This window comes from Bubalus bubalis, chromosome 2 (assembly GCF_019923935.1).
Source record: "Bubalus bubalis isolate 160015118507 breed Murrah chromosome 2, NDDB_SH_1, whole genome shotgun sequence".
In the NCBI taxonomy this organism is placed as follows: domain Eukaryota; kingdom Metazoa; phylum Chordata; class Mammalia; order Artiodactyla; family Bovidae; genus Bubalus; species Bubalus bubalis.
The window spans coordinates 11385458-11457546 of NC_059158.1; the positions used below are offsets into that span (position 1 = coordinate 11385458).

Genomic DNA, 72089 nt, shown 5'->3' on the forward strand with positions numbered 1-72089 from the left:
AAAAAAATTCATGCTAATATCTGCCTTATTGCTGCTCCTAGATGAACATCAGGTTGATTAGGTATTTTTTGTTGTTGCCTAGTTGCTTAGTCGTGTCTGACTCTTTGCGACCCCACGGACTGTAGCCCGCCAGGCTCCTCTGTCCATGGATTTTCCAGGCAAGAATTCTGGAGTGGGTTGCCATTTCCTTCTCCATGATTGGATTATAACAATTTTTTGTTGGAAAGATACTAGCCTGAGCTAATATGATAGAAGGAGAAATGGGACTGATCCTAACATGAAACCAGAGAAAACACACCGAACCTTTGTAATAAAAGGCTCATTTTCTGGGATTTCCCTGGTGATCCAGTGGCTAACACACTGCACTCCCAATGCAGGGGCACGGGTTCAATCCCTGGTCAGGGAGATGGATTTCACATGCCAGAACCGAAGATCCCGCATGCTTCAGTAAAGATGGAGGATCCTGCAAGCCACAGCTAAGATCCAGCACAGTCAAATACATAAGTAAATAGATTTTTTTTTTTTAAAGAAAACTCATTTTCTCATTTACAGGTGAAGCTAGAAATAGGTTCACATTCTGCTACACTGCTAAGGTTGTGCTCAAAGAGGGGGCTTGTACTCACCAGGTACAAGGGAAACACAAGCAAACTTTGAATGCCACCAGCCATTAGGTCCCCAGCAAGGAGTGGACTAGAGATTCTGTTTCTCACTGCTTGTAGGGGGACACTGAGCATGCAAGGGGGTGAGAGAGGGAAATATCACTGCAGGTACATCTCAGGAGACATACAGCACTCCTGCAACAGACCCTAGCTGTGGCTCTGACTGGGAAACTGCTGTGTCACATTGGTCTTCCCCAGAGAGAGGGGGCCACCAGTTTCTGTTTATGGAGTCATTGAGCATCCCCAAGCACAAGCAACCAGTTTTTAAGAATATATTGCAATATGCCACTAACATCCTTTAGGCTTTAACATAGCATTTGTAAGTAAATTAAAACTACCATTCTAAATTCAAGTGGCCTGGACCAGCTGTTTTTGTTAGGGTCATAGGCTTCAGCTATCTCAGGAAAGTCAGCCAACTAAAGGAGGGAAGGAAGTCTGTTACAAATTGGTATTTGTTTAAGAAAAATACAGATATCCCCCACCAGAGTTCCAGGATTCTTCTGCCAAAATGCAGCCTTTACATCCACGTCGTCTGAGTTTCAGTGGACATTTGGAGAGTACCAGTTTCCATGGCAAATCCAAGGGAGATATAGTTTCCCCAACTGTTTACTCTTTGAGTACAACCTAAAAATGGCAGCACAGAAGAAAGCCTGACCCACTTACGTAAGAGGCATAAGTTCACTTTCTGATGCAAGCAACAGTACTTTAGAACTTCCTATGCTATTGTATACATAGTAGATAATTAATGTTTGAATTCCTTTCCATAGAGACTAAAAGAAGCCGTAGAATATCCTGGAGAAAATTCTAGAAGTGGAAGCCAAGAATTCTTCTGCTGGTCCCCAAATTTGTCATGTGATCTTAGGCAAACGGCTTTAAATCTCTGGACCCAGTCTGCACGGTGAAAATTATGTCTGGGCCTCTAAGATCAGACTCAGTGCTAAAACTAGGAATGTCTAAAAAAAAAAAAAAACAAAAAAAACTAGGAATGTCTAATTGTGCTATAGCCTAGAAAAACCATTCAGCATTCATTTTCAAGTCTTATATCTAGAAATACACTTTCCAAGTTTCCTTTACTTGCTGAATCAATATTTGCATAGGAGAACTTCCACAATAATATTTCAGAGATAGTCACCCTATGAAAAATTGCAGAACTCTTAAGTGTTTCTTCACATTACATTTTTGTGTGTTTGTATTACATTTTTCATAAGACTGTTTCTTCTTTTCACTCTTGAAGATTAAAATATTAATAACTGTATCAGCCACAAGGCCACAACTGTGAACCAGAGTGGAGTTTACCTTCATGAGAAGGGGTTAATGTTACCCCTCAGGAGAGAGTGTTTTACTCTCTACTGTCATAATATTTGGATTTTTCGACAAGGTAGGATTAAGTAAACATATGGGATGTTAAAATACACACACATGTATGTATGTAGGCACATAAATATACATTGGGTTAGCCAAAACTGTTGTTCAAGTTTTTCAGTAACATCTTACAGAAAAACCCAAATGAATGTTTTGGCCAAACCAAAATGTCTATGTATGTATAAAACCATGCTAATTTTCATCAGAATTTAAAAGCTAATTACCAGGTTTCACTTAAATAATGCTCTAGAAATATCTATCAGGCAAAACATAAAATATTTATAAAAAGAAGCTTTATTGAACAAAGTGCATGAACTATAAGATATCACATTCAAATAAAGACTGTAAGTACATTTAAATCTCTACTTGTCTCATTTCAGATTACAGTAAACCAGCCTTACTCTCACTGGTCTTTACAACTTGCAAAATGATTTGGCTTAAATTTCCTTGGGGATTCTGTCCTGAGAAATCGCTCCACGATCTCACCATTACTGTGAAAGTCTCACATTTTAGAAGGCTGCTGCAAGCAAGTCTCCTTACCCCAAACTTATACAACACCAGACAGTTTTTAAGGGAGTTTGTGTGCACACACATGTGTTTCCCCCTCTCCTTTTAGCTCAAGGAAACAAAAGCAATACATGCCAACTATTTATTTACAATTCCAACATACCTAAATAAGATTCAATAAAAATATTTTAACCTGTTTTATTACAATAGCTATAAAAACCAGTCTTCAAATTGTATTCAGCATCTGTCACAAATTATCTCAAATAGAAGTTTACTTACATGCCCATAAAACAGAACCATTTTGTATATTTATGGTAGTATATTTATGCACTATGCAAATATTTATGTAGCTCTTTGTTTATGCTAGGTACTTTGCTAAGGATTGAACACTCAAAAAGCAAAATCAAATAAAATAAAGATATTACACTAAAGCTATTACACTTCCTGACACTGGATCCCTGGCTCAGGAAGATCCTCTGGGGAAGGGAATGGCAACTCACTCCAGTATTCTTGACTGGAGAATCCCATGGACAGAGGAGCCTGGCAGGCTGCAGTCCATGGGGTCACAAAGAGTCGGACATGACAGTGGCTAAGCACACACACACTAAAGGCATCATCTCATAGATGCTGACCTCATCTAGAGCTTGCTTCTCATCCCCTTCAGAAACAGATCTTTAAGCGTATAGCATCCAAGCAACGCTTGAAGTTCTAACCATATCTTCTTTCCATGCCAGGCTTCTTTAAAAATATGCAAACTGTGTTGAGAAATATAAATAAGCTCACAATCTATTCAATGGGATTCCAATTTGCAAAACTAGAAATTTTACTTTCTTTAATGGATCTTATCTTGCTCTTGAGCTCAAAAGTGCTCCATGTTTGGTCAATTAAAAAGTAACAGATCATTGTAACATACCTGAGACTGCTCTTTAGAAAGGACAACTTGCAAGGCTAGCCCTTGGCGTGGGTCTGGGAATTTGGATTTCAGGAGGGTTCCCACCAGTCCTGGGTTTCCCGGTGGCTCAGCAGTGAAGAATCTGCCTGCCAATGCAGGAGACGCAGGTTCGATCCTTGGGTGGGGAAGATCCCCTGGAGAAGGAAATGGCAACCCACTCCAGTATTCTTGCTTGGAAAATCTCATGGACAGAGGAGCCTGGCAGGCTATAGTCCATGGGGTTGAAAAGAGTTGGACATAACTGAGCACAGCACAACAGCAGCATATATAATATAGACAAGTTTACACACAGAAATGAAAAGCTATAGAATCCGCTTGCCAGTGCAGGAGACCCGGGTTCCATCCCTGCGTCAGGAAGATCCCCTGAAGGAGGAAATGGCAACCCACTCTAGTATTCTCGCCTGTGAAATGGACAGGCAAAAATGACATGGACAGAGGACCCTGGTGGGCTACAGTCCATAGGGCCACAAAGAGTCAAACACAACAGCGACTAAACAACTACTCACCAGTACTAGAACTGATTCATGGTGCCCAGGCTGTCTACACAAACAACATGGCTTATGCCGCACACCTGCTTTGCTTTGGGGAGTCTGAGATTTTAAATTCTTTTGCCATGCCTCACAGCATGTGGGATCTTAGTTCCCCAACCAGGGATCAAACCCACTCCCCTACATGGGAAGGATGGAGTCTTAACCACTGGACCACAATGGAAGTTCTGAGTCTTTGGCACCTGCCAGGCAGAGAGTGCTTATGTGTTGCTGTTGTTTAGTCACTAAGTCATGTCCAACTCTTTTGCGATCCCATGGACTGTAGCCTACCAGGCTCCTCTCTCAATGGAATTTCCCAGGCAAGAATACTGGCATGGACTGCCATCTCTTTCTCCAGGGGATCTTCCCAACTCAGGGATCAAACCCGCGTCTCCTCGATTGGCAGGTGGATTCTTTATCACTGCGCCACCAGGAAAGCCTGTGCTTAAGTGACCAACTTACAATAAGACCCCCTGGCCCCGAGTCTCTAATGAAGTTTCCTGGTAGACAGCAGTGTGCACGTGCTGTCATGACTCACTGCTGGTTGAGTTGTGTTCTGTGTGACTCCATTAGGAGCAAACCCTGGGAAGCTCATATCTGCTTTCCCTAAACTTCACGCCTTGTGTCTTTTCTCGTACTGAATGCACCAAGTAGCCTTTCTCCGTAAGCAGTCTCAGCTGTGACTGCTGCCAGTCCTTCTAGAAAATCACAGACCTGGGAGTGGTCTTGAGGGCCCCCAACACACATGTAATTAATGAGTATCTCCTCTCCACCAAGTACTTTCTAACAGCTGAGGATATTTCAGTGAGCAAAACAAAGGCCCCTGCTCCAGGGAGCTTACATTCTATTTGGAGCAGTTAGAGGGAAGACAGGGAGAGGAGGGAGGAGTCAGGCAACTGAAAAAACAAACAAGCAAATTATATTAAGAAAATATGCTTGATGGCAAGAGGTGCTATGCCAAACAAGAAAGCAAGAAAGGGCTTCCCAGGGGGTCCAGTGACACAGAATCTGCCTGCCAATACAGGGTACACGAGTTCACTCCTTGGTTCAGGAGGACCCCACCCACCACAAGGCAACTAAGCCCAAGTGCCACAACTACTGAAGCCCACACACCCTAGAGTCTGTGTTCTTCAACAAGAAAACCCACCATAATGGAAGTCTGCAAACTGGAATTAGAGAGTAGCCCCAGCTCGCTGCAACTAGAGAAAACCCCTGAGCAGCAAGGAAGACCCAATGTAGCCAAAAACAAATTTAATAAAGCAAACAAGAAAGAAGGTATGGAGTTTAGTCATGGAGGGCTTTGAGTTAAGAGTGGAAGGAGGTATGGAGTGAGTCATGGAAATATCCAGGGACAGAGCTTCCTAAGCAGAGGGAACCGCTGGTGCAAAGGCCCTGAGGCACGAGCATGTTCAGTTCAGGAATAGCAAGAAGGGCAGTGTGGCTGCAGGGCAGCGAGCAACCCCCAGGAGTGGTAGGAGATGGGCTGGGGAACATGGAGGCCAGACCAGGTGGGCCATTACCAGCTTTCTGGCTTTTATTCTGAGTCAGACAGGAAACCATCAGAGGGTTATGAGCAGAGGAATGATTTGATTTTAAAGCATCATTGTGGCTCTTTATGGAGGATACACTGTAGATTACTGCCAGAATTTGTGGATGGCTTAGATGCAGTGTGTGTGATAAAGAGGAACCCATGATTCTCGGGCTTCAGTTGGTGAAGTTACTGTGTATCGAGGTGGGAAAACTGAGGAAGGAGTGGGTTTGGCAGATGTAGTTGTAGGTCTGAATCAGTAATGTAATTCTCTCCTCCAAAAGGAAATTTTCATTTCTCTTTTGTGCAGACCAGCAAGGGAGATGGCAGAGCTTCCTTCAAAAGCCACTGCTGCTTCGATGGTCATCACACAGAGATCTGGCAGCAAGGATGCCATATTCTACATGACTCTTAGAAGAAAACACATGTGGCTTGTGATATCATTGCATAGCACAGTGTTTTTATCATTTTATTTCCATTATGTTATGTACTTTAATCCTTTGAACTTTAAGAAACAGAAAATTAAGTATATCTCTGATTGTGCATAAAGGAAAATATATCTTGCCTCATATTTTGATAGTGCTTTTATGTAACTGATCTCATTTAAATCATATAACAACCCACTGTGGCCAACTATAGGTCTTACCCCAACTTTACTGCTCTGAACACTGAGCCTCGGGACGTGGCTTTGATGTGATTTACAAGGTCAGCATTAAAATTCGCATGAGTTTCATTTTCTAGCCTATCAGTCTGAAGGCTGGTGATCTTCACTGACCATGTTTCCATTTTGCCTGTGTGGATGTTGCATAAAGGACTCTGAATGAGAACTTAGAGCAGAATGATCTTACAAGGAGGAAGAGGAAATATTAGAAGTTGGTAACGAATGACCTACTGCTTAACTTAGCTCATAAGTTTTTAGAGACGGCATCGCTTTATTTCTCTCTGGAAGTATCTCAGACATTATCATATTAAAATATGTACTTGGTATATATATACACATAAAGACACTTCCTTCCATGTGAAAGTCTCTTTGGTGTGGTACAGCTTGTTTCTCAAGTTAAATTGGCCGCTTCCTTTGTATCGGAAGCTACATGTTGGTGTTACAGGACGCACCATCAAAAAGTCTGCCTTAATAGTTGTCCTGGAGCAATGACATAATATTATTATAATTAACAAGGTTCAAAGGACTTTCAGGTAATGAGAATGTACAGTGTTTTTAAAAATAAGAAACATGGGCTTAATAGAATTTTAAGACTGCAAAAACTCCCTACTTCTTTTCCAGTAACCTACTTGTCCAAGCATTCATATCCGCTAAACAATATTTGGGGAAATAGCCTGAATAGTTAATGAGTACCTTGAATTGACAGAGTGGGTAGAATAATATAAATATTTATCCTTTGAAGTGTAACTAATGGAGCTTCAGTGTATTCATAGTGGAGCTCCATATCAAAGTTCCATTTCTTTGGTTAGTTTAAAATACCTCATTAATACTTTGAGTAATACTGAGGAACTACAAGACTATTTCTAATACTATTTTTAGATAACAAAAACAGTGGCGACTCATTTATATAAAGTTCTAAACTAAAGAAAATTAGGTGGTTCTTTTACATCTCTTTTTATAAAATTCTTGCTAACTGAAACAATTGCAGCCAACACTTTGGTATATTTCCTTCCAGGTTATTTCAATTCATAGATTTGGTGTGTGTTTTACATTCCAGTTATATTACCCCCCAGGTTCTTTATTTATGTATTTATGTTTTGGGCAGTGCTAGGTCTTCATGGCTGCACGGGGGCTTTTCTCTAGTTGCAGAGAGCAGCGGCTTCTCATTGTGATGGCTTCTCCTGTGGGGAATGGGCTCTGGAGAATTCAGGCTTCAGGGGTTGTGACTTATGGGCTTAGTTGCCTTGAGGCACATGAATCCTCCCGGACCAGGGATCGAACCCATGTCCCCTGCATTGGCAGGCAGATTCTTAACCACTGGACCACCAGGGAAGTCCCTCCCTAGTGCTTCTTTCACTTTACTCAGCAGTGACGTAAGGAGGGAGGGTAAAGGCTCTGCTACCCGGACAGATTCTATCTGCCCTTTGTTCCTCTATTAATTTTTGCTGGGTATGGTGGATGCTGAGCCCCCAGTTTTTGGTCATCCTCAGAGGCCTGCAGGAGAATCTTCCCTGGGGTGAAATATGCAGACAGAAGTTGAGAGTACCTTGAAAGTTAAGCACCTAAGGGCTAGACTGGACTGAAGTATGTGATAAGCCATTCACACAGGACTTGCCTGCTATATGCCTCTTGATGCTTGCATACTTTTCCTTCTCCCAGGTAGACCTGACGCTCATTTTCCATTGCCACAGCGACGGGAAGGAAAGCTGAAACCAGGAGTGCTGGTGGGAGAGCTGCAGGGCAGGACGCAATGCCATCAAGTGACTGGAGTCTAGTTATTAGGAAATGTGGAAAGGTTACTGAAACTGGTAAGCAGGCCATGGGAACTGAATACTCCCAGGGATGAGGGAGGCACTGGTGAACACTGAACCCTTTTTCATAGTTTGATTTCTTTTGATGACAGCATCCAGTGAAGGCTTTATAGTTTTGAAAAACCTCAAAATGAAGGTTAGTCTGGCAAGGGATGGCCAACCCCTCACAAAGCTATTAACCCATCTAATTGGAATTTGATCATGACAATTAAAGGCATATGTCAGTCTTTTCTTTTTATGACCTTCAAATAAGATCTACGTCTGAAAGCCCTGTTTATGACAATTGATTTCAGTTCAGTTCAGTCGCTCAGTGGTGTCCGACTCTTTGCGACCCCATGAATCGCAGCACGCCAGGCCTTCCTGTCCATCACCAAATCCCGGAGTTCACTCAGACTCATGTCCATCGAGTCGGTGATGCCATCCAGCCATCTCATCCTCTGTCGCCCCCTTCTCCTCCTGCCCCCAATCCCTCCCAGCATCAGGGTCTTTTCCAATGAGTCAACTCTTCGCATGAGGTGGCCAAAGTACTGGAGTTTCAGCTTTAGCATCATTCCTTCCAAAGAAATCCCAGGGCTGATCTCCTTTAGAATGGACTGGTTGGATCTCCTTGCAGTCCAAGGGACTCTCAAGAGTCTTCTCCAACACCACAGTTCAAAAGCATCAATTCTTCGGCTCTCAGCTTTCTTCACAGTCCAACTCTCACATCCATACATGACCACTGGAAAAACCATAACCTTGACTAGACGGACCTTTGTTGGCAAAGTAATGTCTCTGCTTTTGAATATGCTATCTAGGTTGGTCATAACTTTCCTTCCAAGGAGTAAGCGTCTTTTAATTTCATGGCTGCAGTCACCATCTGCAGTGATTTTGGAGCCCAAAAAAATAAAGCCTGACACTGTTTCCACTGTTTCTCCACCTATTTCCCACGAAGTGATGGGTCCAGATGCCATGATCTTCGTTTTCTGAATGTTAAGCTTTAAGCCAACTTTTTCACTCTCCTCTTTCACTTTCATCAAGAGGCTTTTAGTTCCTCTTCACTTTCTGCCAAGGCAATGCCAAAGAATGCTCAAACTACCGCACAATTGCACTCATCTCACACACTAGTAAAGTAATGCTCAAAATTCTCCAAGCCAGGCTTCAACAATATGTGAACCGTGAACTTCCAGATGGTTTTAGAAAAGGCAGAGGAACCAGAGATCAAATTGCCAACATCCGCTGGATCATCAAAAAAGCAAGAGAGTTCCAGAAAAACATCTATTTCTGCTTTATTGACTATGCCAAAGCCTTTGACTGTGTGGATCACAATAAACTGTGGAAAATTCTGAAAGAGATGGGAATACCAGACCACCTGACCTGACTCTTGAGAAATCTATATGCAGGTCAGGAAGCAACAGTTAGAACTGGACATGGAACAACAGACTGGTTCCAAATAGGAAAAGGAGTACGTCAAGGCTGTATATTGTCACCCTGCCTATTGAACTTATATGCAGAGTACATCATGAGAAACACTGGGCTAGAAGAAGCACAAGCTGGAATCAAGATTGCCGGGAGAAATATCAGTAACCTCAGATATGCAGACAATTGATTTAGAAAACAGAAAAGTGTGTGAGGGGCATTAAAAAGAAGGTCTGGCCTTCAGTAAACCTCTTACCCTTCTTTGGAATAAGTGTGTTACATTGTGTTATCTTTGCTTTTACTTTTAAAATGATTATTCTCAACTTGAGGCATAATCTACGAGATCTATGCTCTTCAAAATATCAATGTCATAAAAGACAAATAAAAGCTGATGAAGTGTTTCAGATCAAAAATGGGTAGAGTGATGAATGCAAAAAACAACCCCGGGTTTTTCTTTCTCTATAAAAGACACTAATGGAAAAAGTGGTGAGATATGAATAAGGCCTGGATATTAGATAACAGTATCACATCAATATTAATTTGCTAATTATGATAATTGTGTGTGATTCTGTAAGATAATATCCTAATTTGGGACTATGTGGATATTCATTTCAATTAATACTTATCCTTGAAGTATTTAGGGTTAAAGGTAGCATCGTGTATGCAACTTACCCTCCGATAGTTCAGGAAAAGATTACACACACAAAGAGAAAGAAGAATAAAGCAGTGTGATCCATATTTGAGGATCTGGTGTGAAACTGTTTGGAAATCATTGTATTATTCTTTCCTGTAAGTTGAAAATTATGTCAAGTAAAAAACTGAAGTAATGAAAGATAGCTTTTAAATCTTAAAACATGTTTAACATGGTCTTATTAACATTATATAAATATTGCAAGGCACTGCCATAAACACTTAGGATAGTGTTTTTCCCAAAGCTTTTTATTTTGTATTGGGGTAAATCTAATTAACAATGTTGTCATAGTTTCAGGTAAACAGTGAAGGGACTTAGCATACACAGTCATGTCTGCATTCTCCCTCAAACACCCCTCCCATACAGGCTGCCATATAGCATTGAGCCAAGTTCCATGTGCTATACAGTAGGTCCTTGGGGGTTACCCATTTTAAATATAACAGTGTGTACATGTCCATCCCAAACTCCCTAACTATCCCTTCCCTCCATCTTCCCCACCACCACCCCCGCCTCAGCAACCAGAAGTTCATTCTCTGTCAGTCTGTTTCTGTTTTGTAAATCATTCATTTAATTACTGATAATATGTGTTTTCCTTTTCATGACATACACTAAAATCCTAATGGTGACACCTGATTTTGCATTTATAGTAAGAAATGAGCTAACTAGTCTTACTATTATATATATATATCACCAGGAGCAGCAAATCCTGCCCGTCATCCAACAGCAAGAATTGTCCCCTAAGAGAGCTGATTTACACAGCAGGACATCAAACAGATGATAAAGGCACAGAATATTGGTGAGCAATTTAAAGGAATACTGTCATTTTTACCACTGTACATTTGAATATCACTTTTATTTTTTTTCTAAGTATTTTTGCCCATATTATCTCATTGTATACCCTGCCTTATATTTAAAACTTGCCGTTTTTCAAGTGGCCATTTTCACAGGTAGATGAGATTTTTTAAAAATCTATGTATATTTGAAGCTGGTTAAAAACATCTATAATCTGAGAAAGACGTCTTATTGACTGGAGCTAGAAAAGGAAGAAGGGGATTTTATTATTCTCAAAACTCCTGGAAATTTGGTGTTGCTTATTCTCAGTCTATATCACAATGCTGAAATCTAGCACTTGCTCTGGGCAGTCTGTCTATGATAAATAATTTTTAGTCATGAAAAGAATGGGCTTCCCTGGTGGCTCAGACAGTAAAGAATCTGCTTGCAAAGTGGGAGACCTGGGTTCGCTCCCTGGGGTGGGAAGATCCCCTGGAGGAGGGCATGGCGACCCTCTCCGGTATTCTTGCCTGGAAAATCCCCATGGACAGAGGAGCCTGGTGGGCTATAGTCCATTGGGTCGCAAAGAGTTGGGCACGACTGAGCGACTTAAACTTTCACTTTCACCCTCACCAAGTTCTGTGTCACACCCATCCATACAAATATCATGTTAGCTCCTTTTTTTTTTGCACAGAAGGGCATGTCCAGACACGGTGTGAAGGGCTGGGAAGAGGGGTGTCATTACAGATCAGTTGGTTGGAACACCTACCAGTTAGGGCAGGTTTGTGAGTATGAGCCTCAGGCACAATGGATCTGTTCTCTGTTCCACGGCTCCCAACTACATCCCCGGCATCTACCTACACAAATTCAATCAAGATCAGAACGACTATATACCTTGTTGTGGGTGGATCAGCCTTTGCATATCACCAGACTTGAGAAGTAGTTGCCTAATCATCTATCATCTCCATAAATAAAAGACATGTATCCAAAGAATGAAAAAATTATTTTTGTTGTTACACAACACTTGCCAAATTAGAAATTATCTCCCACTTCTAAGCATCTCTCAACTAAATGATACATGCATTTCAGGGTATACTAGGAGTAAGAAGGGAAACATAAGAAAGGGTAATATTTCAGAAAATTTTTTAAAAGGAGAAAGCTGAGAAAGAGTAATAATTGGAATTTTTCATGGAGGTTATTCTTTCTGTTTATGAAAATGAAAGTGTCAGTTGCTCAACTGTATCTAACTCTTTGCGACCCCATGGACTGTAGCCCGCCAGGCTCCTCTGTCCATGGGATTTCCCAGGCAAGAATACTGGAGTGGGTAGCCATGCCCTTCTCCAGGGGATCTTTCCCACCCAGGTCTCCCACATTTCAGGCAGATTCTTTACCATTTGAGCCACTTATAATTGTTTATAATTTTCCTAATATTCATAATACTAGGTTTAGATTTGGAACTCCCCACCGCAAATGTCTCTTGATCTTTCTCCAGAATTTCATATGCAGTATTTGATTATACAACAATCAAAATTTAGAGTACATTGCATGCAAAGTACAAAAGTAAAACATCAACACTAACTGGAAATACCTGATAAAATACAGGTACTTCATTCTTCTCTTGTACTTTTCAGTCTTTTCTAAGGAGAACACCATAAACATAAACTACTCTCACAACTAGGGGAAAAAACCATTTAAACCGCCTGCTAGTTAAGACAATGCCATTTTATATGTTCCAGAGTCTAATATGGGTGTTGCTTCTCCTCTCCTTCTTCCACTCTTCAGACAGCCAGATTTGGAGATGAGATGCTTTACTTTGATGGCAGGCCAACACCAAATTAAACTACTCCTGAATTTCACAAGTCTAACATTTCAAATGAGAGATTTCAGCTCACTCCACACAGTTTAACACACTTGTGCTTGATGAAGCATTGCTGATAGAATAATTAGCTTGAATAATGTGTGAGAGGGTAAAGACAGCTTTTTAGGCAGTTGCTCACCGTCCTTCCCTCTGTGCCCTTACAAACGAACGTGTAAGAGGTAAAGAGGGAGAAGGGCCTTTCCTTTGACCCAGCACAGGATCTCTGCAGCAGTGTGTGCAGTGTTTAGAAAGGAATGCACACGGAGAGGTAGCCAGCTAGCCAGATCAAACCTCGTGCTCAGCCAGAAGCAACATTTTGAAGCCAGACTACCATCGTATCGCATCTTACAAATCTTATCTAGTACTCCGTCTTTAGCCTTTGTACCTGTGACAGAAAAAAAAGGTGTGGACGCTGGGTGTACTTGAACAGCCATTTAAGCTATGGTTTCTATTAGTATTTTTAAAATCTACCTTCCTGCAACCAATCCTTTTACTTTGCTGGTTAATTTTAACACCATCTTTAAGAGGTTATAGCTAATGGAGAGTGTAAGAGAGCAGACACAAGTAAAATGTAGCACTTCTCTGGCTAATCCGGAACTGCCAGTCACAGCTCAGTCCAACACAGTTACCACCCCCAGGCCCGGGTGTGCAGGCTTATTTTGGAGTTAGACCCAGCTGGGGCTTGAAACCGGCTCCAGACGTTTCATAGCATTGCCAGATGGTGGGATCCTCTAGGAAGCAGTTCTACTGTGGGCTTTTTACTCCCTAACCAGGTCTTTGAACATAATCTGCTTTCTCACCCAGGCACCAGCAAACTCAGCCTTCTCATTCCTAACTAATCTGCTCTCTATATCTCTACTCAAGGAAGAAATGAGGAAAGAGAAAAACCAGGGAGAGAGAGAGGAAGAGAGGGAAAGATTAAGGTCTCCTATTTCCTGGACATGATAATAGAAGCCAGTATTCTTTTTCTTCTTGGTCATCATGATTTATACCCCCACCCCAAGTGCTGCTTTTCCTATTTTTAGCTTTGTTTTAAAAAACCCTTCTCCTCTTCAGTCTTATCTGATGATTCAATTTCAAAACCCACTGACATCTTTACCAACCATCCCACAGTCAAAGCATGGTCTGGGTTTGTATTAAGAAATATCCCTGGCAAGCCAAAAATATGCTATTTTTAAAGTAGTTTCTCCACAGCATGAGTATTTGGTTTCGGTGTTTGGTTGTTTTGGGTTTAGGTTTCATTTTTTAATTTTTGTTCTTGGCCAATTAATATGTCTCCCTTTCCATTCATTTTCAAGCCTCTTCCCCACTGATTCTGTGAGCTCCCCCAAATTTTGTGCACTAAATTCTCTTTTCCTTTAATTAGACAACTTTTGGTTCACTAGCATTGGTTTAGCCAGCGTGGTCACTCAATAAGCAAAAATGTTTACTGATACACTTGGCCTCTGTCTTGCCCCTCACCTCTTCTCCCAGTTCTAAAATTTCTATAGATTAAGCACAGATTAGATGACAATTACACAAATGTTATCTCCTAGATAAATTTCCCAGATCAGTAAACTGAAATTAAGTGAATCAGGAACAAGAGTTGATACAAGACAGGACTATTTCAGCAGCATATCTTGAGATGTATTATATATATGCTGCTAAGTTGCTTCAGTTGTGTTCAACTCTGTGCGACCCCATAGACGGCAGCCCACCAGGCTCCCATATATATATATACACACACACACACACACACACACACACACACACGGCTGTGTTTGGTCTTAGTCATGGCACAGGGAATCTTCCTTGCATCATGTGGGATCTTTCCTTGTGGAGCAGGGACTCTTTAGTTTTAGTGCTAGGGCTCAGTACTTACAGGGCTAGGCAGTTGAGGTGCACTGGCTTCTTAGCTCCCCAGCATGTGGGATCTTAGTTCCCCCACCAGGGATGGAACCCATGTCCCCTGCATTGCAAAGCAGATTCTTAACCATTGGACCACCAGGGAAGTCTTGTGAGGTGTATTCTTAAAAGACACAAGGAAAGATATGTGTGTGCATGCCCTTCTGCAGCACTGGAGGTTTAGTTTTAGCCATCGTGGGCTTTAATGAAAGACTGTGGTAGGATCCTGACCAGTAGTCTTTTCCTCTGATATTCTTTGTAAATAAATGTTAGCGGGACAGAAACAATCCGAACTCCGGGAAAGGGATAATGACGGAAGTCATCAGCAGGTGGTGACAGAGCTGGCTATATAGATCTCCTTACATATACCATAAACCAGGTCATCCAAATGCTTGCTTGAAAACTACCTCTGCTGCTCTTCCCAGCAACGCTGGGGAAAGGCAAGACAGACACTATAGTCTCCATTTGCCTGATGAAACACTGAACCACAGAGAGAAGTCAGTTTTCAAGGGTCCAAGGCTGAAAGCCACATCTCTGGCTTCTCCTAAAGAAACCAAAGATGTAGGCTGAGTAATGTGTTGGCTAAGAGAAACAAGTGGCAAATGAGGGAAGAGTTGGAGACTTTTAATTATTAATAGCTTCTATGGAGGTTCTGAGATGAGTCCCTTACCCTGAAGTTGAGGATAACACCTGGTTGTCTGAGAAGAAAGGGCTGGCACTGGAGCAGGTGCTCAATTAATGTTTAATGAACAAATGAGATAGGGCGTGAGACAAGGATGGGCAACCTGAGAGAGGGCCTTAGTGCCCTAACAGTGTTTTGATTCAGCACAACGGGTAAACAGAAGCCTTCGGAGAGGGTTCATAGAGAAAGCACTAGAGGAGAAACTCCCTGACTTATTGAAGAACAACTGCACAAACTTTTATACTCAGATTTTGGTTTGTTTGGGTTTTTTTTTTCAACGACGAGATCTAAAATAATGAACAAGAATTCTGCCTTCCAAAGAGTCACTGTGGCAAACCCCAGAGACAATAGTTTTTTCAAGCTTTGGAGCTGCTCTGCCTTCACCCCCGAAACGTGCTATTGGAGCGACCCAAGGCTTCTAAAGAATAGCAGCAGCTTGCAGACGATTAATCACTGTAAATTCAAGCCCGTCAGAAAGGCTCAGGAGCTCCAGGCGGTCGCGGACTCGGAGCAGCGTCGCCCAGCGGGCAGACGCAGCGGCTGCGCTCCGGGGCCTCCCTCCTCTCCACAGCATTCCGGCGCCGGGGAGCTGCCACCTCCGGGGCGGCCGGCGTCGGGGCCGAGGGGACAACTCCGCCGGCGCTGGGAGGGCGGGCGGCGGCCGAGCGGGCGCCGCTATTGGCTGGCCGGGCGGCGGCGGAGGGGCGGGGCCGCCGTGATTGGCGGGGGGGCCCAGCCGAGGGGGGCGGGGCCGTTATATCTGGGGAGTCCCCGTCGCGGCGCAGGCAGTCGGGCTGCTGGAGTGCGGCGCCGCCGCGGGACCCGGGAAGCCGGTTGACGCGCGGGCTGGCGAGGCAGGGAGGGGGTTGGTGCGCGGGGCGCGGCAGCTGCGGGGCGTAGGGCAGCGGTCTGCAGGGCTGCCGTCTCCCGGGAGCCAGCCTCGCCGATCCCGGAGCTGGGTCTGAACCCCGCGCACACCAAAGACGAGGCGGCTGTGGCAGCAGCGGCGGCCCCAGCCATGCTGTGCTATGTGACGAGGCCGGACGCAGTGCTGATGGAGGTGGAGGTGGAGGCGAAAGCCAACGGCGAGGACTGCCTCAACCAGGTGAGGACCGGGGGCCCCTGCCGGCCCCCTGAGGCCGGGGTCAGGGGGTGCCTCGCGGTGGTGCGGGCGGCGACGGCGGCGGTGGGGAGTGCGCCTCCGGCGCCCGGCCTGCGCCCCCTCCTTCCCGAGGCCGTAGGGGCGCGCGGCCCCCTTCCTGGCGCGCGCGGGGGTGGCCCGTTGGTGGGGGTGGGGCGGGGGCGCGGAAGACGGGCCGCGGGCCTGCCACCCGGTCCCCCAGCCCGGCACTTTGCCGGAAGAAAGCGGCCCGGCACACCTGCTGCAGGTGGTGTGTGCAGGAGGCTGCCTGTCGTCCCCGCGGGGCCCGGCGGCGCCACCTGCGTCCCGGGATGAGGTGGCCGGAGGAGGTCGCAGGTCCCTCAGGTTGCTGGGCAGACAAGCCGGGCCCCTTGCCTCTCAAGGCTTCTCAAGCGGACGGTTCACCGCCCTGCCTCTCCCGATTCGCTGGGGACGGTGGGTTTGGGTCATAAACTCCTTGGTTGTCTGTCAGCACGCGCGTTTCCTCGGGAGTGAAAAACCGTTCCAAACAGCGCTTAGTGGTGTGGCAGACGGCAGGATTTGCTCTCAAGTGAAACGCTGTGCCTTCAACCCCCCTCGACCTGAGATGTTTGGAAAGCCTTGTGTAAAGCTTAGCAGACACTTGTGGCGTGTTTCCTCAGTGTGTTTATTTTTTTGGAACCCAGATGGTTAAAATTGTCCAGATAATAAGCTGCCAAATCAGCTGTGCAGATTGTGCTGGTGGAGGGAATTCCAGTGATTGGAATAAGAAGGAAAATACCCCGTGGATTCCCCTCCTCAGGCTTTCTGGAAGGCTGCATTTTGAGAACCCCTTTTGTGCCTGCCTCTATACCACGACTAGTGGTTTAGCATCACTGGAGCCTTAGAACTTTGTTCTTACAGCCTACAACGGGAATTGTAACACCGTTGTTGAACTTTGTGTTTTTTTAAAAAAACATATGCAAGAATCTTAGATGGAGTCTTGGTTTGCTTTGACCACATGGACTGCTTGCTTATCTCTGCTGCATTCATTTTTATTTTAGGTGTGCAGGAGATTGGGAATTATAGAAGTTGATTATTTTGGACTGCAGTTTACGGGTAGCAAAGGTGAAAGTTTATGGCTAAATCTGAGAAACCGGATCTCCCAGCAGATGGATGGGCTAGCCCCTTACCGGCTTAAACTGAAAGTCAAGTTCTTCGTGGAGCCTCATCTCATCTTACAGGAGCAGACTAGGTAAAATGATGCTAAAATAAACCAATGTCAAATAGACCTTTGATTCCCTTTAGGGAGAGCCACTGCACCTTCCTGGAGATGCTCACAGGCGCGTTTGTTTTGATACAGAGGTGGTTCATAACTTAGAAGTTTTCCATAGCACAGTTATTTTGTTGAGGTGAAAAGAGAGCAGCATAGTTGGCCAGGGGTACATTTTCCAGCTCTTAGGGTATTTTTCTTGTCTTTATAAACAGTGGGAGAGCAGGGATGAATTCTTACAAACATTTGAGATCAGCGCCACAACTCAAAAAAATTTTAAAAAGAAAGAAGCAAGACCCAAGTGACTTCCTGATAACAGCATCTACTGCCCGATAGTAACCTCTGCCTCAGCAGTGTTACTATAGGTCATTGCGGACTGTTCTAACAGAAAGCAGGAAACAGTTCCTCCTGGGTTACTTAAACTTGGTCAACTTCTTCAGCCTCGTGTCAGATTACAGTGTGTAGCAAAGAACTCTTTCCGAATTTTTTGAGTTTTTCAGTTTCTTACAAATGCAGTTAAGAAAACTCGTCTAACGCCAGTAGTAACATGCTACCCCACAAATACATTACACATGATTGTTGGGTTTAGACTGCTAAATTTCTCTCTCTACTTCTAGAAAGCTGCCAGTAGTGCGAGACAATCAGAGTGTGCGGTTTCCTTTTTCAAACAGAAAATGGATTCTCCCCTGGACTAGACGTAATACTTTTCTCAAGGATGAGCTAAGCTAGGAAACTGGTGTTTAATATTTATTGCTGAAATGCAAGAGACCTAAATCTTATATAGTGGTGTATTTACTTAAAAAAAAAAAAAAAGAAAAAAAGGAAAATGACTACTTTTAAACACAGCAAACTTTGGATCTTTGGATCTTAGTTTTAGTGTTTTCCTACTTTGGCTTGGAAATTTGCCACGACCATAAAAATGTGAGTGTGACAGTTTTGAGTAATGATGAGTGAGCCATATTCTTTAGCATTTTTTAGCATGTCATTTTATTTTTTTGGTCGTTTACCAGAGGATGGCTAGACACATATTTTGAAATACTGTTTATTTGAGTTTGAAATCTCTGCTTTGCCTTGTTATGGAGCTTTAAAGGGTGAGGGAAATGTTCAATTTTGTATCTGAGAGAAGCTAGTGTATTGAATTCTTAGTGCTTCTAAAAATGTCTTGCAAAATATTCAAGTAATTCCATGTTTAAGAATGTCTTAGCTGTCTGTATGACATCAGGATAGGTTGCGTTATTGCTTTTTTAACTTAAAGCTGATTTGCGAATGCTTCTACTTTGCAGTTCAGTTTGATAACTTGCAATTGAGTAAGAAAAAAATATGTGTGTATATATAAAACACAACCTCTTGGAATTTTCATTGTTTAGTTTTATCCTGATTTTGCAGTTATTTCAGGGCCTCCATTTACGAATCTATTTTGATGACACATTTATTTTTTTAATCTGCAGAAGCTTGGAGGACTAAATACATCATTAAATGGTAGCAGTCATAACAGTATAACATGTGCATTTGTATTATAAATGCTTACAGATTTTACAGTTTGCTACCAGACATTCTTTACCTGTGCTTTCTTATAATAGAGTTAATAACTATTATCAAAGCCATTTTATTCATGCAAGAAATACATTTTATGAGTTAGAATTGGAATCAAATTTCCTACTTTATTGACTCAATGACTTTGACTCTTGAGATTCAAGCCTAATAGCACTTAAAGAATGCACATACCTGGTTAGACTTGGTAATTTTAATTGATTTTCATTCCATTTGAAATACCAAAAAATTCAGGTGATCTAAACTTTTGATTTTTAAAATATTGGTGTTTTACTTTTCTGTGGGGTTGTCTGAAGTAACAGAATTTTAAGAAAATGCCACCTAAAGTGTATATAGCATTCAGCTTTAATAAATAGATAAAGTGATTTATAATTAGCTTTATACCTTTTCATTAGGAACATAAGTTGTGCTGGGCCCAGTTTCGCTACAATTAGCATTGTGTTTATGTGCCAGATACTACAGAACAGGAACACTTATTTCCCTTAATGTTAACATGATAAAGTTGGTGATTAATGTTTTTGATGTTCAATCATTTGTTATAAAATATTGATATAAAATGCCATGGAAGTAAAATAGATCTATTTACATAGTGAGTAAGCTCAGCTTTGCCAGTCCAGTTATGAGAGGTGATATTTTAGCATCTCCCAGTCAAGTCATGAGGGTACACTTAGTATACTGAAAGTGTCTGGACAGTTTATTAAATGGTGCTGAAATATCCTGGCCAAGCTGTCCTCCGTGGACAATTAAAGCAGCCTGCTTACAGTAGAGCTGGCCTAACTGGGGGCAGTTCATACATTAGTTTGCATCAAATTAGGGAGGCTGCTAGAGAATGACAGGCAGGAAGGCCTATCTAATAGCAGAGTCCTAGGGGCCACACGGAAGCCCTGTGTTCTAGGTTCAGCTCAGCCACCAACCACCAGTGTAAACAGCCTTCTAAGACTTGAGCCCTGCTGAAAACCCTGAAAAGAGTTTCTTTAAGATCGCTTCTAGCCGATTTTTTTTTTCTTGGCTTCTGTTTCTCTTCATATCACTTTTCTAATGCTTTTTTTTCTAGATAACATTTCTCTGAAGATAGAAAAAACATTTCCAGTGTCTGCTTAGATAGGGAGATAGAGTTAGTCTGGTTTCTGATGTGGCCTAATTTTAGATTTGATTCTTTACCCAGACTATTTTGTTTGCTCTTGAATGAGGAATTCTGGAAAGTAACCGGAGAGGTTTGTTTAGACTCAGCTGGAACATTTCAGAGAGGAAGACAGCAGGTATTTTCAGCAGATGTTTGCCATGCTGTGGATTAAAACGAAACGTGAGACTAATATATTCTGAAAGTGGATCTGAAATCCCAGTGATCTTTGAAATTCTTACCTTTCAGAGGCTCTTGGTTATTCACAGCAATTCAGACCAGATTTTGTCAACATTTTCAAAACCAGAGGTTAGAGAATTATATGCTTCATCTTCAGGGATAGTAGGTATTTATACTGTCCACTGCCAATAAAACCTTTCTGTTTCTCCTGATTTTGCCACATTTTAGCAGAGCTCTGTGTTCTTTGCTAGGGGGCACCCTTCTTAGTTAAGATTCCCCAACACCTGAATCCTTTATCCCAGAGAACAATCCTCATACAAGCACTCCGTGAGTGCTGAAGTACATGTTCATGGAAATGCTGTAATCCTGCATGTCGCATCCCATTAGGGTCTTAAAGTTGTGAGCGGTGATGAGTGTGATTGCAGGCCCCAGCTCACTCATCACTCCTTGGAAAAGCCTTCTCTAGGCCCACTTGGGAGAAGGCAACGGCACCCCACTCCAGTACTCTTGTCTGGAAAATCCCATGGACAGAGGAGCTGGTAGGCTGCAGTCCATGGGGTCTCGAAGAGTCAGACACGACTGAGCGACTTCCCTTTCATTTTTCACTTTCATGCATTGGAGAAGGATATGGCAACCCACTCCAGTGTTCTTGCCTGGAGAATCCCAGGGACGGGGAAGCCTGGTGGGCTGCTGTCTGTGGGGTCGCAGAGAGTCGGACACGACTAAAGTGACTTAGCAGCAGCAGGCCCACTTAGGAGACTGAACTCTCCGAATGTATCATGCCGCTTTCCCTTACAACATCTAATGAATGTGTAGCACTCATTTACTTTTGTGACCGTTTGCTTATCATCAGCTACTCTAATAATCTAAATTCCATTAAGAAGGAACTGATCAACCATGTATCCCCAGAGTCTAACGAGTACCTGGTGTGTAAATATTTGCTGAATCAATGAATTAAGAACTTGGAAGTCAGTAAAAATGGGGTTAACTGATACTGATAATACAGATTTTCTTGTAGATGTTGACATGTTTTGCCAGTTTGCTTCTATAACCTGAAACGTTTGAGATGATCTAAAATAAATCTCACCATTAAACGTTTTCTAGTGGTTCTTCTTGGTTAATAGTTTGCTTGGTGCTTGGCATTCTTCTGTTTGCTGGCTGCCTTCCTTCGCCCCCTCTATTCCATTCAGAGCTGTTTGTTCATTGTGGCTATTTGTTCTTATCTAGGATGAACTACCGCCCACCTGGGCCTTTTATGATGTTCAGATAGTTTTCAAGCTGCAGGCCGACTTTATCTAATTTCAGCCAATTTGTAGGTCCTTGGTACTTACTAAATTCAGTTTTTCCCTGTCTCCCAACAAAAATCATTTAGACATATGAAAGTTCAGGAACGATGGCATCACTGAAACCCACAAAGCAAATACCACATGTAAACTATAGGCAGAGATGAGGTGATAATCTCAAATCAGTCCACAAGTGAATCAGGTTGACCCTAGCCCATGCCTGTAATCATGTTGAGAATCTTATAAAACATTGTCACGAGGGTAAATGTTGATTACAGAACTTACCTTTGTGTGATTCAGGATGGGTAAATTCCATAGGATGCATTGCAGGAATATTATGTTTTTTAATATCAACTACATGTCTAAGAGTGGAACAACACATTCTTTTTTTTTTTTTTTTTTGATATGCCCAAATATAACATAGGCCCCAGGAAAGTAAAAAAGGTTAAAAACAGACATGTATATTATTTCAAAGAAAGTATTAATTACATTTCTGAATTCTAATTTATTAAGTTTCTGCTCAGAATATGGGATGTTTGTGTGGTTTTATGTTTATTTTAGCCACAGGATGCCCACCCAGGCACCTTCAGTCTCTTTTTGAACTTCTGATACTTATATATACATATAAAATATCAGAGAAGATTGAGAAATTGATTTGTAGCCCAAATGAACTTTTCATTTTGAATGTCATTATAAATAAACTCTGACTATTTAGAGGGCATTGAGGGTCAGACCCAGGGTGACCAGTGTGGGATTAGGTTCCAGGTATACTTATTCTGAGTTGTGTCCCTGATTCCAGGCCTCTAATCTAGATTGCTGAGAAAGAGATTGTAGTTGACACTCTTAAACTCTGCGATTGCCTGGATTGTTATTTGCCCAGGGACAGCTATCTCCAGTAAGTGAGTAATCATACCTTTTAGAAGTGAGATTTTATGCTTCCAGGTATTTTTCTGGAATAAGTTGTAATCAATTTGAAGTTACGAATTTCTCTTACCTGTACCCTCCTTACCATTTAACTGCTTTGGAGCCTAAGGAGGAAACAAATTTATCAGTGATTCCCATTTTACATTTTGGGCTTTGAGAAAGATTTTCTTAAGCCTGAATAGAGACCTGACTTGGTAATTACTGGCTGTGACAGGTTTCTCAGTTGCAAACTTTCCATGAAATGTGTTAGATTTGATGGCTCATTTTAGTTATGGCTCCTCGTTTGAATTCTGAACCTTGACCCTAAGGGATTTTTACTAGTATTATGTTCTCAACCTCTTACTATAAAGATTTTCAAATGTACAGATAAGTTGAAGATTTTTACATTGAACACCAAAAACACCTAGATTCTGCTATTAACAGTTTAACATTCTTGTTTGATTACATATTTATCCACTTATTGGCCCCTCTACCCATCTATCAGTCTGTCTTTTTTTATGCCTTTCAAAATAAGTTGTAAGTACATATCCCCCTAAATACTTCACTATGCATATCATTAACTAGAACTCAGTCTTTGCCTACAGTTCTTTTTTTCTTTTGATATAAAATTTACATATGATGAAATGCATAAATTGTAATATTTCACTTAGTTTTGGCAAATAGATGTACCTGTTTAAAACCCTTATTAAGATTTAGAATATTACCATCACTCCAGAAAGTTCCCTCATGACCTTCTGCAGTCATTCTCTACTCTCCTTCCCTACCTCCACCCACCCCACTCCACAACCAGGTTGTATGTTTTTCCAACATAAATTAGTTACACCTGTTCTACCTCTTGTTGGTGGAATCACACAGTAGGTATTCTTTTGTGTCTGGCTCCTTTTGTTCATCATAAATTTTTTGAGACCCATCATCTTGTTGTATACATTAGTGACTTGTTGCTGTTTATTGCTGAATAATATTCCATTGTATTATGTACTGCTGTTTGTTTATCCATACTCCATTGATGAATACCTGTTTCCCAGCTGTCATGAAGAAAGCTGCTATAAACATTCAAGCACAAGTCTTTTTTTGTAGACATGTGTTTTCATTTCTCTTGAGTAAATAAGATTGAAATAGCTGGGTCATAGAGGAGGTAATTGTTTAACTTATAAGTAACTGCCAGTTTTTTCCAGAAACGCTTGTACCGTTCTGTGCTCCTGTCAGCAGTGTGCAGGGGGCCAGTTCCTCCACATTCCTGCCAGCCTTCTGCTGGGTTTGCAGTGCTAACACATTGTGGTTTTAATTTCTACATCTCTATTGATTAATAACGCTTTCTCATCGGCTTATTGGCCTTTCAAACATCTTTTGTGAAATACCTGTTCGGGTCATTTGCCCATTTTTACTTTAGTTGTTGCCTTTATTTTTGAGCTGCACACATTCTTTGTATATACCAGTTTTTTGTCAGATATTTGTTTTATAAGTGTACTTTTTTCCTGTGATTTGCCTGGTCTTTTTCTTTAATGCATTTTGACTGGAAGGAGTTTTTAATTTTGGTTAAGTTTCACTTATGCACTTTTTTCTTTTATGATTTTTGCTGACTGCATCCTGAAGAAAAACCTTTGCCTGTCTCCAAGTCATGAAGATACTCTCCTGTGTTTTGTTCTAAAACTATTACCGTTTTGGCTTTTATATTTAGGCCTGGATCCATCTTGAACTGATTTTTGTTGCTCTGGAGTTTAAGATACAAAACAAACGTATAGCAATTCTGTTGTGGTTTGATAATTTTTAAATATAACCTGGCAGTTAGAGCTTGTGGTTTAATGACTCATTGAACTGAGGCACGCGTTCAGGTGACCTCAGTGGGTGTCTCACGCTGCGAGGGACTAACCAGCTGTTAAAATGGAGAGCCAGGTTCAGTCAGTCTCTTGGGGAGAAATTCACTTCAGTTATTGGGACCGGAGAGTTTTAAAAAATAACTATTTAGTAATTTGCATGCAATGCAGGAGACCTGAGATCGGTCTCTGGGTCTGGTATATCCACTGGAGAAGGGAATGGCAACCCACTCCAGTATTCTTGCCTGGAGAATTCTATGGACAGAGGAGCCTGGTGGGCTACAGTCCATATCTACAGAGAGTCGGATATGACTGAGCAACTAACACTTTCACTTTCAGCCATTTTAGAGATGTTTTAGTTGGGTACTTCATTTGGAGTTTAATAGTGAGTGTGGATATAGTTGTCTTATATTTGTGTCATGAAAAGCTTTTCAAAATTACATAACTGGCAAGATAACTGGAGGGCAGTAATAGAGAGTAACTGTCCGTGATGAGCAGATCCACAACTCCCTATTGATTTGCAGAAAATTCTGCTTTGATTATTAGATGATTTCTTTATGAGACAAGGCAGGGTTTAGAGGAGAGTATTCTGATTACAGTTCTTAAAAGATAAAAGACCTAATTTTATGGCTTAAAATTGTGGAAAGGAATTCATTTTAAAAATAGAGGAAATTCTAAGTACATATTTCTAAACAAAACGTATTAAGGATGTGTGGCTCTTTTTTTAAATTAAAATATATATCCTCATATTTATTCCTATTTTCTTTTTTTTTAAATCTCCCCTAATGCTGCAGTAAGTGTGAATTCATGAATACAAAGACATGAGTTAGCTAGTAACTTTTCACTTTGGGCTTCCAAGCCCCATCCTAACTGAGTAAAACTGGAAGAAGCATGAATTTCAAGGTGCAGCCAAAGGAATGTTTAGAAAATGAGCTTGTCTGTTAAAGGTATATTCATAGACATTTGCTTAAGACACGATTTTTTTCAAAGGCTTTCTTTCTGTTTATGCTTCTAGCATGTAGCCTAAATTGAATTAGATATGCCAATCACTTTTGATCTTTAGTAAAAAAAAAAAAAAAAGTAATTCACTGCAGGTCTGACTTCTTTGAACACATCTACTTATTTTGATACTATTGGTAACTTTTAACCCAGCCTACAAAAAGGGAGAGGGTGAAATCCATGAGCCAGTCAGTTACAGGCCAGATAGTTTAAGGGAAAATAATAGAAGAAAATACTTGACTCAGAACCACCCCTAACTATTGAGCCATCCCTGGATTCCTTGCTGGCAATGGTTCTGCACGCCCTGTCATCCTCCATCTGGGAAGAGCACATTAAATAAAGTCTGCTAACAGTCTGCCGCCGCTGTGACCTTTGCTACCGCTGCTCCACGTGCTCTTCTGGAGAGCATAAACTTGTCACCTAAGTGCCAGTTTGCAGCCAGTTATTTTGATAGGATACTTGCCTTCACACCAAAAGGCTGTAAGTTCCATCAAAAGAGGAACTATCACATATATTCACCCTGGAACCCCAGAACTCCAGCATAGGGCTTGGCACAGAGACAATGCATGACGGACTTGTTGACTTGAAAAGGTTGCTTGATAGCCATGAAATGGCAAAATGCAGGAAGCGCCCTACCAGAAAGTTCCTGTAAAGAGGGGGATTTTTGTACTTAAGAGGGTAGCAGTCGCAGTACAGCCTAGAATGTGGAGTATATAGAAAAGGCTATTGCCCTCCACCCCCTTTTTAAAAATTCCAACTCACATGCCGAGAAAGGATCAGCGTTACTCTCAGGCCGCTGGCCACCTGTTAATATTTTGTTATTGCTTCTCTACCTTTGATTTTGGCAGCTGTCTGTCTAGAAGTTGGCATGGATAGTTTAGAAAAAGAAATTGGATTGATTTTGAACCTCTTTTGCCAGCTATACTAGTCTCTAACTTAATGCCTAGGAAATCAGTTAAAAGACACTTTCACATAAGCAGTGGTTAAATCGAGAAGACTTAGTTTGGGTGATACCCTTGAAAATCTTTCAGCACATGCTTTCTTGTTTAATGTAAGCATATCCTGAGGTTTTTGTTTGCTGCTAGCATGTCCTCTGATGATGCAGAGACAGAGGTACGTAAACCAAGATGAAGCTTACCGAATGGTCGCCTAAAAGCCTTCTGGGGACTGGAGCAGTGTCGCAACACCAAGATTTTATGGGGCCGCTAGATCTCAGTCTTTGGATATTTCAAAACAAGTTATTTTTGTAGTCATTTCTTTCCCCGAGTAGGGACCCCCTTCTCAGTTTAGCAGTATGTCAGAAATACTTTAAAGACAAGCAGATGTTTGGTTTAATAAAAACCATGCTTATCTTCTCTCAGTGCTATTACGCATTCTTACTGTGATTTCTTCATCACAGTAAGGGGCTTTGAATGAAAAAAAAAAACACTGCAGTGTTTGGCAGAGTCTGATAATTTTAAACATTTCTTTATCGTTGTAGAAGGCACAAAATGTTGAATTAAGCATTTTTTAAAGGAGGATTAATGACTCTTGTCAGCCCAAAGTTTTGAGACACTCAACAGTGCCCCTCCTTGTTTTTTCTGGCCTCGGGTTCTCCTACCTCCTTTTCTTGCATTGTTCTCATTATCCCTTCTACCTGGATGTCAGACACAAGACTAACATAAATAAAAGTGACTTGAGGACTCGAATAAGGGTATCCAGCTGAAGGGGGAAGCTGAGTTTAGGAGCCCTGTTCAGAGCTTTACAATGATGATCACAATTCATTTGTTAATTGAGGAGTAGTGTGGCGTTTCAGCATGTTTGAGAGGATGTTTTGAGTCCTCAGGGAAAGTTATACTTCTGCATTTGCCAGAGACAAATTTCATAACCCTGGCCAATCTGTCTATGACAGTTTAAACACTCTGTTCAGAGTCTTAGGCAATACAAATTGTCAGGTAACAGCATCTGAAGTTTTCAAGGATTCTAAATTTCACTGACTTTTTGGTAAATGTGGAATGCAGTGTTGTGTACAGTTAGGACAGGGTCAGATGGAATGAAACTAGGACGGGGATATGAACTAATTGCAGACAGTGTGTAGTTTTATGTACATTTATAGAACTCTCTGATGGTAGACGCACTTAGAGAGTCAGTTCACATGCAGCTAAATGGTTTGTGTGTGAATTAGACAAAAGGGTATTCAGATGAGGGGATAGGAAGAGTGGCCTTCAGGACAGAGGGAACAGCAAGACCAGAGACGTGGGAGTGTGAATGTGCTTGGTTTTTCCAGAAAAAAAGACTTGTCTCTTTCCTGGGGCATAGTGGCTGGAGGGAATGACAGGAGTGCACATGTGTTTGCTCAGTCACTTCAATTCTGATTGACTCTCTGCGACCCTACGGACTGTAGCCTGCCAGGCTCCTCTGTCCATGGACTCCCCAGGCAAGAATATGGGAGTGGATTGCCATGCTCTCCTCCATGGGATCTTCCCGACCCAGGAATCGAACCCACGTCTTTGATGTCTCCTGCGTTGGCAAGTGTGTTCTTTATCACTACTGCTACCTGATATGGCTGGAAATCTGGGGCAAGACGTTGAAAAGTCTGGGTTCATGCTGACAGTGTGCTTCCTTGGCAAACAATGGGGATGTCTTGAAGGATTCTGATCAGAGGAATGGCAAGTCTGTATCAGAAGCAAGCATCTTGGAAGATGGATTCACAAAGAGTCTAGGAGATCAGCTTAGGGGACATTGTAAGTTCTCTGACAGTTGAGAGCTACAGTAGGACAGAGGAAGTGAAAGCGGGGAAAACGGAACTGGATTTAAAAGAATTTTCAGGGACAGAAATTAGGCAGAAAGAAAATGAAGAATCAAAATTGAGTGTATCGTAAAAATAGCAAATCAGTCTCTGGTTTCCACTGGGAGAAAAAGTGGGTTTGGGGAGGAAGACACTTTGGCTCCAAACAAGGTGAAATTGGGATACTGAAGAACATCTAGCGGAGAAATCTGTAAGCTCTTGCACATTTGAGTACGATCTTTAGCAGAAAAGTTAGGGTGAAAACGAGAGATCTGAGTGTCATTTGAATCAGATATCAATTACACATCAATATAAAGTTTTTCTGATTAAGATCATTTCTTTTGAAATGTATAATGCAGAAACGTGTATATAATTGTGTATGTAATCCTTAGACTTATTTTTTCTTACTCCTCACGATTTTAATAAAAGGTCTGTAAGTATAAGCATTTCCCAGGTAGCTTTCTACCCTGCTCTGTTTTCCTTCCTTAAAACGGATTATGGAATTGCCATGCAGTGGGTCTGATAACCATGTTAGTCCCCCGGCATAACCTCATTCTCACATTGCTTTGCAGGCATATCTTTTTCTTGCATATCAAGGAAGCCCTCCTTGCAGGCCACCTCCAGTGTTCCCCAGAGCAGGCAGTGGAACTCAGTGCCCTCCTGGCCCAGACCAAGTTTGGGGACTACAACCAGAACACGGCCAAGTACAGCTACGAGGAGCTGTGTGCCAAGGAGCTCTCTAGTGCCACCTTGAACAGGTGAGGCCTCACTTCAGGCTCCTGTTTGTTGTCATGGATCTAGCAGATTTATAAGAATCTCCAGGAGAAACATCAAACTATGATAGATACAGGTAATTTGTGAGGTTGAGACTAAACCATTGCCCACTCTTAACCAACTGTTTTCAAAAGATTCTTATCCTTTTCTTTGAGAAACTTATAAACACAAGATATAATCCACACAAATAAATGCCCTTATACAAAATACTGTATAACAGAAATTATAAAGTCTCTGGCCTTTTAAGAGTGTAAGTCTCTTAGAAAGTCTATCAGATATGTTGACCTTTCCTTCATTCCAGAAAGGATTAAATCAAGAGACCTAACATAGGTGTTTTAATTATCTATTCATGGCTAATGAGTTGCCCTCCAAAACTTAGTGGCTTCAAACAGGAAACATCATCTCACAGTTCTCTGGGTCAGGAGTACTGGCCGTGGCCTGCCTGGGTTCTCTGGCTTTGGATCTCTCAGGAGGCTGCAGTCAAGCTGACCATGGGGTTCAGCCTCAGCTGAGGGAAGGATCCGCTTCCAGTTGGGCTCGGGTGGCTTCTTGTTGCCTGGCCTGTGCCCTCACCACATAGGCCTCTTTCCAGAGGCTGTTTGATAACATGGTGACTAGCTTCCCCCAGGACAGGCAATCTGGTCAGAGCAAGAGTGAACACCCAAGATGGAGTCTTTATAAATTAATCTCAATATTGAGTGACAGCCCATCCCTTCTGTCATAATCTGTTCATTAGAAGCAGGTCATTAATCCAGCCTATACTCAAGGAAGTTATACAGGGACATGGATACCAGGGGGTGGGGTTCTTTAAGGACAATATTGGAGGCTGTTCCACCCCAATAGATAAAATAAGTCTTGCATATTTCAGTTGCAAATGACCTAATCAATCCCATATAATGCTATATTATAATGAAACTTAGAAAGTAAACCTAGACAAATGCATGAGACATTCCTAGGTATAAATTTCTTACATATATTTTTAGAGATTTTCTCTTGTTTTTTTAATTCATCCTCATCTGGCATCCCCAGTAGTTTTTTCTACTAAATATTTAATAGTTGAGATCTTGAACAGTGTCTTAAAAGTATTTTACAATAAGTTTTCTAAATAGATGAAACATCAATAATATATAGCTTGAAGTTTTTATGATTCATAAATGACAGTGTCAGTCTAATTCACTAGTGGGAATAATAGATTTCTCTCTGAAAACTGCATCAGTTAACCTCTTTGTACACTCTGGCCTTTTGGTGTCTTACAGCATTGTGGCAAAGCATAAGGAGTTGGAGGGGACCAGCCAGGCTTCAGCCGAATACCAAGTGTTGCAGATTGTGTCGGCAATGGAAAACTACGGCATTGAATGGCATTCTGTGAGGGACAGCGAGGGGCAGAAGCTCCTCATTGGGGTTGGACCTGAAGGAATCTCCATTTGTAAAGATGACTTCAGCCCAATTAATAGGTATCCCAAGTCTTAAATTTGTTTAGACCTAAGTGTGTATATACTCTTGTAGCTCTGATCATGAAAATAGGAAGTGGAGAGGGATTTACTAGACAGTCATCCTTTAGGGATAACATGTTTCATTTGGGGTAGGTACATTAATTTTATTCAGGCCTTGATAAGCATTCCATTATTTTTTTTAAATGCAGGCTTAAGTGTACTGATGTGGCAGAGTTAATATTTCTCAAATGTCATTCACGGCTATAAAAATCTCATTTCACCTACACACATTTCCCCAAAACTCACTCCAGCGCTCCTCTTCACTTACCCCAAGTGCTTTTCAACGAACCTTTATAACTTGCGAGCAGAGTGCTTATCTGATGGTCTTATTTGAGTATCTGGTTTTACGGCTGGGCCATGGCACATGGGAACCTCACTAGGTGCCTGCGCAGTGGTGGACCTCCCCTGAGCCCACGTTTTTCCTCCCCTCTTTCAGGATTGCTTACCCCGTGGTGCAGATGGCCACCCAGTCAGGGAAGAACGTGTACCTGACCGTCACCAAGGAGTCTGGGAACAGCATCGTGCTCTTGTTCAAGATGATCAGCACCAGGGCAGCCAGTGGGCTCTACCGAGCCATAACAGAGACACACGCGTTTTACAGGCATGTACCCCCCTGTGCTCCATGACCCCAGTGTCTGCCTCAGGGCTGAGGTTTCCAGGTGACAGCAAGCCTCCTACAGTTCCTGGGATCATGTGTCAGTGAACCATGTACAGAGTTTAAGAAACTGGTTATTTGTGAACCCTTCATTTCTGCCCTATCAGGGGTCCTTCTCAACATTGTCCTGCTTTTCCTTCAGCACGTGTGCATGTGGCGTGGAGGGTGTGAGTGTGATCTGCACGGACTCGCTCCACTGCTCATCTCTTAGCCCATTTCCTCACCACCCCCACCCCCCGACCGGGGTAACTCTGAGTGAGGGCTTGTTCAGCCACTGTTTTTGCCCTTTCCCTACAGGATGACCCAAGTTGTTTTTCCTCCCTGGGAGAGTAGCTGCCCTGAGTCCTCAGTGTGTAATGAGGATCCCTCGATAACCATATTGATTCCCTCATTTCTGAGGGTGCTTTAGTGTTGTGATTTGACTCAAATATTTGGAAAATCAAAAGCTACAAAATGTAATTGGTGGGCAACCAGACTATTTTATGTTAAAATAGACACATTGTGAAGCAGAATGGAAAATTTGTAGAAATTTTTAGCATAAATCCAAGGTTACAAAGAAAAACGTCCCTTTTCTCACCGTAAGCTGCTTTCCACTGTAGCTACTGTCCCTGGAGGTAGAGGTGCCCCTCTGTTTTCACTGTTGCCCAACCAGAGGTCCTTGCTCAGGAGACATTTGAGAAGCGTAGAGGTGGCATCATTGAGATGCTTAACACATATGAGACTGGAAGGATTTATTTTCAAGCATGCAGACAAGAATGTTAAATATCTGCCAACATGAGCCTCCCTGTTCACTGCAGCATTTAAGGTCCGGCTCATGGGGCCACCCAGGCCTGTCAGCACTGAGGTGGGTGTTGCATCTCTGTCCGTAGGTGTGACACGGTGACCAGTGCCGTCATGATGCAGTACAGCCGAGACCTGAAGGGCCACTTGGCTTCTCTCTTTCTGAATGAAAACATCAACCTGGGCAAGAAGTATGTCTTCGATATTAAAAGAACCTCCAAGGAGGCGTATGACCATGCCAGGCGGGCTCTATATAACGCGGGTGTGGTGGACCTCCTGCCCAGAAGCGACCCCAGCCCCCCAAACTCTCCCCTGAAGTCCTCAGAGAGCAGCACCAGCTGCAGCAGCTGTGAGGGCCTCGGCTGCCAGCAGACCCGCGCCCTCCAGGAGAAGCTGCGCAAACTCAAGGAGGCCATGCTGTGCGTGCTCTGCTGCGAGGGCGAGATCAACTCGGCCTTCTGCCCCTGTGGCCACACTGTGTGCTGTGAGGGCTGCGCTGCCCAGCTCCAGGTGAGGGTCTACCTCGTTACAGGTGAGGGGGCTGCCTGGCTCCAGGTGAGGGGCTGCTGCTTAGCTGGCTGCCATGGCCCAGGTGCTGACTTGTGGAGGCACTGATGGAGAATGTCCCATGTCCACCTGGGGAAGGTCTTTGTACTTGGTGACTAGGAAGGTGTGGCCCTTAGGAAACAGTATAGATTAGCACACTCTTCTCAACAATGTAATTACTAAACCACAGGCTTCTTTCCAGTCCTGGAAATGAGGATCAGATTTACACGGTAAGACATCTAGTTGGTTGGCTGAGCTGGGTACTGGGATCCAGGCCTTTTGGGCTGGATCTCCCAACAAGATCTCCCAAAAGAAGGCTGAACTCCTTCTTTGCTGTTTCATGTTTTCTCTGCTTCCTGACACTTAGGAGGATGGTGTCTTTTACTTACTTCTTATTTGTGGAAGAATTCTTAGAGTTTTGGGTGATAGTTAACTCACAGTAGGTTATTGGCTGATTATTTATGATGCATTTCCTTTTATTACCAACTGTGCCTCTCAGGTCCCCTTGAATTGGCTCTCAGTTAGCAAGTCAAACTACTTTTAAAGTTTGTACTCAAAATAAAAGTACCGCTTACATAGTAGGTTTTCCTTTCTTGCACCTTGCATTTCCTTTTACAATAATTTTTTCAGTTTGTTTTCATCCCCCAGAACTGTTAGCTACATGTCGCTGTGATTTTATGTAAAATTAGTCCTAAATAACTTCTAGTCCTTAAGAAGCTGCTAATTTCAGAACTGTTTTTAGGGCTACACATGAGCCAAGAGAATGCCTGCATTCTTCCTTAGACTATGCAACACACTCTTTCCCCAGGAGTGGTCATGAATTTGCCTTTTGCTGTCCACATAGTCTGACCCTCACACCTAAGGCTCCCCCTGTGATTGAAGAGGGGATCTGCTTGCTGAGAGGCCAGCCCCAGGGTGGGGGCAGGGGTGGGGGGGTGTGACTGTCCTGTGACTGGAGCAACCATGCTCCCTGGCCACGTGGCATCTGCCCAGTGATGTTGCCCAAGCCAACTAGCCAAGGACACAGTCTCTGGAATGGTCTCTGGGTCTCCTGCGTCCCTGCCCGAGGCTTCATAGTCACCCCACGTAGGGACTACAGCCTCATCTCACAGCAAAAGACCGTCAGTAATCACTTAACTCACTGTGCCATGTTTAGGGTCTGATTGAAAACCTGATTAATTTCCTTCAGTTTATACTTTCTCATAATCTTTAGTTTTATTTACTTTTAAAACTTTTTATTTTGTGTTGGGGTATCAGATCAGATCAGATCAGTCGCTCAGTCGTGTCCGATTCTTTGCAACCCCATGAATTGCAGCACGCCAGGCCTCCCTGTCCATCACCAACTCCCGGAGTTCACTCAAACTCATGTCCATCGAGTCAGTGATGCCATCCAGCCATCTCATCCTCTGTCGTCCCCTTCTCCTCCTGCCCCCAATCCCTCCCAGCATCAGAGTCTTTTCCAATGAGTCAACTCTTCGCATGAGGTGGCCAAAGTACTGGAGTTTCAGCTTTAGCATCATTCCTTCCAAAGAAATCCCAGGGCTGATCTCCTTCAGAATGGACTGGTTGGATCTCCTTGTGTTGGGGTATAGCCAATTAATAATGTGATCGTTTCAGGTGAACAGTGTAGGAACTCAGCTATACATAGACATGTATCCTTTCTCCCCCAAACTCGCCTCCCATGCAGGCTGCTGCACAACATTGAACTGAGTTTCCTATGCTATACAGTAGGTCCTTGTTGGCTATCCATTTAAAATATAAGTGTGTGCATGTCCATCTGAAACTCTGACTATCCCTGTTCCCCATTTTTCCCCCTGGCAGTCAAAAGTTCATTGTCTAAGTCTATCTCTTTCTTTTTTATAAGTAAGTTCATTTGTATCATTTCTTTTAAGATTTTACCTGTAAAGGATGTCAGGCTTCCCTTGTGGCTCAGATGGTAAAGAATCTGTCTGGAGTGCAGGAGACCCAGGTTCGATCCCTGAGCTGGGAAGATCCCCTGGAGAAGGGAATGGCAACCCACTCCAGTATTCTTGCCTAGAGAATTCCATGGACAGAAGAGCCCTGGTGAGCTACAGTCCGTGGGTTGCAAAGAGTCGGACACGACTGAGCAACCACACTTTCACTTTCATAGGTGGTGTCATACAATATTTCTCCTTCTCTGCTTGACTTACTTTATATGACAATCTCTAGGCCCATGCATGTTGCTGCTGCTGCTAAGTCACTTCAGTCGTGTCCGACTCTGTGCGACCCCATAGATGGAAGCCCACCAGGCTCCCCCATGCCTGGGATTCTCCAGGCAAGAACACTGGAGTGGGTTGCCATTTCCTTCTCCAGTGCATGAAAGTAAAAAGTGAAAGGGAAATCGCTCAGTCATGTCTGACTCTTAGCGACCCCATGGACTGCAGCCTACCAGGCTCCTCCGTCCATGGGATTTTCCAGGCAAGAGTACTGGAGTCGGGTGCCATTGCCTTCTCCGGCATGTTGCTGCATATGGCATTATTTCATTCTTTTTAATGGCTGGGTAATATTCCATTGTATATGTGTATTATCATCTTTATTTTTAATCCTTTGTCAAGTGCAAACTTACAAACTGGTCAGAAAGCAAAGATCTCTCCCAGGGAAAAGCTAGAAATAATTGTGACCACAGCGTATTTAGAAAATGCACTGTAACAGGTACCCCAGGTAAACACTGAAGACACGGATCCGTGAAGGTGTTCTAACCTGTAGTGCCGGCTTCTTTTCCAGTCGTGTCCCGTCTGCAGATCACGGGTGGACCACATCCAGCACGTCTACCTGCCAACGCACACCAGTCTTCTCAACCTGACTGTGATCTGATCTGCTGTGCACTTACAGGACATGCCATGTCTCCATGAACTGCACTAGTATAAGCTAAAAAAAGATAGATTGTGGAGAGAAAAAATACTCCAACACCCATCTGCCATGCAACGTATAGGGGAAAAAAAACCAACCAGGAAGAATAGAAAGAATATAACTACTCCTCACCGCCAAAATGCACCATGTGTAGATTCAGCACCTGCTGGGTGGCGACCAGGAGGAGCTCTGGGGCCCAGACACATTCCTTGGACTTTCCTTCTTTTTATGATCAAGTAAGGAATCAGGAAAAATCTTTTGACATCAGTTAAGTGGCAGCCTAACCCTAAAGTGGGTACCTTTTAGAAAATGATGTTTTAAGCCTCCTTAACGTATCCCAAGGTAAGTTTCCTACCTGCAGCCAATTTTGTAAGAATTTGTTTTAAGGATTTACTTGGTTCTTTTTGTACGGGTCACGGAGCTCTGGACATTTTTAATAGGAAAATTTTTCTTAAAGAGATAGTCATCGTTTTAATGCCATTTCTGTTTTTTCTAACTTGTTCAAAATGATTGGGAGGCAAGCAGATTTAAAAATTGATTCGGGGACTTTTTTTTTAAAGTGGGCAACAAAGTTGTCAGATTTAAACCAGTCTGGCCAGTGGAAAACAGTTCACTCCACATGGATGGTTTCCTATCCCTTCCTCCTCCCTTCTTCTTACCACGTCCCCAAGCCTTTCAATGATAAAATGCTACCAGTTTAGTTAGACGATTTCTATGTAGTAGTTGGCACTCCTTGGGCCTCTTGAGTTGGGGGAACGTTTTATTTTAAGATTGAAAAGGGAGTGCATGTTCCTTGGAAGGGAGGGCATTGCTCGCCGAGACGAAGCTTCGTGGCATACAAACGGGGCGGTTCGTGAGTTCTCCCATGCACCCTGCTCCAGCTTCACCCAGTGAGGCTGCTTTTGCTTGATCCATCCAGCCTTTTACAGCCTTGTCATAGATGTTCTAGATATTGGATGCTTTTCTTCTTTTTTGGTAGTAAATGCTTAAGTATTAACTTTTTGTTGTCCCTCTATGTTATAGAGGGGTTTTGGGGTTTTTTTTGTTTGTTCGTTTGTTTCTGTATTCTTAATCATGTTTTTCCACTCCCACTTGGGAATTTTGGATGCTGGTCAGCTTGTGGGTTTTCTAGGATGTTGGGAAACCTAGATGACCTTATTGGGTGCAATACTAGCTACATTAAAGCTAGAAACCTACACTGTCACTTTACTGAGATTTCTGAGTATACTTTCCATATTGCCTTAATGTAGCAGTAATGTGTTTATGCATTTGTTTCTTTGCACAGACATTTTGTCAAATATTAAAACTCTACTTTTTTATGGCACATATTAGCATATAAGCCTTTATTCCAAGAGGTATTTATTTTTTCACTTGTAAAAAAATAATGTTTCCACATAAAGAACTCTGTTATATCCTAGAGGACTTCTGTCTTTTATATTCAGGATAATAAAGACTTTAAAGCAAACATGGGTGTTTGTATGTCATAGTGATTGTCATTTAAGCCAGTTTTTAATCATTTAAAAAGAACATGGATAACATCCTGGTTGGTATCTACTGTGGTCCTTCATGTAAAGTTTGAAAATGTTCAGGGTATTGGCTCTAACTGAGGAGACTGTTTACCAGTTACTCTTTCGTCTGTGTTTTCTGGTTAGGATTGGAATGTAGGTGACAGCGGGGTCATATGCACAAGCAGAAGAGAAGATGGGAAAAGGACTATAAAGTATTGGAGAAGGAAGGGAGTGGCAAAGTTGGAAGTTAAAAATGTAAACCTGGGTGGTACCACTAGTGCGTGGCCTAGTCAGGACAGGTGAGTGTCGTCCTGGGTCCCAGCAGAGAGCCCCAGGCTGCAGACACGTCGGCTTCCGTAGGACAGCTTGCCTGCTTCTGCCAGTACCTCGCTGCCCTAGGTGTGCCAGTGTGTGCTCACAAAGTACATTGTGGAGCAGAGAACAGCGCACGTAATATAAAGAACTCAGAACTATCTGTGGTACTTGAGTAATTTCAGCTGCTGCAGAAGTTCAATACAAGTGCAGTGACTTTAAGTAAATAATTTTCTAAAAGTCAAGAAAAGCAAGATTTGTTTTCTACAAGTCAGCCCACCATCAATTTCTAGGAATTAACTCATTTGTTCAATCAGTACATTTATGGAGCACCTGCTAGGTAATTTTGCAGCACTGGAAATTTAATAATGACCATGACATGAATGATATAGGACTTAACCTATAATTTACACTGTTTTCTCTCTATATAGAAATTAAATAATATTCAGAATCATAGAATATTAACACTGGAGGGAATCCTAAGAGTGATGGTCTCAAAATACTGGCCAGAATAATGGATGGATGGATGACAGGCCAACTAATGGATGACATATTGTTCACTCTTCTAGACCACCTAAAGTTTAATGACTAACATAAAAACTACTATATTACAAGGTGACTTAATAGAGCTATAAGAAAAGTGCCATGGAGGCACAGAAGTTGATGGTTAATTCTCCTTAGGAGCCAAAAACCCTGTAAGCTGAGCCTCAACATTATAGTGGAATTTTACTAGGTGGTAAAGGCAGCGACGAGAAGAGTTACCCCACATCCGAGGTCAGGGGCGGCGGCTGGGAGGAGATACCCCACTCCCCCAAGCCCGAGGCCAGGGGCGGTGGCTGGGAGGACCAACCCCACGTCCAAGGAGCCATGGCTGCGCAGGCGCAGGAGGGCCTAGAGGAGCTACCCCACGTCGAAGGTCAGGAAGGGCGGCGGTGAGGAGATACCCCTCGTCCAAGGTAAGGAGCAGCAGCTGCACTTTGCTGGGGCAGCTGTGAAGAGAGAACCCACGTCCAAGGTAAGAGTAAACCCAAGTATGACGGTAGGTGTTGCAAGAGGGCATCAGAGGGCAGACACACTGAAACCATACTCAAAGAAAACTAGTCAATCTAATCACACTAGGACCACAGCCTTGTCTAACTCAATGAAACTAAGCCATGCCCATGGGGCAACCCAAGATGGGTGGGTCATGGTGGAGAGCTATGACAGGATGTGGTCCACTGGAGAAGGGAATGGCAAACCACGTCAGTATTCTTGCCTTGAGAACCCCATGAACAGTATGAAAAGGCAAAATGATAGGATACTGAAAGAGGAACTCCTAAGGTCAATAGGTGTCCAATATGCTACTGGAGATCAGTGGAGAAATAACTCCAGAAAGAATGAAGGGATGGAGCCAAAGCAAAAACAATACTCAGCTGTGGATGTGACTGGTGATAGAAGCAAGGTCTGATGCTGTAAAGAGCAATATTGCATAGGAACCTGAAATGTCAGGTCCATGAATCAAGGCAAATTGGAAGTGGTCAAACAAGAGATGGCAAGAGTGAATGTTGACATTCTAGGTATCAGCGAACTGAAATGGACTGGAATGGGTGAATTTAACTCAGATGACCAGTATATCTACTACTGCGGGCCAGAATCCCTCAGAAGAAATGGAGTCGCCATCATGGTCAACAAAAGAGTCTGAAATGCAGTACTTGGATGCAATCTCAAAAACGACAGAATGATCTCTGTTCGTTTCCAAGGCAAACCATTCAATATCACAATAATCCAAGTCTATGCCCCAACCAGTAATGCTGAAGAAGCTGAAGTTGAACGGTTCTATGAAGACCTACAAGACCTTTTAGAACTAACACCCCCAAAAATGTTATTTTTATTATAGGGGACTGGAATGCAAAAGTAGGAAGTCAAGAAACACCTGGAGTAACAGGCAAATTTGGCCTTGGAATACAGAATGAAGCAGGGCAAAGACTAATAGAGTTTTGCCAAGAAAATGCACTGGTCATAGCAAACACCCTCTTCCAACAACACAAGAGAAGACTCTATACATGGACATCACCAGATGGTCAACACCGAAATCAGATTGATTATATTCTTTGCAGCCAAAGATGGAGAAGCTCTATACAGTCAGCAAAAACAAGACCAGGAGCTGACTGTGGCTCAGACCATGAACTCCTTATTGCCAAATTCAGACTTAAATTGAAGAAAGTAGGGAAAACCACCAGATCATTCAGGTATGACCTAAATCAAATCCCTTATGATTATACAGTGGAAGTGAAAAATAGATTTAAGGGCCTAGATTTGATAGAGTGCCTGATGAACTATGGACGGTGGTTCGTGACATTGTACAGTAGACAGGGATCAAGACCATCCCCATGGAAAAGAAATACAAAAAAGCAAAATGGCTGTCTGGGGAGGCCTTACAAATAGCTGTGAAAAGAAGAGAAGCGAAAAGCAAAGGAGGAAAGGAAAGATATAAGAATCTGAATGCAGAGTTCCAAAGAATAGCAAGAAGAGATAAGAAAGCCTTCTTCAGCGATCAATGCAAAGAAATAGAGGAAAACAACAGAATGGGAAAGACTAGAGATCTCTTCAAGAAAATTAGAGATACCAAGGGAACATTTCATGCAAAGATGGGCTCGATAAAGGACAGAAATGGTATGGACCTAACAGAAGCAGAAGATATTAAGAAGAGATGGCAAGAATACACAGAAGAACTGTACAAAAAAGATCTTCATGACCCAGATAATCACGATGGTGTGATCACTGACCTAGAGCCAGACATCCTGGAATGTGAAGTCAAGTGGGCCTTAGAAAGCATCACTACGAACAAAGCTAGTGGAGGTGATGGAATTCCAGTTGAGCTATTTCAAATCCTGAAAGATGATGCTGTGAAAGTGCTGCACTCAATATGCCAGCAAATCTGGAAAACTCAGCAGTGGCCACAGGACTGGAAAAGATCAGTTTTCATTCCAATCCCAAAGAAAGGCAATGCCAAAGAATGCTCAAACTACTGCACAATTGCACTCGTCTCACATGCTGGTAAAGTAATGCTCAAAATTCTCCGAGCCAGGCTTCAGCAATATGTGAACCGTGAACTTCCTGATGTTCAAGCTGGTTTTAGAAAAGGCTGAGGAACCAGAGATCAAATTGCCAACATCCGCTGGATCATGGAAAAAGCAAGAGAGTTCCAGAAAAACATCTATTTCTGCTTTGTTGACTATGCCAAAGCCTTTGACTCTGTGGATCACAGTAAACTGTGGAAAATTCTGAAAGAGATGGGAGTACCAGAACACCTGATCTGCTTCTTGAGAAATTTGTATGCAAGTCAGGAATCAACAGTTAGAACCGGACATGGAACAACAGACTGGTTCCAAATAGGAAAAGGAGTACGTCAAGGCTGTATATTGTCACCCTGTTTATTTAACTTATATGCAGAGTACATCATGAGAAATGCTGGGCTGGAAGAAGCACAAGCTGGAATCAAGATTGCCGGGAGAAATATCGATAACCTCAGATATGCAGATGACACCACCCTTATGGCAGAAAGTGAAGAGGAACTAAAAAGCCTCTTGATGAAAGTGAAAGTGGAAAGTGAAAAAGTTGGCTTAAAGCTCAACGTTCAGAAAACAAAGATCATGGCATCTGGTCCCATCACTTCATGGGAAATAGATGGGGAAACAGTGGAAACAGTGTCAGACTTTATTTTGGGGGGCTCCAAAATCACTGCAGATGGTAACTGCAGTCATGAAATTAAAAGACGCTTACTCCTTGGAAGGAAAGTTATGACCAACCTAGATAGCATATTCAAAAGCAGAGACATTACCTTGCCAACAAATGTTCATCTAGTCAAGGCTGTGGTTTTTCCTGTAGTCATGTATGGATGTGAGAGTTGGACTGTGAAGAAGGCTGAGCACCGAAGAATTGATGCTTTTGAACTGTGGTGTTAGAGAAGACTCTTGAGAGTCCCTTGGACTGCAAGGAGATCAACCGGTCAATCCTAAAGGAAATCAGTCCTGAATATTCATTGAAAGGACTCATGCTGAAGCTGAAACTCCAGTACTTGGGCCACCTCATGTGAAGAGCCGACTCATTAGATTAAAGGCAGGAGGAGAAGGGGACGACAGAGGAGAGAGATGGTTGGATGGCATCACCAACTTGATGGACATGAATTTAAACAAGCTCCAGGAGATGGTGAAAGACAGGGAAGCCTGGCATGGTGCAGTCCATGGGGTCACAAAGAGTTGGACATGACTAGCAGCTGAACAACAGTTGACATGAAAATGAGACACACTTCAGAACTATGATCAGTATTTAGTGAGACAGACGAGTCATACACCAATTCTAATTTGTGTAAAAACCTGGGTTGGAACTTCCAGAGGATGGAAATGGTAAAGAGAAGCATTTGATGGCCATTGCATTTAATTGATATTTGAAGATGTGACAATTTTAGAAGTCATGCATAGGAGAGCCTTAAAAGGAGGAAAGAATAAAGCTGGAGAGGACCCTGAAATGACCCAGATCTAAGGTGGACGGTGAGACTAGGAAGGAGTCTGAGAAAGACAAAGGGATGAGGAAAAAATCAAGAGATTGAAAGCCACACCTGGAGACAACTTCAAACTGTCAAGACTGCTACATCCAAACAGGCCAGCAGAGTCAAGGAGCTGGGGGACCGAGAAAGGTCCATACAGATGTGGCAATATTAGGTGGTCCCAGGTTCCAAGAGAGAATTGGTACATTGTGAGACTGAGGGGATACTCCAAGGTTGCCAAATTGTGGTGAGCTGAGTACAAATGTGAGATAGAGACATGGCAGCAATACAGCGGGGCCGACATGCATTGGTGGAGAGGTGGAGTCAGTCAAGGTGGTGCCATAGGACATAAACAGAACTTTATAAGGGAGTGTGAATCAGTGATGCCACATGAGAGGATGGTGGTTCCATAGGTTTCTATCCTTTCACTGCTATTTGACACTCCCAGTAATGCAAAAGCAGCATACCATTCATGCTTCACTGGGTTGTGTGCTTTGAAAAAAGCTTCAGCATGCTATTTCCTTTAGTGTTATAAAGCTTATAGAAAGCACTTTTTACAAAATCTAGGAAGGGTCCACTTTAATTTGGAATTCTATATGAGCTAAGAACCAATTTACTGGCTCTTTCCAACTTTAAATTTTTTTGTTGTTAAAACACCTTGCTTAGAAAATTTTAAATATTTATGTCTGGAACAGTTTTCCCAAAATAATGAATTGTGCAGTTCTTGACATTAAAAAAAGGAAAAGATGTTACCATAGGAGGAGGCAGGCTCAAGAGAAGCATTTGGGTTTTGCATTTTAAATGGGATGGTGTGGAAGACATGGAGGAGGGGGCCCTGGATAGGGTGAGTCAGAAGGTGCAACAGAGAGGAATCAACTTTGGAACTCTGGAGAAGCTGTGGCTGTTCTGCCAAAAGTCATGGTTTATGAGGCGTTGAAATAAAAGCATTCTTTCATCTTTTTATTAAGGGCTACAAAAATTGGCGGAGAAGCTAGACCCCACCTGATCCCATTCCAGTAGGTCTGCACAGATCCTATTGCAAATGTGGAGCTCAGATGCAAAGCGGGTACATTCTGGGGTTGTCCCCTTAACCCTGCCATTGAACACTAAGGATCAGAAGCCCCACAGGTTCCTACTGCTGGGCAAGGCATGAACTATATTTCAAGAAAAATGTGAGAAAGAAACGCCCCATAGACCAGAAATTGGAGCAATTTCCAAACTCAAGCATGGGGAAAGTGCGTATATAAGTTGCTGCAAGTATGCCTAAAGCAGGATGGTGCAGAAGATACTCGGGTGTTGAGAGAGCCCAGAATAAACCAGGAGGTCAACATTTTAAAGGTAGTTTTATCAAGCAATGGGAAACGAAGCCTAGATGGAGTCTGGGCACAGTCAGAATTTAAGACAAAATGCAGCCATTGTTGCCTTTCTCATTGCTTTATCGTATTTAGTGCCTTCTCACAGAAATCCTACAGCATTGCAAATTACTTTTATTCATATTTGCAGAATCTCCTTGAGATGAGTTTTAAAACTACAAGATGTTAAAGACAGAGCCCTATGCCTTTTAAAAGCAAAACTATGTCAAGACCACACCCATTACACAGAGTTAACACACCTGCCAGAGGTTTATGGAAAAAAAATTCACTTCAAGCACAAGCTAAACATCTGTTGCTCATAAACTGTGCTAATGCTAAGGGGAAGGAAAATCTCAAAGGCAGAAGCAAGCAAGCCATTCTTCTAGTTGAGAGGAAAATTCCTGTACATGTGTGTGAAACAAAAAGATGATAATCGTTCTAAGACCAAAAATACTGCACACGGAAGTATGTATATATACATATGCATATATGTGCATATGCGTATAATTTTTCATCGGTGAAATGAGTCACTGTGGATTGGGTGCACTTGGGGAGGCTTTTTGAAGTAGATAAGTTGTTCTCTGTCTTGCAGTCAGTACAGAATTTGTACTGGCGGGAAGGAAAGCAAAGTGTGAGGATCTGGACGTGCCTGCAGGTGAGGGACAGAGGATGTGAGAGACGAAATAGGAAGAATGTAGAACCAGTTCATACAGAGACTTCGGGAACAAAGATCTTAAGTCTGATTTGGTGAGTGTGTCAAAGATACTGTAAGATTCTTCCTTATCTGTGGTTCGCTCGGTTTCTATTCATTAATTTGGACATTGATTTATTAACTCGACAAATATGTATTAAGCACTTGGTAGATATCAGGCTCTCTGTTAGGGCCGGAGCTGTGGTTCTCATCCAGGCTGACCTTCTCCCCCAGGGGGTGTTGAGAAGTCTCTAGAGATGGTTTTTGTCACCGCACTGAGGATGACGTGCCACTGGCATTTAGTGGGTGGAGACCAGGGGTGATGCTACCCATCCTGCAGTCCGCAGGACAGCCCCCGCTCCAAGGCGTTTTCTGGCCTGAAATGTCAGTATCGCTGCTGTTGGGAAACACTGGGCTGGAGAGTTCAGATATCCCAGGGGAAGTCCTCGCCCTTTCAGGATCACAGGGAGAGCTGACACAGTGAAATATTCATGATCATCCCACTGTCCTAAGCGCCAGAGTGAAGTGGGTGCTGGGTGCTATGGAAGAGCAGAATCAGACGTCACTGACTGTGCTTGGGGTTGAAATGATTTCTGGAAGAAAGTCACATTGGAGATCAGTCTTAAAAGATAAGTTGCAACTTACCAGGAAGTTTGGAAGATAGGAAGCGGGGGTGGAAGGAGAGTGTTCAAACATGTGGCACATTTGGGACCAGTGGCTGGTGTGGCATAACTGGAATACAAGGTGTGTAGTTGGAGGTGATGCTGAGGGATGGGGCTGGGCAGTTAGGTTGGGACTGCATCCAGGAGGGTGCTGCAGGCCCTATGCTTCTCTTCCCCATGTCCACCAAGGCCACGTAAGGTAACCTAGAAGGTGCTGGGTTCCACAGCTCTCTCCACGGCACTCTTGTCTGTAGATTTTATTTCCTCATCTGGGCTCCGGTAAGTGTGTGTCCTCTGAATTTTGAGTAAAAGTAATAGAGAAGTAAAACCCTTGCTAATAATTTGCCCTAAAGATGGAATCTGTCAGATAATCATTCAGAATTTAAAAAGCTCGTCTCAATATTCCTTCAGATGAAGAAAATGGTAGGATAAAAATATAGCAGAGCTTATTAGTAACATCTTACCCATTTTTTCCCTAAATGGTTAGAACATACTGCCTTAACCCGCTCTTTACATCAACGTTCCTGTTATTAAAGCTGTCTATATTTCAGTTCTAAATCCTGGGAGGATTTCCCCCATGAATTTAACATGACTGAGGAAACTTGCTCCAGGGTAGAACCTTGCTGCAAATTATCTAACTGAGACTAGGCTGCTTAATAAAGAGACTAAAAACGAATCACAGCGTTTTTTGTAGGTTCAAATGTGGAGTTGCCTTTCTCCTTCACCCTCAATTTCATGATTATTCATAATAGAAAGAGACCAGCTTTATACAATGATTACACGGAACAAATGTCCTTTGTGTTCAAAAGCGGATGCTGCTGCTGATTCGGGCCAGGAGGGAGTATGTGGGAGAGAGTTGGGGGTACTATCTAGCTCTAGTTAGGGGAGTCAGCATTTCTAAGATGCTTATAGGGGGGCGTGTATAACACTTCTAGGGTCAGGCAGTGTCTTCTGAATGACCCTCAGGCTATCTGTTCAAGCCCAAATCTCTACTAAGGTATAACCATGATTTTCCTGGGTTTAGATCTGCGAAGAGTCAGTTCAGTCACTCAGTCGTGTCTGACTCTTTGTGACCCCATGAATCGCAGCACGCCAGGAGTAAGTGTATACAAATAACCCACTATGCTGGAAAAGGAAACTTAAAGCAGCGTTACAGATGTTTCTCAGTGCCTCCCCCTCTTCTGCCCTCTGCATCTTTGCAGGGGTAAGTGTAAGGTACACCCTGCACTCCAGTCTGGAGAAGGCAATGGCACCCCACTCCAGTACTCTTGCCTGGAAAACCCCATGGACGGAGGAGCCTGCTAGGCTGCAGACCATGGGGTCGCGAAGAGTCGGACACGACTGAGCGACTTCACTTTCACTTTTCCCTTTCATGCATTGGAGAAGGAAATGGCAACCCACTCCAGTGTTCTTGCCTGGAGAATCCCAGGGACGGGGGAGCCTGGTGCGCCACCGTCTATGGGGTCGCACAGAGTCGGACACGACTGAAGCGACTTAGCAGCAGCAGCACTCCAGTCTGTAGGAAAGCTTTTCCCTCTTCATATCACCCCGATGTTTGAAAGGTGTTTATCCTTTGGAGCAACCACCAAGCTTCCCGTCTCCCCGCTGGTATTTAACCTCAGTTTATGTACAGTCTCACCTAAGACTGTTCGGAGGGTCTTAGCACAGGGGTCAGCAGCGGTCCAGTGTCCGATGCTAGACTGTACTAACGGCTTTAGGGGAATCAACTTGTTTCATCCTCACAACGTGCCTGTGAGTAGGTACTGTTTTTGGCCTCATTTATAGATGAGAACCTTAGGCCCAGAAAAAGGAAGTGACTTCTTAAGTTCACAGAGCTAAAAAGACAGAGAGCCAGGAGTCAAAGTGTGATGTTGTGATTCATAGTAAAAGTATATATTTGGTCTTTGTTACCATTTCTGGCACAAAGCCCCCAAAGCCCTTGCTTGGGATTTCTTCAGTGATGAGAGTAATAAAGATGTCTTTGGTTATGTTAATGAGGTAACGTTGGAACCGCACCTTGCCAGGGGCCCCAACCTTGAGATTAGAGGGTCAGAACTTTCAGTCCCATTCTCCAGCCTCTGGGGAGGGAAGAGAGACTGGAGCTGGTATCAGTTACCAATAGCCAATGAATTGATCAATCTTGCTGATGTAATGCCAAAAGGAGAGCTTCTGGTGGTGAATGTGGAGGTAAAAGAGATTCACAGTGCCTACAGAGGGCATGGAAGCTTGGCACCCCTTCCCACACACCTGGCCCTATGCACCCCTTCCATTGTCTTTTTCCTGAGCTGTGTATTCTTTTTTTATAATAAACTGGTGATCTGGTAAAGTGAAAGTAAAGTCACTCAGTTGTGTCCGACTCTGTGTGACCCCATGGACTGCCGCCTATCAGACTCCTCTGTCCATGGGATTTTCCAGGCAAGAGTGCTGGAGTGGGGTGCCATTGCCTTCCCCAATAAGTGAAGTGTTTCTCAGAGTTGTATGAGCTGCTCTAGCAAATTAACCAAACCTGAGGAGGAGGTTATGGGAGCCTCTGGTTTGTAGCCAGTTAGAAGCATAGGAAACAACCTAGGCTTTCAATTTGCATCTCAAGTTGGGGAGAGCAGTCTTGTGGGACTGAAGCCTTACCTTGTGGGATCTGACGCTGTCTCGGGGTAGGTAGTATGAGAACTGAGTTGGATTCTTGGACACTCTTGCTGGTATCTGAGAATTTCTTGATGTGGTGTGGGAAGCTTTCCTCCATCCCCAACACCCACGCTGGAATTCGTGCACAGATGCAGGCCAGAGGAGTTCTGAAGCGCCACCCAACACTGCTGCAAAGGTACACAGGGCCTTGGATGCTCTCTCCCAGAACATCTGAAGGGACTTAATGGGCAAATAAATGGTTTCGTGTCTCTGTTTTTGTTTTTTAATGAGCATGACTAACAGTCCAAATTCTGTCCGCCCCCTTAAGTTTGAGGGTACAGCTGTTGATTGCAAGAATCCTCACTATTAATGGTTCTTATGCTTTGAAGCAGCCTAGTTGGCTGCTTGAAGCAATGTTTTTTTTTCTTTTGAACTTATTTTGTATTGGGGTATAGCCAATTAGCAATGTCGTAATACTTTGAGGTGAATGGTGAAGGGACTCAGCCATACATATACATGTATCCATTCTCCCCCAAACCCCACTCCCATCTAGGCTGCCACATAACAGAAACATTTTTTTTTTTAAACAATCCTGTGTTTTCTAGGAAATAAAAAACTTTTAGAAAGTATACATGTAGAATCAAATGGGATTAGGAGTCTGGGATTTCCAGCACTGTGTTTTTTTTTTTTTTTTTTTTTTTTTTTTAAATTTTATTTTATTTTTAAACTTTACAGCACTGTGTTTTTTGACCAACCAAAAGGATTGTTGAAAACAACTGAAGGACTTAAACCTTGGCTTGCTTTTTCCCTTTCAAAATATCAGTGTTAATACCCATTTCTTTGCCAGCCCTCCTCTCTACTGGCTTCATGTTACCACCACTAATCCCGAGGAAGGAACAAGAGCCTGGGCATATTAGCCCTTCTAGTTGGAGGGGAAAATGTATGCATTGCATCCTCTTTCTGTAACCAGCACAGTGGACCCCCGGAGGGTCACCCCTATTCCAAATCCACACCCACCAGGGGAAAAAAGCCAGCATGCTAGAGCCAACTCCACAAAGCATTCCTGAGAAATGGATATGTCCCTCAAGACTGAGGAAAAGTGGAAAAAGATTCTCATCACATACACAGTGTGGCAAAAACGTCTACAAACCCTCATGCGTTCGTTACACCATAAACAGCGACAAAGAGAGGAAGCAAGTAAATGGTCCTCATAAACGTAGGGAAGGAAACTGTGGAAGAAGAAAGAACAAAGAAGTGAAAAATAGTTTTCTTTAGACTCAGGTGAACCAAATATGTTTGTCTGAGTTAGCAAAGGAGAGTCCGCTGGGGGGTGGGTGATAGTGACAAAAGCTGATGAAATAGAAGTACGGGTTCCTTCTGTTTGCGCGTGTGCTAAGTCACTTCAGTCATGTCTGCCTCTGAGTCTTATGGCTCCTGCGTTGGCAGGCAGGTCCTTTGCCACTAGCGCCACCCGGGAAGCCCTCTCTTCTCTTAAGGCCCCTTACTACTTATGAACCATGAGGGTCAAGTGCAATGTCAGGAGAGTGAAGATGGTAGGATTCATTCCTTATCATATGTCTCAGACCATCGACAGCCATCCCTCAGTACCCACAGGAATTGGTTCCAGGACCCTCCACAGATTCCAAAATCTGCACATACTCATGTTTGTTATGGTGACTCAGATGGTAAAGAATCTGCCTGCACTGCAAGAGACCTGGGTTTGATCCCTGGGTTGGGAAGATCCCCTGGAGGAGGGAATGGCTACCCATTCCAGTACTCTTGCCTGGAGAAGTCCATGGACAGAGGAGCCCGGCAGGCTACAGTCCATGGGGTTGCAAAGAGTCGGATGCAACTGAGCCACCTTCACTTTTAAGCACACCTTCCTATGTGCTTTAAATCCTCTCTAGATACTTATAGTACCTAATATGATGTAAATGCCATGTAAATAGTTGTCAGCATACAACAAATTTCAGTTTTACTCTTTGGAGTTTTCTGGAATTTTTTTTTTTTTTTTCAAAAATTTTAAACTTTCTATTTTATATTGGAGTGTAGCCAATTAACAATGTGTTAGTTACAGGTGGACAGCAAAGGGACTCAGCCATTCATACACATATATCCATTTTCCCCCACACTCCCTTCCCATCCAGGCTGCCACATAAATATTTTTGATTCACAGTTGGTTGAATCTTATGAATATGGAACCCACAGATACGGAGAACTGACTGTATATGCAGTTTGTCAAGAGAAGATACAAGCCACACCCTTTGTTGCAGGCCATCTCAGAGGCTTGGTGTAAGAAATCATTAGGTTATCAGTAGATCTCAGCTTTTCAGCTCCCTAGTTGCTCAACTACACTGTAAAAGGAAGAAGCTGTGAATCTGTCAGGGCCTCAGTGTACTGCCCTTAAACTTGAATATCAATGGCTTAGGAGTGAAGGAGAGATCATGCTTGAATGTAAATGTCAACTTGTTATCCTGAACCATCTGAGTCATAAGATAATGTCACCTGTTTTTTAAGGAAAACCAAAGACAGCTTGTACTTCCCTGGTAGCTTAGTGGTAAAGAATCTGCTTGCCAATGCAGGAGACATGGGTTCGATCCCTGGGTGGGGAAGATTCCCTGGAGAAGAAAATAGCAACCCACTCCAGTATTCTTGCCTGGGAAATCCTATCAGAGGAGCCTGGTGGTCTACAGTCCATAGAGTCACAAAGAATCAGACACGATCTCAATGTTACTGGGTATCAGCCACCCGGCAGGCACCAGCCCAGATATCCCCTGCACCTGGTCAGTGCATCTAGCTGATATATCATTGTCTGACACATTGCTATCTGTAAACACATTAGCTCAGGGTTCTCTCCCCTGCCAGCAGAGCTCAACCTATACTCCCTGAAAGTCAAAATGCTTCATCACTTGGCCTCTACATACTTGTCCAGGCTGTGTTCCTGTCCCACCTGTTATCCCACTGGTGCTAAGACTGGACTAAACTATTTAGCTCTTCTAAATGTGGTTTGCATCCCCTGTCTTCTCATGCCTGGACCTTTGCTGTTTCATAATGTCTAAAAATGTTTCATAATGTCTGAAAGCATTTTCTTCTTGCCTCTTTGCGTTGTGGCTGTTTTCACTTGACCTAAACTTTCTTCCGGGTCCAGCTTAGATCTCCTCACTTGCACAAAATCTTCCACAAATCTCCCCTCCTCTGTTAAAGTGAATTTCTTCTTCCGTTGTAATTGAGAGCACTATGCACCAGCACATAGCATCAGGGGGTTTTCATTGCTTTCCAGTATAAATGCCTGCATTACAATAGTTCCTCCTTTGTACTTATCATTATCTAGCATGCTAGATATTTACTTATTTATTTCTTCACTGTCTGCACCACCAGAAAGTCCTGGGACTTTATCGGCTTTTTTATTGGCTTTTTAAAATGCTGTATCCCCATTGCCTGAACAGTGCCTAACAGATAGTAGGTGCTCGATAAACATTTATTAAGTTAATAAGTGAATGAATCATAGGAGCCTAGAGGTCCCAGATTGCCCCCATCTTTCCATCACCTCAGAGTGGCTGGCAAAGTGCTTTGCACATGCTTCTCAAATCCAACTGCATTCAAGAGCCAGCCACCTGGATCTGGCTATGTATATCTCTTCTGCTTTGAAGAGAGGATGTGGATTTAACTGCAATTATACAGCTGTGGTGCCGTGAGGCAGGCAAGCACGATGGAGGATGAGTCTTTTATAGGAAAATTCTAGGTTAATGGGCAACCCTAATTGCAAAATCTAATTAGGAAGAGGAAATCAGTTAAATTAAGAATCCTTCATGTAAGAGAACCAAATAAGCTGTTGGGCAAAATTTTTCATTCCTCATTCACTTCAATCAGCTTCCTCAGAGAAGATGGCAAGACAGCAGGACTTCTGCAAGAGGATTTTATTGGCCCAAAAACTATACTCTCATGACTACAGAAACCAAGAAGAAAAGAAAACCTGGCCTTTGGTCACCAGATTCCTCTTTGGCATGTGCTCAGGAGGAAGCTGCCATGTCGCCTATACTAAGATCGAAAGGATTATCACTGTGAAAGCCCAGGCTCTCATGCTTGAGTCCCTGCCAGCATGCTTCCAATTTGAAGAACTAATCCTCCTAATTGGTCACAATCACACCCATCCCCACTGAAGCAAGCAACACAAAGGCCCCATGCAATTCACCTCTATTGCTGAAACAGTTACTTGTCTTCTTCAGTCATTGGTCTGAAAAGACAGCTTTTTCCCCCCCTTAATATTTGCAAGTATAAAGTGTTTATATCCTCATCTTCTGCAGCACCTTAAGAGTCACAGAGTCTATTCCTTTCTTTCCTTATAAATCCAATAGAAATACATTAAAATAAAGAGACATGATAAGATGAATATAAGAATTACCAACATTAATTCCAACAGAATTATTTTATATAAATATATGTAGTCAGAAGCAGAGTGATAACCTTAATATCAGCTCCATCAAAATATCACCTTTATCACTAATGGTGTGAATTAGGGCAAGCAATAACCCTGACTTTTGTCATATGTAAAGCAGGGATAAAAATAATACCTGTTCACAGTTCTGCAAAGATTAAATGAGATGACACTCATATAGCACCTAGCACTGCACCTGGAATATAGTAACCAGTCCATTAGAGCTGAAGGAATAAATTAATAAACCTCTAAATATCCTTCCCTCAAACCACTGATCCAGACATGCTATGTTTCTGAAACAAGACTTATTCTCATGCCCCAAACCAGTAGAGCCCAAGGCTTCTCTTTACAGCTCTGCTACTTGTAACTTAAGGGGCACCATTCAAAGCTCATACCCCAGGGATTTGTATATTGACTGTTAAAGTTTACTGAATATTACAGTGCTTTTCTAATGGATGGGAAAGTATTGTGAGGAAGAGGAGACCTTTTCTACTTTGCACAAAGGCACTATATGGACAAGGGCTGGCCCTGGATAGTAGAGACGAGAAGTGGCGCCAGCTCCCTGGATGAAAGCAAGCCGGGTTAGATGACTGGTTTTAGCCACAGTTGGGCTCATTCACAGGACTCTAAACACTGTAAGTATTGTTGAGTAGAGCTGAAAAGCTGCTCTTGCTGGGCAGTCATTTGGTTTGTAAATGTTAGCTAATGTGTTTGCTGTCCTTATTATAATCATCATTTCATCTTACTGTATGATTTATTATGTTCAAATTCATCACAGAGGCCATGCTTCTCTTCTAAAATAGTCTGCCAGCATCATCTATCTGCCATATTGAAGTTCAAAGGCAAACCCAAGTCAGCATCATATTGTCCTGAAACCAGCCATTCCTCCCTGGAATTAGACCCTCTGCAGATCCACTTCCCTCTTTGAACTGAAAATAGGTCCTGAGTCTGAACAGAGTACTTGAACTACCCCCAGCTGCCTAACTGGTTGATGACAAGTTCAGTTTAGTCACTCAGTCATGTCCGACTCTTTGCGACCCCATGGACCGCAGCACGACAGGCCTCCCTATCCATCACCAACTCCCGGAGTCCACCCAAACCCATGTCCATTGAGTCGGTGATGCCATCCAACCATCTCATCCTCTGTCATCCCCTTCTCCTCCTGCACTCAATCTTTCCCAGCATCAGGGTCTTTTCAAATGAGTCAGCTCTTCACATCAGGTGGTCAAAGTATTGGAGTTTCAGCTTCAACATCAGTCCTTCCAATGAACACCCAGGACTGATCTCCTTTAGGATGGACTGGTTGGATCTCCTTGCAGTCCAAGGGACTCGCAAGAGTCTTCTCCAACACCACAGTTCAAAAGCTTCAATTCTTCAGCACTCAGCTTTCTTTATAGTCCAACTCTCACATCCATACATGACAAGAAGGATGGGCAAAATTAAATGAGGGTTGTGAGTTCTGGGAAGCAAAGTTAACCATCAGGACAAGCACAGGGCAGCAACCAGAGATGGCCTTCTGAGTGGCTACCTGAACAAGGTGTCCTGGGAATCAGAAATAGTCACAAGGACAGAACAGGCTATAGCTCCAGAACCAGGAGTCTCTCCCTTCTTTAAGCCCCCATAACACGCTATTTGACCTCCCTGGTGGCTCAGATGGTAAAGTGTCTGCCTGCAATATGGGAGACCCATGTTCAATCCCTGGGTTGGGAAGATCTCCTGGAGAAGGAAATGGCAACCCACTCCTGTATTCCTGCCTGGAGAATCCCAGGGATGGAGGAGCCTGGTAGGCTACAGTCCATGGGGTCGCAAAGAGTCAGACACAGCTGAGCGACTTCACTTCACTTCACATTAGACTTGTACCTTGCCTGGTCATCTTCTTGGAAGTGTGTTCATAAAGGACAAAGGTGGGAAGAACCATGACTCCTCCCTCTCCTTGCTGCTGTCATGATAGCAAGTCCATGCTGGTTGATCAACCCACTTTTGTAATACACTTTTCTATACCTTGATTGTCATGGTGCTGGTTACACAACTCGATGCATTGGTGAAAACCCATTGAACTGTACATCACAAAGAATGACTGTTACTGTGTGTAAATGAGGAGAGGTGATGACAGACACCGTTGCTGCCTACCCAGTAACCTTTCTCCCACACCCTGCTTCCTTACTAATTTTGTTGTTCAGTCGCTCAGTCGTGTCTGACTCTTTGAGGCCCCACAGACTGCAGCATGCCAGGCTTCACTTACTAATAAACCCTGATTTTGTTCAGGTATCTATTGGATTTAGAGGTGGCTGGACCCTCCCAACCTCTCTTGGAGATAAATTTTGATTAAAACAACTGGTAATCTAATTCCTCTTGTCACTGGTTGGTTTAAGAATGACCTTTGAGAATGAAAACACTATGTCAAAGAGATATTTGAATCCCCACATTCACTGCAGCATTATTTACGATGGCCTAGACATGGGAGCAGCCTAAGTGTCCAGCAACAGATGAATGGATGAAGAAGATGAGTTCAGCCATAAAAAAGAAGAATATCCTGCTATTTGTGACAACATGGATGGACCTTGAGAGCAATATGCTAAGTGAAATAAACCAGATAGAGAAAGGAAAATACTGTGGCATTTGACATAACTCTTAGCAATCTACTATGTGAAGCTCTGTAAGCTTCTGCTTGAGTTCTGCCTTTTCTTTAAAAAGGGGTTTAGGGTGCTCCTGTACCCTCTTCTTTTGTGACTTTCAGTTGTGTGCGGATGTGATGCCTGGAGCTGCTCCTGCAAGCTCCTGAAGATGAGGAGAACTAGCCCACAGGTGAAGGATGGCAAATCAGACAGATGGAAAGAACCTCGGTCAGCCTGACAGCGCTGAGCGGCTGAGTTCACTGCTCCTGAAGACCCAGCCCACCCCCACCACCCCCTGACTTAACCACTATGGAAAGTAATACATTTTTTTTTTCTTATTGTTAAAGCTGCTTTATTCAGTTTTCCTATTACCTACAGCCAAAAACATCATGATTAATACACTGGTGCCATGCTGCTAGAAATGGGTCAGGAGTTCTCCTGTGCATTGTATCCAACAATAAACACACGTCAGGTGTCTGTTACACCATCGCTAAGATAACCTTGTTTGTTTTGTTGCAGAATTGTCTCTTTGATTACAAGTTGGCTTTTGCTACCTGGGAGCCACTTGTAACCTAATTCAACCAATGACAAATGCTAGAAACTAAAGCCAATAGCGCCTTTAAAGCTGTTGAAATTTGTCTTTATTTCTATGATGATCTTTTTCTTCTTCTTTTTCTAGGCTCTTTCCTGCTGGATGGAGCATTTTTAGCCCTTCACATGCACAGTTTCTGACTGAGTCTGCTCTTAGTGAGGCTTTCTGAGGACTTTTGGTTGTCTTCTGTCTAAAGCTTCATCGTTCTTTAGCATTTATTTTCATCTAAAAATTCTATAGTCTTCCTTTCCCTCCTTTCTCAACTTTACATAAAATCAAGGTGGCCCACTGAAAGTAATGTTTAAGAAATAATGTGAAGAAAGCGATCTTTAAATCCTTGATGTCTTTTTTAAAACCACTTTATTCATCACCTTATTATTTTTGTTTTTGATATTCTTCTCTTGGTTGAAAATGTTTATCATCCAGGAAGCCTTTTTATCCCTATTGAACTCTTCCAGATTCGACACCTTTGTCCTTTATTAACTCAGATTTGATGATTGACTTATTGATCCAACAGAAGGGGCTCCTCCCCTGTCCTTCCAGCCCCACAAGCGCAAGATAAAAAATTATCTGCGGCTGGCACCTTTCAGGCAGTGTGCCAAGCAAGCAATACATCAGGCAGCCAACACTTTTCATCAGAACTCAGAACTATTTCATCAGAACTGATTCATATATCTCTCCATAAAATGCCTCGTGTAATAATTTGTTGAGTAGAGGTTCAATAACAAATTTTTTTAATAAAACAAAGTTGAATGTTTATAGTCACTACTGGATGACAAATGACAGGCGTGAATTTTGGCTGTTTTGGAACACGTAGTAAAGAACCTCAACACTGGCAGCATCTTGAGACCCGAGTATAACTCGAGCAATTCAGGACCATCAAGGTCTGAATGTTTATGATGTGAATTATCTAGTTCTAGTTACTTCACCTTCTGCTTGCTGACACCTTTAGCACATTTTATTCTAATATTTAAAATGTCATCCCGACTTCCCTGGTGGTCCACTGGTTAAGACTTCATGCTTCCACTACAGGGGTCACAGGTTTGATCCCTGGTTGGAAAACGAAGATCCCACATCCCATTACAGTCAAAAAGTAATAAAATTATTACTTTTTAAAATTATTATAAAATATCTAGAATGTATAGATTAATTAGTTAGATGCCAGGAGTCTGACCCTAATGTAAAGATTTGGGAATGTTGGAATTATAATACCTAGGATCTTAGCCTTCATGTGGAAGGAGGCAGGATGAAATTTGTATGAAGAGTCTCAAAATGTCAACTCAGTTTATTATATTTTGTTATTGCAGTATGATATCTTATAGCCTTTTCATCTCTTGGTTTTTATTCCTTCTTACCTCTGATGGCAGCTGGATTTCATTTCATTCATTCATTTTTGTCCATTCGTTCAACAATTATTTTTGTGCATCACCTGGGGGACCAACCACAGTTCTGGGTGCTGAGTATATAACAGTGAAGAGAATAGACAGAAGCCCAGCACCATTGGACCTTACATTCTAGTTTTGGAGACAGTCGAATGTAACACAGCCATAAGCTCATGAACGCAGTTCTTTTCAGATAAATGAGGCTGAGTAAGGGATGGAGTGATGGCCTCTCTAAAGAGGTGCCATTTGAACTAAGGCCTGATTTTAAGAGATTTCTTGTTTTTTGGACACTTTGGATAATCCCTTCTTTTGTCTCTATTAGAAGTATCTTGCAGCAAGGAATAGAAAGACTGAAGTCTAGTGATGTGATATTCTCTGGTCCCATGACAGCAAAATAAGGAGCCTGGATCATCCAGAGCCTCTTTGCAGCTCTGAAATAATAACACTTTCTTCCCACAGAACACACGCAAGAAATCCATCTCATTACTTTTTCAGTATCAGAAATCTAGGAGGCCAATACTCTTTTAATGACTTTATCTTTGGGATCACTTTGTTTTGTAAACCGTGTAACGACAAGTTGGTACAACCCTACCATTTTCATGAAATAGGAAGCAGGATTCAGACATGTTGGCAAGATACCCAATATCGGGGACATGTCTTCCTTTGGGGTTGGATTGTCAACTAACTAAACCAGAAATATGTCTAAAGGGGTTCTGAACTTGTCTACTTCTGCTTGCTCTATTCTTTTAAGGGATAAAAAGTTCAGAAAACTCAGGAGAAAAATAAGTGAAGAAATAAATGTTCAAATCTCTTAAGGCAGCTGTTTCTGACCAGGAAAAAATACCACTAAGTGTTTGTCAGTGCAGGGGTCAGCAGGGCTATGGGGAGGAGGGAACAGTGTTGCTATTTACGGACCTCTCGTGCTTATTTTACCGCGGGGAACTTTATGGACAGCAGATGCCAATACTCAACGACAGTCATGACTGCCTGGTTAAAAGTCAGGTCTCATTATCCCCTGGTTAACAATTCACATTTTGAAACAGACGACCTAGACTCAAATGTAATCCTGTCTTCAGGCTTGAAGGGAAGTAAAACCCTATTTTAATCTAACACATAAGTAAAAGCAGGAAAATCCTCACCGGAGAGTGGAAGAGGTGCATGGTTCTATTGTACTTCTGACTGTAAATGTGTGAAAGAAACCTTCAGGAGAAGATGTTCCCCAAAGCAGCCTTTTTAAATGTTAAACCACTGCACTTTGGAAACCGAGATAAAGAGCTTTGTACTGCGAGCTGCTTCTCTGTTCCTTTCTCCCGAGCTAAACCTCCTGTGTAATAGCTTCTTCAGTGTGCTTTGTTCTGCAGAGATGTTTCACATTGCTGCAGTGCCTTCTGTCAGTAATCAAAGGCACACTGAGTCAGACTTGGCCTTTGGAAAACAACCAGGATAATGACTGCCTGTAATTATATAAATGTTTAAATAACAATGGGTTTTTAATTTAATTTAATGAAGGCAAAACTAGCATATTCTAACACAATGCCTCTCCACGTAAGTGGCTACCTTGTCCTTTGGGTAACCTTAGGATAGAACCTGGTAGCACAATTAGAAACATAGAAGGTGCTTTAAATATATATATATATATATATATATTTTAAAGACTATATGAATGAATGCTTAATAAATGTGCCTGGTCTGATTCTAAAACACCCTTATCTTCCCTTTAGAAATTTGGCCTTTTAGTCATCACTTTTTTAAGTGTTTACCTCAAAAGCATATGAATATTGAAGAATAATTAACAACTGAAAGTAACATACAATATGCCTTCTTTAATGCTGCTTGCTGCACCCTCCCACATAAATTCATGTGATATGACTCTCCAGAGATTTTTGTTGTTCAGTTGCTCAGTTGTGTCCAACTGTTTGCGACCCCTTGGGCTGCACCAAACCAGGCTTCCCTGCCCTTCACTGTCTCTGGGAGTTTGCTCAAACTCATGTCCATTTGAGTCAGTGATGCCATCCAACCATCTCATCTTCTATCGCCCCCTTCTTCCCTTGCCCTCAATCTTGCCCAGCATCAGGGTCTTTTCCAATGAGTCAGCTGTTTGCATCAGATGGCCAAGGTATTGGAGTGTCAGCTTCAGCATCAGTCCTTCCAATGAATATTCAGGGTTGACTTCCTTTAGAACTGACTGGCTTGATCTCCTTGCTGTCCAAGGGACTCTCAAGAGTCTTCTCCAGCACCACAATTTGAAAGCATCAATTCTTCAGTGCTTAGCCTTCTTTATGGTCCAACTCTAACATCCGTACATGACTACTAGAAAAGCTATAGCTTTGACTATACAGACCTTTGTCAGCAAAGTGATGTCTCTGCTTTTTAACATGCTGTCTAGATTTGTCATAGCTTTTCTTCCAAGGAGCAAGCGTGCTCGCCGAGGCAGCACATATACTAAAATTGTAACGATACAGAGAAGACTTTGGGGGTATTAGTTCTGTAAGAAAGAGAAGCAGTCCCTGACATTTGAGAAGTGGCCTGCCACAGCGGGACCTCAGAGCTACCAGGAGTTTGCCTGGTACTGATGGCTAGATGGGTGTCCCCCCATTGGATATAAAAATCACAAAGAACACTAGCATCAGATAGGGTCACTTTGCAACCACGATAGATAAAGCAAACCAAAACAAACACCATTTGAGAATCTTGTCTAAGCACAGACAAAAACACGATTCCTGTGTAAACCACAGAAAACAAAACAAAACAAAACCCAAAACCCATGGTCATCTTTCTATACTAGCTAACATGAGTAACTGCTGCTTCTCTACCAATTATGGCTTTAGCCTTGATTAATTTCTCCTGCCCTAGAGATAAAGTTTAATAAAGTATTCAATAATAGATTTGCTACTGTTTCCTGACAGGATCCAATGCAGAGCAAAGCTCCACTTTCTTGAATGTTTGTCAATGATGCCTAACCAAAGCCCAACTCCTACAAAAAGTCACTTTCAAGACAGTCTTCCTGAATCCCACGGTGGTGGCCCCTGGCATACAGTCTCCATTGTTATAAGGGGCTTAAATCCTAACTCATTCGTCTGCAGGTGTGTGCTTGGTGGTCTCTGGCTGGAAGGTATTGATTACATTTTGTGATTTCAGTTGCTGATATTTTCCCCAGTTTGTCATTTTCCATTTTACTTTACCAAAGTCATCTTTTTCACTATGCAAGTTTGTATTTTTTAAGAAGTAAAAAATAATTTTAATTGCTCTGGATTCTGAATCATAGCAAAGGAAAATTTCCCCAATCCCCAATGTCAGCAAATTTGGAAAACTCAGCAGTGGCCACAGGACTGGAAAAGGTCAGTTTTCATTCTAATCCCAAAGAAAGGCAATGCCAAAGAATGCTCAAACTACCGCACAATTGCACTCATCTCACACACTAGTAAAGTAATGCTCAACATTCTCCAAGCCAGGCTTAAGCAATACGTGAACTGTGAACTTCCAGATGTTCAAGCTGGTTTTATGATCCAGCAATCCCACTGCTGGGCATACACACTGAGGAAACCAGAAGGGAAAGAGACACATATACCCCAATGTTCATCGCAGCACTGTTTATAATAGCCAGGACATGGAAGCATCCTAGATGTCCATCAGCAGATGAATGGATAAGAAAGCTGTGGTACATATACACAATGGAGTATTACTCAGCCATTAAAAAGAATACATTTGAATCAGTTCTAATGAGGTGGATGAAACTGGAGCCTATTATACAGAGTGAAGCAAGCCAGAAGGAAAAACACCAATACAGTATACTAACGCATATATATGGAATTTAGAAAGATGGTAACCAATAACCCTGTGTACGAGACAGCAAAAGAGACACTGATGTATAGAACAGTCTTATGGACTCTGTGGGAGAGGGAGAGGGTGGGAAGATTTGGGAGAATGGCATTGAAACATGTAAAATATCATGTATGAAACGAGTTACCAGTCCAGGTTCAAAGCACGATACCGGATGCTTGGGGCTAGTGCACTGGGACAACCCAGAGGGATGGAATGGGGAGGGAGGAGGGAGGAGGGTTCAGGATGGGGAACACATGTATACCTGTGGCAGATTCATTTTGATATTTTACTAATACAATTTTGTAAAGTTTAAAAATAAAATAAAATTAAAAAAAAAAAAGAAAGAAAAGGCAGAGGAACCAGATATCAAATTGCCAACATCTGCTGGATCATGGAAAAAGCAAGAGAGTTCCAGAAAAACATCTATTTCTGCTTTACTGACTATGCCAAAGCCTTTGACTGTGTGGATCACAATAAACTGTGGAAAATTCTGAAAGAGATGGGAATACCAGACCACCTGACCTGACTCTTGAGAAACCTGTATGCAGGTCAGGAAGCAACAGTTAGAACTGGACATGGAACAACAGACTGGTTCCAAATAGGAAAAGGAGTACATCAAGGCTATATATTGTCACCCTGTTTATTTAACTTATATGCAGAGTACATCATGAGAAACGCTAGATTGGAAGAAGCACAAGCTGGAATCAAGATTGCCGGGAAAAATATCAATAACAGATATGCAGATGACACCACCCTTATGGCAGAAAGTGAAGAACTACAGAGCCTCTTGATGAAAGTGAAAGTGGAGAGTGAAAAAGTTGGCTGAGAGCTCAACATTCAGGAAACTAAGATCATGGCATCTGGTCCCATCATTTCATGGCAAATAGATGGGGAAACAGTGGAAACAGTGTCAGACTTCATTTTTCTGGGCTCCAAAATCACTGCAGATGGTGATTGCAGCCATGAAATTAAAAGACGCTTACTCCTTAGAAGGAAAGTTATGACCAACCTAGACAGCATATTAAAAAGCAAAAACATTACTTTGTCAACAAAGGTCCATCTAGTCAAGGCTATGGTTTTTCCAGTGGTCATCTATGGATGTGAGAGATGGACCAAAAAGAAAGCTGAGCACAGAAGAATCGATGCTTTTGAACTGTGGTGTTAGAGAAGACTCTTGCGAGTCCCTTGGACTGCAGAGAGATCCAACCAGTCCATCCTAAAGGAAATCAGTCCTGGGTGTTCATTGGAAGGACTGATGTTGAAGCTGAAACTCCAATATTTTGGCCACCTGATACGAAGAGCTGACTCATTTGAAAAGACCCTGATGTTGGGAAAGATTGAGGGCAGGAGGAGAAGGGGACAACAGAGGATGAGATGGTTAGATGGCATCACCAACTCAATGGATATGAGTTTGGGTAAACTCTGGGAGTTGGTGATGGACAGGGAGGCCTGGAGTGGTGCGGTTCATGGAGTTGCAAAGAGTTGGACATGACTGAGCAACTGAACTGAACTGAACTGAAGCTATAAAGGAATGTATTCATTTTTGCTTCTAGTACCCGTGTGATTTCACTTTTTACATTTAGATCTTTGATTCAGTTGGAATATATCCAGATATGTGGTCTGAAAAAGACATTAACTTTTTCTAAATAGTCATTCAATTATCCCAGTACCACCAATAAAAAATCCAACTTTTCTCTGATTTGAGAGGCCACCCTCATTACATCCTACATTTGTGTATGTAATTAGGTCTATTTCTATATTTTCTATTCTCTTCCACTGGTCTATCTGTCCATTCTTGTGCAATATCACATTGCTTTAAGACAGAAGCTTCATAATATGTTATTCTGGAAGGGCTAGCCCCATGCTCTGCATTATGAGGTTTGCCTACTATTCTTGTTTTTTTTATTTTTCCCCTTCTAGATGAATTTATAATCAAGTTGTCTTGTTCTAGGGGAAAGCCCTAATGTTAACTTTATTGGGATTACATTAAACTTACAAACTAACTTAGTGAAAACTAGCATGTTCATGCTGTTGGGTCTTCCCACCCAAGACCACAGTGTGCCTTTCCAGTTTTTCAGGTCTTCTTTTATATCCTGAGCAGTGTTTTAGAGATGACTTCACGTAAGTCCTAAGTGTAGGTTCATCCCTAGCTCTTTTTGTCTTTTTACTGTCAAAACTAGTGTTCTCTCTTCCATTGTGTCTTGTATTGGATTTCAATTACCATATGAGGTGGTTATTGGTTTTATATGTTAATTTTATAACCTGAAACTCTATTTTTATTGCTTAGAGTAGTTTTTCACTGGATCTTTGGAATCTGCACATATGTAAAACCCTATCACCTGCAGAGAGTTTTGCCCCTTCCTTTCCATTTTTTAACCCTTCTAATTGCTTTTTCTTATCTGATTGTATAGGCTAGTACCTCCATCCCAGTGTAAAATAGTAAAGATAATGCATCCTTGTCTTGTTAATCATGTTATTGAAAAGTTTTTAGTGTTACCATGCTACTAAAATTTTGGCTTTCGATCATAAAAAGGAAGTAGTCATCAATTTCTATTCTATTGAATACTTTTAACAGGAGTGAAATTTCACATAATCAGATGCCTAATCTACCTCTGTGGAGATGATTATATATAATCTTTCTTTTTAGGTCTCTTAAGATAAAGAATTATATTATTGAATTTTCTAATAATAAATCACCCCTGCTTCTCAGAATAAATCCCAGGTGATTGTTATATATTTTTAATAAGCTGATATATTGTGTGTTTTAATATTTCATTCAAGATTATTTCCTATGATATTCATAAATGATATTGGTCTGGAGTTTTCTTTTTGATGCAATCTAGTGTACTTATTAGTATAGTCTTTCCAAATCTGGAAGATACAAAAACAGCACTGGGAAACAGTGTTAAAGATAAAACCTGATTCCTGTAGCAATTAAAATTAAAAACGGAAAATGACACAAATTATTTCAGAAAAAATCCGTATCCGATATTTGACAAGGAAAGAGAATTTATATACCATTCATGTTTGTGACTAAAATAATCCAATGCTACTTTAAGTTTTTAACTCTCCCCACACAGCAACTATAATTAGAACTGAGTTCTATACACACCTTTTTTTTTTTTTAGCAGCTACCACCAAGCACATCCCCAATTTCTAAAAATGCTTTTATTCTGTAGCTGAGTAAACAGCAAAAAGTGCTGGAAGGCAAATAATAATAAATGTTCAGGACACAGATCAGCAGCTGCTCAGGGTAAGTTTCTTGCAGTGTAAAACAGTTTGGTTTTGAACAGAGTTAAAGAAACAACCATCTGATGTTCAGAAGTTAAGATGAAAAAGTTAAAGAGCTGCCTCCCCCAAACCCATAATCCCAGTCTAAACATAAGTAAAGCATCAGTTGAATCCTAACTGTGGGACAGTCTACAAAATTCCTGACCAACACTCCTCAAAACTGTCAAAGTCATCAGAAACATAGAAAAAGTTACCTAAGGAGTACTGAAGACTAAATGTGACCCACATAGATTATTGGAACAGAAAAAAAACATTAGGTAAAAACTGAGAAAACACATAAATTATGGGCTCTATTCAATAACAATATTATTGCTTCACTAATTGTGGCAAATGTGCTATAAAAATGTAAGATGTTAATAATAGAAGATAATGAGTGTGATGTACAAGGCAACTTTCTGTACTATCATCACAGTTTTCTGTAAAGCTAAAACTATTCTAAAGTTTTTTAAGGTTAAAGGAGCTTAAAATATAATATGCTGCTGCTAAGTTGCTTCAGTTGTGTCTGACTCTGTGCAACCCCATAGACGGCAGCCCACTAGGCTCCTCTGTCTCTGGGATTCTCCAGGCAAGAAACTAGAGTGGGTTGCCATTGCCTTCTCCAATGCATGAAAGTGAAAAGTGAAAGTGAAGTCGCTCAGTCGTGCCCGACTCTTAGCGACCCCATGGACTGCAGTCTACCAGGCTCCTCCGTCCATGGGATTTTCCAGGCAAGAGTACTGGAGTGGGTTGCCATTGCCTTCTCCAAAAATATAATATAGGTGTGCCTTTTCTCCTGCTGCCAAAAAATACAGAATTAGACCAACAGGTACATGCAGAGGTGCTCATCACTAATCATCAGGGAAATGCAAATCAAAGCCACGATGAGATATCACCTGACACCTCTTAGAACAGCCATCATTAGAAAGACAAATGATAAATGTTGATAAGGATGTAGAGAAAAGGAATGCAAATTAGTGTAGCTACTATGGATAACAGTAGGAAGTTCCTCCAAAAATTAAAGACAAGACAGAACTACCATATGATACAGCAATTCCACTTCTGGTTATATATCCAAAGGAAATTAAAATCTCAAAGCAGTATCTGCACTTCCATATTCATTGCAGCAATTGTGTGTGTGTGTGTGTGTGTGCGCGTATATACACACACACAATGGACTATTATTCAGCCATGACAAAGAAGGAACTCCTACCATTTACAACAACATGGATGGACCTTGAGAGCAATGTGCTAAGTGAAATAAGCCAGACAGAGAAAAGCAAAATAAATGGCATTGATTGCATATGGAATCTTAGGAAAAAAAAAAAAAGGCAAAAAACTAATCAAAGCAGATAACAAATTAGTGATTGCAGAGGCAGGAGACTGGGGTGAGAGAAATGGATGCAGATTGTCACAAGGTACAAACTTCCAATCATAAAGTAAATAAGTTCTAGGGATGTAAAGTACAGTTTGTTGACTACAATTAATAATACTGTTTTGTATTTTTGAAAGTTATTTAGAGGATACATCTTGAAAGTTCTCATCACAAGAAAAGAAAATTGGCCACCATGTGAAGCAATGGATGTTAACTAGCCTTCCTATGGTGACTACTTTGCAATATACATAGGTATCAAATCATTAGTGGTATGCCTTAAACAGATACAATTTTATACGTGCATTATATCTCAAAAAAACCTGGAAAAATGTAGACTCATATTCTCTAATTCTCTGTCAGACTTTTCAAAGTACCTTCTAGTGTCAGCTCAATTTGCAGTTTGCTCTTTCACTCAGAAGTATATTTAGGCTTGTTATGGTAAAGACGAATGGTGGGTGGAGTGAAATGGGGAAGTGGTTTGTTGGGAAGAAAATCAAGATGCAGAATCAGAGTCCCAGGAGGGACAGATTCACTGCCTTCCTTTTACAAGAATTTGCTGATCAACAGCCCTCTTTTCTTTCCTCTGATCCTTTTCTGCTGCTCCTTTCTTTTTTCATTCTGGGAACTTGTTGGGTCAAACCTGCAAAGTAAAACAGAAACGGTCCCCCTCCAGGCCTTGCTAGCTCATGGTCATGAGAATGTGGGAGCCTGCCTTGAGGCCAGTCTGGTGGCTTCAGGTCACGACACACTTTTTGCGTTCTGTTTATCATTGGCTCTTGTTTTCCACAGTCTGTCCTAGAAAACAGTCAGTCCTTAACCGTGATCTCTGAGTTAGTATTTTCCAAGACCCTTAGTTTTGATTGTCCTTCTATCCTGCCCAACATAGAGATAAAGCTCTCTTGTCCTTTTGGAAGCAGCTGGAGTCACTACCCAGAAGACGTCTTCCTCAAGATGTCCATAAAGAGGAACCAGGCTCAGTTCCTCAAAAGCATTTCCAAGACACTCAAGCCACTTTAGCCCTAAGAGCCATTTAAGTATATGGTGCTTGTTCAGGAAACCTGGGGAAAAAATCCATTGCAAAGTTCATTATTTTAACTAGGAAACAAAACTATCCGGAGTTTTGTGACATATCAAAGTACACAAGGGAAAAGATACAAATACAAGGCGGGCCTAGACATCACCCACCACGGCTGTTGTCCAGACAGCTGCGGGGCCTGGGGCTTAGCCGGCTGCCCAGGCCAGCTGTACGTTTCAGTCCCCTGGGGATCTTAACCTTGGCCCTAGAATGTCCTTACTGTAGTTTGGTTCCCTTTTCTTTGCATTCAGTTTCCATTCAGTTCCTTTTTTATCATATTTTCTGTGAGTAGAATTTTAAAAAGGACTGTTTGTGGTTTGGATCCGGAGCGAGACAGGGAATTTGTTTGAGTTAACACAAAAATGACATTAGAAGGGGAATGTTCTCTTAGTCTTTGGGGATACCTATCCAACACCGTCAGGCTTTTAGAGAGGCTGGCTCTAGCGTTCAAAAGATCACAGCATGATATAATGAGTTTTTGCCATTAACATTTTATTATGGAATATTTCAAATACATACAAAAATATGTATGTTTTGATTGTGCTGTTATCCTGCCCAACATAGAGATAAAGCTTTCTTGTCCTTTTGGAAGTCGTTCCTATAAAGAACCCCCAACCTCAACAGTTATGCCCTTAAGGCCAATCTCATTGAACATATACTTTCAATCACTCCCTGGATGCCTCCCTGCCTCTCCACCTGCCCCAGTATTCTGAAGCAAATCCAAGACTGTAATCTCCTCTAGAAAGAGCAGGGCTCTTTTTCAAAGCATAACCACTATTCTGCTATCACATCTCACACATGGACAGTAATTCCTTAATACGATCTCATATCCAGTCAGTGCTCACTTTTGCCCATTGCCTCATAAGTATTTTTTGAGTTATTTAACTCATTTATTTTAATCTGGATCAGAATAAGATCTATACTTTGCAATTGTTTGACATGTCTCCAGTCCCTTTGATGTACAAAATTCTCTCTTTGTACCTCTCTTGCATTGGGCACAACTTTTTTTTTTCCTAAGAGAAACCTGATCATTTCTTCACAGTCTGGACTAGCTGGAATTTTTCTACAGTCTAGATTTTGCTGTCTACATCCTGACATTGTTTAATGTTTTACTCCTTCCCCTTGTAGACTCCCCACCCTTACCCCCCACCCCCACCCCCCATACCTGTTTTTTCCTTTTTAACTTGGATTCAGTGAAGTAAAGCTTTTGAGCTTAAACTCAAGGACAACAGATTGCACTGAATACGTTCTCCTTTTGAAAAAGGCAGGGCTTCTCTGGTAGCTCAGCTGGTAAAAAATCTGCCTACAATGCAGGAGACCCCAGTTTGATTCCTGGGTTGGGAAGATCCCCTGGAGAAGGGAAAGGCTACCCACTCCAGTGTTCTAGCCTGGAGAATTCCATGGACTATACAGTCCATGGGGTCGCAAAGAGACACAACTGAGCCACTTTCAGTTTTGAAAAGGTGTTTCACTTTTTCCCCACAGACCCCACTGGTCTACCAGGTCACCCCGTGATTTGTCTGAAGGGTTGAAAGGAGAGCAGTAAATCCCAGAACACAAGCAAATCTACTTATTTTCCAGAGTTTTAAATAGAAGTACCCAGGTCCTGAGTTTCAAGCAATCGGCATTTGTCTACACAAAGTGTACTCTTCTTTATGGCAGCATTTGGTTTTTTAAAATAATCTGTTTTAACTCACTCTACCCCTCTCCTGCTTGCCATCCATCCAGCCACAAGGGGGAAAAATAAAAAAATTGAAATATTTAGTATGTTGCCGCCTGAGTCCATTTTAGTTACATCACACAAACTTAACACAAACAACCTGCGATGTTGATCTTAAAACAGCACAACAGGCTCCTTCAAGACTTCATGCCTCTCTTTTCCTTTCCCTTCCTGTCCCATCTGACCCCAATCCCCAAATGGTTTCATGGAAAAGCTGTGGACCAGCACTGTTGAGAAGGAAATGCAGAGCTCTTTCCCAACTTGAGATTTGATTCAGATACCTGGTCTACACTCCCTGACCTGATAGAACACTGACCTCAAAAAATTAGGATGTCTGTCCAAACACCCGAGGTTTCTTGTTCCATTACAGACTGATTATCATCAGTTCAGTTCTCTAAAACTTCCTTCTAAAGCAGAGTCTGGCTGGAAGAGGAGCTTTTCTAGAGCACTTGGCATAGCCTTTTGTTATGCTCACTGCAAAGCAGGCTTAACTACATCCTCTCCAAGGAGCCCCACCTGGGGCTTCTGTGCCCGCCCCCCCACCCCAGGGGACTTTACTCTTCCTCCCCACCTTCCTCAACACCCATTGTCTCTTCTCTCCCTTCCCACTGGGCTGCACTTGGGATGAAAGATTCTTGGTTAGTTGAAGGAAAATAGTAGCTGGTCAAAGAATCTGCCCTCATGGTGTTTCTTCTAAAACAGAGAGCATCTCTTGAATTGGAATAGGGGAGATAAAAGAAATGGGTTTCTGCTAAGATCTGCTAGTGCAGGGCAATTGATTCAGTGACGGGTGTGATCCCCACTCTAGCCTGCCCTGTTGTGCTGGGGATTCCAAGACCTTTGTGATCAAAGCCCTGACTACTTTTAACGGTGAATGCTGTATGTGATCTGGAATCTTAAAAACCTGAGATCAAATTCTACCTCTGCTATGTATGACCTTTCCTACTTTGGGCACCTTTGCCTCTCAAAAGTTGAATTCATACCTCATGCCTACTTTTTGGAGCCTTTAAAAATTATACATGAGCCAGAGAGAAAAAATACTCTAGTTGACATATTGCCATAAAAACAACTTAAAATAGATGTTTAAAGCTTTCAGCTAAGTTTCCTAGGCAAATGAATCTTTCATATAACAAATGGCAATAGCAAAATCTTATGGCTTGAACTGGAATAGCTATACCTGGTTTTCTCCGGCGGAGGGTGGGGAGGGGGGGGGAGTTAACTCTCCAAAGGACCCATTTTGAGAAGGAGCCAGTCCAAACCTGAGGATATGTAGAGTTGCACCCTTCAAGCAAATAGGGGAGAAGGGAACTAACCCAAGTTTATTTCCATGAAAGTAGAAATATGTTGGGATCGAGTTTACTGTAATGGTTGCGATCTACCATTTAGTTTATGTCGTCTCATTAGAGCTGTAGATTGGTTGTATAAAACATACATATGGAACCTATAACACAGCCTCTATGTCCTCATCAGCAAAAGGAAATAAAGACAAAATTGAATGCCTGTTAAGCACTCGATTCTTCATACAACAGTATGGAATTAGACTGTGGTTAAGAATCCCATTTTTCAGCCAAGGAATCCTACGTCCAAGAGCGACTTGCCTGAGGTCAGCAGGTTAGTAGGCAGCTTAACCAGGAGTCCAACTCCAGCGTGCCAGTTCCAAAGTCCACGCTCGTTTTGTTGCAGTGACACAAGTGAACAACACCAGAAAATTGTTAGTAGGCATTTAGTAAATGTAAATATGCAGTAAAAACACATTCTACTGAGAATCAGGGGGAATAAAGGTGATACTGAAACCACGAGAGAGCAGTCCACTTCCCCCAAGTGCTGTCAATTAACTTTTTAAGACCCTGTAGAGCAATATGAGGACAGCCATTCAATCTGGTCGTAAAAACTGGTTGGAACCTTTACCACCACCTAGAGGTCATTGGGCTGAACTGCAAAAAAAAAAAAAGGGAAAATGTTATTGAAGTGGCTGTAAAGTCCCATGCATATTATGGTTTTTTCATTACCATGTTGAACTGACATAATATTAGATCCCTGGGAGAAACAGATGATCCTCAGAAAAGAGAGAGTTTCCAGCCTCCTGAACATAAAGTAGGTCAAGGAGTGGGGAAGACCATCTGGAGAAAGAGGTTGTTCCAAGAATATTCCTGCCTTAGTTTAAGTTGCCACTTCCTGTACCAGCAACTACATTTTGAAGAACATATGTTCCACATGTGCTCCAGAGAGGCAGCCATTAAGACTATCATCTTGCTTCCTGGGAAGGATGATGTAACGGGCAACGAGAAAGGAATATGTAAGAATCCAACCTTTCACATTCTTGAACCTGGACTCCTGGTTCATTCTTGATGTATTTAGGCAAGATCAGAAGAAGCAAATTTAATATGTAGTCCATGATTTTATTTCCTTGAAAAAATAATCATTTTTATTTTAATATTTGTGGAACAGATCAAAAATCTCCCATCTGAGACACTTGAGAGAAAGAAAAGGAAAAGGAAGGGTCTCATACTACTTTAAAAGAAATATGTCTTCTATGATTCAGACTTTGCCTCTCAAAGCAGAGACATTACTTTGCCAACAAAGGTTTGTCTAGTCAAGGCTATGGTTTTTCCTGTGGTCATGTACGGATGTGAGAGTTAGACTGTGAAGAAGGCTGAGCACCGAAGAATTGATGCTTTTAAACTGTGGTGTTGGAGAAGACTCTTGAGAGTCCCTTGGACTGCAAGGAGATCCAACCAGTCCATTCTGAAGGAGATCAGCCCTGGGATTTCTTTGGAAGGAATGATGCTAAAGCTGAAACTCCAGTACTTTGGCCACCTCGTGCGAAGAGTTGACTCATTGGAAAAGACTCTGATGCTGGGAGGGATTGGGGGCAGGAGGAGAAGGGGACGACAGAGGATGAGATGGCTGGATGGCATCACTGACTCGATGGACGTGAGTCTGGGTGAACTCCGGGAGTTGGTGATGGACAGGGAGGCCTGGCGTGCTGCGATTCATGGGGTCGTGAAGAGTCGGACACGACTGAGCGGCTGAACTGATCTGAACTGAACTGAAGGGTCTCAGTCCATTTTGTATTTACACAGCCAGTGTGCTGGTGACTGTGAAACCACCTTAGATCTGATACTCTGGGTTTGGGTTGACTTCTTCTCTATGGCACATGAGCGGAAAGTTTGGTTATGAGTCATTGCATGCCAAGACCCTTCACACAACCAAACAGACCTTCTGGTGGAGGTTCTGGAATTGCCTCCTTCTGGAGAAGGCAATGGAAACCCACTTCAGTACTCTTGCCTGGAAAATCCCATGGGTGGAGGAGCCTGGTGGGCTGCAGTCCATGGGGTTGCTAGGAGTCGGACACGACTAAGTGACTTCACTTTCACTTTTCACTCGTGCATTGGAGAAGGCAATGGCAACCCACTCCAGTGTTCTTGCCTGGAGAATCCCAGGAATGGGGGAGCCTGGTGGGCTGCCATCTCTGGGGTCACACAGAGTCAGACACGACTGAAGTGACTTAGCAGCAGCAGCCTCACACCTATACATTTTATAATTAAATTGTCAAAAGCTAAAGCCAGGGAAAGACTTTTAAAAGTAGCAAGAAAAGAGCCACTTATTCATATACATGGGAATCCTCATAAGACTATCAGCAGATTTTTCATCAGCAACTTTGCAGGCCAGAAGGGAGTGGTATGATATATTCAAAATCCTGAAAGAAAGAAATAAACTTGCCAATCAAGAATACATTATCAGACAAGGTTTTGCTTCATAACTGAAGGAGAGATAAAGAGTTTTCTAGACAAACAAAAGCTGAAGACAAGTTCATCACTCTTGGACTAGCCTTCAAGAAATTGTTAAAGGGAGTTCTTTAAGCTGAAACAAAGATGCTAGTTAGTAGCAGGAAAACAAAACAAAGTTATAAGTCATCTGTAAAGGTAAATATATAAAGTCCTGAAGATGGTAATGTCATAATGGTGGTGAATAGATCATTTATAACACTAGAATGAAAGTTAAAGGACAAAAGTATTAAAAATAACCTAAACTATAATACAATTGGTTAATGGAAATACAATTTTTTAAAGTTGTAAATTGTGACATCAAAATCATAAAATGGGGGTTAGTGTCTAAATGTCAAATTTTGTTCAAAATTAGGTTGTTATCCACTTAAATAGACTTATTAATATAAGATGTTTTATTTTAAAAATACAATAAAAATACATGCCCATCAGCAGGCCACATCATTAGAGTACCACCTAGTGGTCCAGCCTCTTGCCCAGAGCATCCTACTGTAAGTGGAGCTGATTGAAGCTATGCCTATGGATAGGCTACTTAGAGTGTGAAGAAGGGGGGAGCACACAGAATTCCTCATGTCTTCTGGGTGCCGTGTGTGGTATAATGAATAACTGTTCAACATCCAAAGTGACTTGAGGTTCAGTTTAGTTCAGTCGCTCAGTCGTGTCCGACTCTTTGCAACCCCATGAACTGCAGCACGCCAGGCCTCCCTGTCCATCACCAACTCCCAGAGTCCACCCAAATCCACGTCTATTAAATTGGTGATGCCATCCAACCATCTCTTCTGTCGTCCCCTTCTCCGCCTGCCCTCAATCTTTCCCAGCATCAGGGTCCTTTCCAATGAGTCAGCTCTTGGCATCAGGTGGCCAAAATATTGGAGTTTCAGCTTCAACATCAGTCCTTCCAATGAACACCCAGGACTGATCTCCTTTAG

The 72089-nt window shown here is 42.3% G+C and overlaps 1 protein-coding gene across 1 annotated transcript; it reads left to right on the plus strand.

Annotated features, from left to right (window-relative positions):
* The first annotated feature begins 16088 nt into the window (after positions 1-16088).
* LOC102407225 (myosin regulatory light chain interacting protein) lies at positions 16089-36882 on the plus strand. Its single transcript, XM_025265959.3, has 7 exons — positions 16089-16393; positions 17452-17642; positions 28871-29056; positions 30329-30526; positions 31002-31166; positions 32090-32510; positions 35292-36882. Exons 1-7 carry the CDS (start codon positions 16307-16309, stop codon positions 35379-35381), a joined length of 1338 nt encoding a protein of 445 aa, XP_025121744.1. The 5' UTR covers positions 16089-16306; the 3' UTR covers positions 35382-36882.
* Positions 36883-72089: the final 35207 nt, after the last annotated feature.

Excerpts from the sequence above, each read along its gene's own strand:
- LOC102407225 (XM_025265959.3), top strand. The coding sequence starts at position 16,307 with ATGCTGTGCTATGTGACGAGGCCGGACGCAGTGCTGATGGAGGTGGAG. Across the intron at positions 30,527-31,001 it reads GACTTCAGCCCAATTAATAG|GATTGCTTACCCCGTGGTGC; the intron begins GTATCCCAAGTC and ends CCCCTCTTTCAG. Across the intron at positions 32,511-35,291 it reads GCTGCGCTGCCCAGCTCCAG|TCGTGTCCCGTCTGCAGATC; the intron begins GTGAGGGTCTAC and ends CTTCTTTTCCAG.